The 72089-nt window shown below is 39.0% G+C and overlaps 1 long non-coding RNA gene and 4 pseudogenes across 1 annotated transcript; 1 reads left to right on the forward strand and 4 right to left on the reverse strand.

The window, feature by feature from the left end:
* Positions 1-9874: 9874 nt before the first annotated feature.
* Positions 9875-18891, reverse strand: LOC126587819 (non-functional pseudokinase ZED1-like; annotated as a pseudogene).
* A 9409-nt stretch (positions 18892-28300) lies between these two features.
* LOC126587820 (serine/threonine-protein kinase ZRK1-like) lies at positions 28301-29553 on the reverse strand (annotated as a pseudogene).
* Positions 29554-36039: 6486 nt separating this feature from the next.
* On the reverse strand, positions 36040-36946 carry LOC126584304 (non-functional pseudokinase ZED1-like; annotated as a pseudogene).
* A 17355-nt stretch (positions 36947-54301) lies between these two features.
* Positions 54302-58550, reverse strand: LOC126584305 (non-functional pseudokinase ZED1-like; annotated as a pseudogene).
* A 10526-nt stretch (positions 58551-69076) lies between these two features.
* On the forward strand, positions 69077-70787 carry LOC126586948 (uncharacterized). The gene is made up of 2 exons (XR_007610938.1): positions 69077-70327; positions 70543-70787. It is a non-coding gene; the product is annotated as an uncharacterized LOC126586948 (long non-coding RNA).
* Positions 70788-72089: the final 1302 nt, after the last annotated feature.

A 72089-nucleotide genomic window follows, 5' to 3' on the forward strand; every position in this document is an offset into this window, starting at 1 on the left:
AGACGAAGATCCAACCGTTGGATCATTATGAAATCGTACTATGTTGTTATACATATTATTTGAGAATCTTAAGAACTTATGGATCAGAAATCTGATGTGTGGATAATCCGGATTTGATTACATAGGATGGTTAACTCTACCATTGGCTGAGGGTTGATTTTTTGTCAAAATGTACCAAATCGTTCTTAAATATTGGAATTATCATTAATAGAGATCTGATAGAGCCTAGTAGGTCTACTATGTTTAGCACGTCATCTTGTGAGACCTACACCTAGGTTTTCGTGTAAGTGACCCTTTACCGAGATTAACATGGTTATTGGGCTTTTATATATAAGTAACTTTAATATATGTGATATGATTTTTATCCTGAAATTCCCATGTTAGTATACTTAGTGGATATGACACGGATTTATAAAATGTGTTTTCTGCAGATGGTTGCTTTTATGAAATGTGTTTTTCTATGCATATTTGAATTGTTTGTGAAATGAGGGAGCTAGTAGAGGACCGCTAACCAATTGTTATGAGAGTTGTCACCTAGAACTCATATCATGCCTAGTTAATTAAGTCATTCTAAATTAGGTTCCTAGAATTCTGTTCGTTTCTGTTGAGTGGTTCGGAATCATGTTCCGTCAGGATTCCGTTGAGTTAGTCTGGAACCTTGTCTTCGATGGATTCCATTGAGTGGTCTTGTGAAATCCTGTTCTCGGATTTCACTGTTTAAAATTACGTATTCTGTATTTTGTATTCTTAGTTTCGACAATTTTATATTTACAGCGTATTTGACCCTTACGTAGTACTCGTCGATACGAATGTGTGGGGGCAAACAGAATGTGATTCGGAAATATAACGAAGATTTTATAAGGTTTTGAATGTCAAGGATATTTTGGTAAATTGATAATTAATTGGACATCTGATATTTTTGTCTAACCATTGGGTGAGTGCCACGTGGGCACCCAAAAATTATGCAACTCTCTCTCTTCCCTTTCCTCTCCCATTCTCTCTTTCTCTCTTTCTCTCTTTCTCTCTAGAGTTCTCTCACTCTCTCTCGGCTCTCCCTTTCTCCTTGTGAAACAAACCACCATCATCACACACAAAAAAAAAATTGGCTTGTTGAACACCAAAACCACCATTATCTGCATGTCTTCACCACCATAAACCCAGTTTTGAGTTTTGATTCATTGAAAACAAATTCTAACCTTGAGTTCGAAAAATTTTGGGCTGAGACTTCTAGGCATGATTCAAACAATTGTTAGCCATCTTCTCAACTCAAAACAAGTATAAATCGACTTCTCATGATGTGTAGAAGAATTTTCATGTTTGGATCGTGTGATTTGGTTGAGATAGGAGAAAGTTATCACGATTTGAAGTTTACCCAGTTTCAAATGAACGTGTGACCTTCCAGACCAATTTTCGGTCAAACCATGGTGAGTTAGCCATCAACAAAAGTTCCAATCTGTTCTTCTCGTTTCAAGCTATGATTTTTGTTTTTGAATCACTCAATTTCGTTGAGTATTGACAAAGTTATGGACGTTTAAAGTTTGCCCAGAAATTCCTGCGAGTTACTTGTTTTCCCGCGGACAGCCATATTTCAGGCCATTTTCCGGCCACCTTCGTCCACCATTTGGACTCCAAGTAGGTATAATCTTGTTCTAAACTTCTCTAGCTTCATTTTGGTATATTATGGGTCGAATTTGGGTGAGAAACAAGTGATATATGGAGTTCTAAAGATTGCCCAAAAAATCTGCAAAATCTGCAGAATCCGGCGAAATTTCGTTAAGGTCCGCCACTCGAACATTATAGCAATCGATGATCCGACCGTTGGATCATCACCAAACTTTGATACATTATAGTACCTAATATTTAAGGACCTTAGGAACTTACGAATCAAAAATCTAGTGGTTGGATCTTACGGAGCTAGTGACGTAGGATCATTGCCCCTACCTTTGAACGACTGTTTGATTCTCATTAAATGTTGTTGTGGGAGACATATGGGAGTTTTTGAGTATGTGAATTATCGAAGGAAATCTAAATGTGGACTTGTACTTTGTTTTAGGCGACGATATTGCGTGATGTCTCGATTCTTGTGCTAGGGTGCGTTAGTGCAGGCTCCAGGTGAGTGACTTTAATATATGTGATATTAGTGATTACCTTGTTTTCGTAATTGTGATCCTGTGTGGATATGACTTGGTTTTATAAATATATTTTCGATTGAATTGTTATTTTTAATACTTAGCCATCGATTTATGCTTATGAAATGAGATTTGACGTGTATATTTGAAATAGGGTTTGATTTGTATGATTTGCATGTTGTGATGAAATGTGAGGGCTAGTAGTGGACCGTTAACCCATTGTGATGAGGATTTGTTGCTTCGATATTGTTTCATTTCCCACTTCATTGATTCGTTCTAAATTTAGTATTTGTGCCTTGTTTCACTTCGTTGAGCTTTTGTAAATTGAGTAACTTGATTCATGTCTCGTTTCTTTGAGCCGTTGTATATTATGGTTGTTGAGTGTTCCAGAATTGAGTTTTCGTTGGAGTTCCGTTGAGTGGTCCGGAATTGTATCCAGCCTGGGTTTCATTGAGTGGTCCAATATCCATTGTACTCCACGATTCCGTTGAGAGGTTCGGAATCCCTTCTACTTCACGATCCCGTTGAGTGGTCCGGAATCGTATCTTGGTTGGATTCTGTTGAGTGGTCCAGAATCCCGTTTGGTATTATGGTTCTGTTGAGAGGTCCGGAACCCAATTAATTACTATGTTGATTCTTCGAATTGAGTTTGGATTGAGATAGCTTCAGAGATGTAGGCTTCGGCTGAACTATGTCACTCTAGCCCTACTTTTCATTGTGTTGTATTAGTTTATGGTTGTGAGCTTTTGTGACTTATTTCAGACGAGTTGTTGGATGTATGGGTGACTTCTTTGGGATTTTCAGTGACTTGATTATGATTTCATAAAATATGATTTTATATTTGACGTTGATAAACCGAATCGATGGTTGGTTTTTAATATTATCACATACGTTGAATTATTGTCACTTACACGAGCTTTGCGGCTTATCCGGTTTGTTGTTTGCCTAGTGCACCATTCCGATGGTGTAGGGGCGATTGTGCAGGTATTATTAGATACAAGGAGCTTTGGTGTAGCTGACAGAGTTCAGAGAGCTTGGAGTGTTAGGTCATCCCTATACTTTTCCTTAAACATATGTGATTATTGTTATTTTCAGTTCAGTATTTCAGTTTGTATTTCCTGGCATCCCCCTTACAGTCTTCCGTCACGTGTCGATCCTGGACGTATATCGAGATCGGGGTGTGACATGTCCAGATTCCCTTTCTCTATTGGTATCGTTAAGTGGTTCGGAACCCTATCTTTGTTGAATTTTGTTGAGTAGTATGGAACCTTATATTATTGTGAGTAGAAGTTGTTCAAGGTTACGCTTGTGTTTTTGTAACTTAAGGTTACAATAATGTTACTTTGAAATGCTGGTAGAGAACTTCGGCAAGCCTTACAGAGGTTAGCTATGTTTACGATTCATGAACTGATGTTTGATCTTATTGATTGATTAATATGGTTGAATGTTAAATTGTGTGCATCGTTGGTCCATTGAAATGTTATTGGTTGTGGTTTTGTTGTTGAAAATCATTGTGAGGTATGTGAAATATGGAATGATATATGGGTGCATCACTTTGGTTGAAAATTGTCTAGAACTTTACATTTTCCCTACTAGGAATACCATGAGAAATGTCGAAGTTTTTCAAAGCGTGAACTACGAATAGCTTGATCCCATCATAGGTTACGTAGGCAATCTAACATAGAGGTTAGATGCAGCCATAAAATAAAAGAAAATTTTATTATGCTATTGAATCATTGGGTTGTTTTTAGTCATGTCTCGAAAACGAGGCATAATAGTTAAATAGGTATGTTCTAACGTTATATGTTGGTCTTGAAGGTATCTCGAAATAGGGACGTGACAACTTCCTTTTCTTCACATACAAGATTTCTCACTACAAAAATAAGATTATGGTAACCCCATTATTAACTACTTCATTTATGAATGTCGTTGCAAATACATCGTAAGCTAAACCCACGCTAACGAATAATCAACTTGCAATAAATAAGGAAGGTATAGTAATGCTATGAATAACCCATTATCAAATACTAGTAATGATAGCCGTAAAAGAACAAGGTGCGCTAGCGGCGAGCAAAAGCAAGGTTATTAAATACCTCAGGAAAGCCACACCAGAACTACATGTGTGAGTTTCTCATTGGGCCTTCGCACCACTTACTCACAAACAAGAAAGGGTGATGATCTTTAGCTTTACTTGAGCATTAGGTGGACTACAAGTGGGTAAGCATTACTATTGATAGGGGAAAGCTAGAACAAAGGGGCAGATGAAATAGACTTGCGAAACAAGGCATCCTCCTGATAATTCAAAGGAAGCAATTGGATGTTTGACTAGAGCCGATATGACATGACTGATTAATAGAAATACTATACCATCCACCCTTTTCATATATCCAATACATCGCATTGGATAAGTGTCATATTTATGGAATACGATTCACTTTAGTAATTTTGTTTTACTCATGATTATTATTACTGATATGTCATGGTATGAGATTATTTGACTACAAGACCAAACTAGATTATCGAGCAAGATCTAATAAGTAATAGTCAACAAATTGGAATTCATTTATCAACATATTTTATTTTTACGGGCATAAAAATCAGGATCTGGCATACTATAGTTAATTAACTTGCCGGAAGGTTCTTACCCTATCTTGACATTGTTCGCCAAAAGATTCTATTTCATTATATTCCATCCATATTCCAATTTCATTCATTTAATATCCCCTTTAGTGTTATTGAGATAAGAGATGTTTCTTTGTATTCAAATAGTATTATTCAGTGTGTAATATGACATGCCATGGAGACCTCAGAATTCCTCCTCCGCTCTGTTTGGTGGCGGTGGGTGTCTAGGAAAAGTTCGGCTTTAAACGACAATCATGTACATATCTACGACATGGGCCTAACTGAGCGCTACAATCGAGATCAAACAAAAAAGAAAAATTCAAATGCCGACTTGGTTTCCTTTGTTGGAATGTTTTATTGTCAACAGTGTTTACTATATAATGATTTTTACATGTAAGCATATTTGAACATTATTTTGATAGAATAGACAGAATTCCGTTAAGGTGAACCATATATTAAGTTTCATGTATAAATGAGGACTTTTGAATTCAAGAGCAAAGTAAGATTAAATTCGAATTTCCAGAATGATAGAACCAGCTTAAATGCTAATGTAAAGGTGCATTAAAAAATATTTGGTCTATTTTGTATTAAAAATAGCTTTTGAGTTTCAAGCCAATAATTCTTGTTTAGTAGGACTTTTTCAGAAATTGAACTCCAAACCAACTTGAAAAAATAACTTATATATTAAAAACACAAAAAATCTGTTTTTAGAATTTTTAATTCAAATTCACTCTCCACTCTCTCTATCTTTCTCTCTCTCACTTTTTTTTTTTTTGAAAAAACAATATTATCTATACTAAAAGGAGGGGGTAGGATTAGTCTCACAATGGGCTAACAATAATGTTGTTCAAATTCGCCTTTGGTAAGAATTGAACCTACGATCTCTCACTTACAAATGAAGAGGAATATCACTAAACCGTATTATTAAGTGGATCCATAATCTCTCTTTTCATCTTATCTTTCTACTCTCTCTATCTTATCTCTCTCATCTCTCTCCACTTTCTCTCTTTTTGTTGCCTAGATGAGCTTATCAGCAGAATAACTTCGAAATGGACTAGATATTAATAAGGGTAAAAGTGTAAACAATTGAGTTTGTTATTAGGTTGTTATAACAGTTTGTGATTAGTTGGATAAAGATGTAATTAGTTGTTAGCTTAAGTGAGTTAAGTCACTAGTATATATATACAACACATGTGTAATCTTATTGATGATGAAATGAAAGAATAACTTTCTCATTATGGTATCTCTTGCCTAAGTCCTACGACCTTCGATCCTCCCTTCTTGCTTCCCGCTCCTCTTTCCTTTGAACCTTCAAACCCTAGAAATCCAGCCATGGCGAATTCTGGTTCTCCTTCCTCTAAATCTGCTTCCCCAATTCATCTCACTCCGATGAATTCTTGCCCGATTTCTTCAGCATCGTCAGCAATCTCGTCGAATACGATCCATAATATTAGATATATGGTTCCTATTAAGCTCATAACAATGAACTATCTCACCTAGAGTGCTCTGTTCGCTCCCATCCTTCGCTGGTACATTCTCACCAAAATCATTGACTGCACGATGGTTGCTCTGCCGAAGTTTTTTCTTGACTTGTCCGGTAATCGCACCTCTACCCTGAATCCTCAATATGTTACTTGGTTTAAGAATGATCAGAATATCTTGATTTGGATTAATTCTACACTATCAGATGTTCTTATTCCATATACTATTGGAGTCAATTCGGCTCATGAGCTATGGTCCAAATTGGAATTGCGACTCGCGACTATATTGCAATCGCACATTCACGAGCTTCGTTCTCATATTCGTAACATCATAGGGGGTGATTCTACAACTGCGATCTATCTTCAACATATTGAAGAAATTACGGATGCTCTTGCAAATGTCGGAGCTCCGATCAAAGATTCTGAGTTAATTTCGATGATTTTACATGGTTTGCCTTCTGAGTATGAATCTTTCATTAATGCAATCTAGTTTCACCTTGGTTCTACCATCATTGATGAACTTCATGGCCTTCTTTTGAGCAAAGAGCTTCAGTTGACTGCTAATAAGAAAACCTCATCGTCAGCACCTATTCAAGTCTTCAATTCCTCTGTTGGTCTTCTTCCAACACCGAATGGTGATTTTAGTTCTCAGGCATTCTTTACTCAAAGTGGCTCCAACTTGAATTCTTATGGTTCTCAACATCGTGGCAATTTCTCTTACCCTAGGAATTACAACAATCGTGGAAATTCGAGGAATTATCAAGGTTTTCAGGGTAATCAGAGGTTTAATTGAGGCAATCAGGGTATTCACCATTATAATCTTGGTTCCTGTTCTCAATACAACAACTCTACCGAAAAGATCTTTTGCCAAATTTGCCGTCAAATGGATCATAAAGCTACTAAGTGCCATCAGCGCATGAATCCAAACTTTGGCACAAAGAATCCTCAAATTGCATACAATGCATCTCCTACTCCTACTTGGCTCCTTGATTCTGGTGCTAGCTTTCATATGACCAACTCCTACACCAATCTGCAAAATCCTGAGGCATATATTGGACCTGAGCAAGTGTATATCGGTGATGGCAAAGGTTTGCCGATACTCAATTATGGTTCATCTACATTTAGTACTGGTTCTCATTGCTTTGATCTAAAAAATGTCTTGCATGTTCCTCATAAACAAGATTTGATTTCTACCAATCAATTCATACTTGATAATTGGTGTACTATTCATTTGTATCCTTTTCACTTCATTGTGAAGGATCTTTCTTCGGAGAAAACGCTATTTAAAGGTCATGTGAGAGCTGGATTCTACCATTTTCATGCGTCCTCTATTGCTGGTAATCAATAGGCATTTGCAGCATATGCTAAAGCTACATTAACCTTTCTAATTATATCTTAGCCATCTCCACCTATCTCTACTATCACACCTACAACTTTACCTTCATCCTCTCCTATCCATACATCTTCATTACTATCTACCTCTAATCTTATTTCTTCACTAAGTTAAATTGTTGAACCTTCATTACCTCTCAACACTCATGCCATGCAAACCAGATCAAAGTTCGGTATTTTTAAACCAAAAGCTTTTCTAGCAACCAAACATCATCTCTCTTCTAATTTAACCCCAGATTATATACCATCCACTTACCTTCAAGCATCCAAATACCCTCATTAGTGGCAAGCAATGCAGGAAGAATTCAATGCTTTTATTCAAACTGGAAATTAATCTCTGGTTCCTGCCAATTCTTCTCAAAACCTAGTTGATGCAAAATGGGTGTTTAGAATCAAACGAAAGCTTGATGGTACCATTGACAGGTACAAAGCCAGGCTTGTTACTAAAGGTTTTCATCAACAACAAGGTTTGGACTATACTGAGACCTTTAGTTTAGTTGCTAAGCCTGTCACAATTAAGTTCTTTCTTACTTTAGTTGCCAAGTTTGATTGGTTTCTCAATCAACTTGATGTAAGCAATGCCTTTTTACATGGCAACTTGACAAAATCTGTGTTTATGATACAACCACTACGATTTAAGACCCTACCAAGCCAAATCATGTATGTCATCTCCACAAGTCTCTGTAAGGTTTGAAGCAAACCCCAAGGGCTTGGTATGAGAATTTGATCACTGCCTTAAAGTCTCTTGGTTTCTCAGGTTCACAAAATGATCACTCTTCATTTGTTAAGAAGGATCCCATATTGGTCTTCATTCTAGTATATGTTGATGACATTATTGTTACTGGTCCAGATGCTCAACTCTATCAAGATATCATATCTCAGCTTAGTGTTTTATTCCCTGTTAAAGATCTAGGTCCTCTTCATTACTTTCTTGGTATTGAAGTCAAGAGATCATCATCTGGTATACTACTCTTTCAGAATAAGTACATCCTAGACCTATACACAAAAGTTCATATAGAAAGTTCCAAACCTTGTGTCACATCACTTAGTACAACTAAATTGGATCATGAGTCTTCTCTGCTTGATAACCCTGAAGAATATAGGTCCTTGGTCGGTGGATTGCAGTATTTAACCCGGACTATTCCAGATTTATCCCATTCAGTGAATTTGGTTTGTCAATTCATGCACAGTCCAAGATAAGCTCATTTCGAGGCAGTCAAACGCATTCCCAGATATGTAAAGGGCACATTGTCTTTTGATTTGTGGTTTCCCAAATGTTCTAAGCCTCTCACTCTCACTATCTTCTCAGATGCATATTAGGCAGGATGTAGCATTGATCTAAGATCCACTGGTGGGTTTTGTGTATACTTGGGAGATTCTCTTATAAACTTGAGTGCAAGGAAACAACCTACTATGGCTATATCTTCCACAGAGGCTGAATATCGATCCCTTGCAAACACTGCAGCCAAACTCACATGGATCTATAAGTTGTTAGTAGATGTTGGCCTTGTTCTTCCTTCTTCCCTTCAGATTTGGTGTGATAACATTTCTGCCATTTCTTTGACCATAAATCCCATCTTTCATGCAAGAACTAAGCATGTAGAAATTGATTACCACTATATCAGAGAAAAGGTATTGGCTAACCAAGTGACAGTTTTGTTTGTTTGCACTTAGGATCAGGTTGCAGATATCTGCACTAAAGCTTTATCCAAGCACAGATTCCTTGTTCTCGGGAACAAACTCTCCCTTCAGTTACCTCAGTTAGGTTTGAAGGGGGATAATAAGGGTAAAAGTGTAAACAATTGAGTTTGTTATAAGGTTGTTATAATAGTTTGTGATTAGTTGGATAAAGATGTAATTAGTTGTTAGCTTAAGTGAGTTGAGTCACTAGTATATATATACAACACATGTGTAATCTTATTGATGATGAAATGAAAGAATAACTTTCTCATTAGATATGACATCGCAAGAAGCAATGAGAACCTCGGATAACATGGTCCTTCAAGAATGATCTCTCATCCTTTTTCAAACATTGGATGTCAATTCGAAGGAGTTCTCTGGCTACATCGATCATATATGGCCTTCCTTCAATTTCTTGTGAGTGCATGACAATGCTAGTTGTAGGAAATCATGCAACTGCTGCTGTTGGAATGAACAAAACACTTCCTCATAGATTTTAGGGTCCACAATTGTTTGAAATTGATCTATGATCTCCTTCCTGGTTTATAATGGATCTAGCATTTTGTCCAGTCAAGAGTACAAGTAAAAGCACAACAAAGCTGTAAACATCCGTTTTTCTGAGATGCGATTATATTGCACGTAGACAGGGTCAATGTACTCGATTGCTCTTTTAGATGATCTTTAACATACGATTCCATAGGAGAAAGGGTTATAAAGAGCGAAAAGTTGTGAACTTTGGCAACATAGCCATCGTCCAAGAAGATGCACCTGAAGCTCAGATCCTTATGAATGATGGGTCTGAGAAATGTGGTATGGAGATACGTAATGGCACTAGAAACCTGCCTTGCAATACACTATTGTAGTATGATTTGATCTTCATTAGCCCCTCTTAAACTTCCATCGTAGTTGAAAACTTCTTTTGCTTCATGTTCATGCACTAGAATTGGTAAACAGAACTCTAAGAAACAGCCCAAGAGTTTCAAAACATTCTTATGGTTGCTCATTTGTATTGAAATAACAATGTCACAAATAGCCTTGAGACCCAACCATATTCACATTTGGGAAGATTCCAGTGAAGTACTTCATAATGATCGATCCGCCATCTAGAAATCCCCTAAACATTTCATAGTGTGAATCCTTTCGTACAACGCTAGAAGAATGGAAGTTGTGGTTGCCGTGATGAGGTCATCAACAGAGTAACAATCAATAGTATTGATGCACAAAACCGGAAGGTCTTGGAACAACGTAAATCCGACTGTGAATCTGCAAGAAATGTAAAGAACACAAGATGTATCGTGGTTCACCCCAAGATTTGGGCTACGTCCACACTGATATAGTATTTCTCTGAGATGTTGAAGAAGGAGAGAGATAGCTCTTCTTAATCTGAGAGGTTTGAGGGGATGAGAAGGCTTAAGGATCGGCATTCCTTAATAAGGAAAGTGAGGAGTCCTTTTATAGAATAAGGGTTTCTCACTTATTACATATTTGCCTCTTCATTTATTACATAATTACATTTGAGTCCCCCGAGTATTTATACAAGATCTAAATACGGATGCCTTAAGTATGGTACAAATAGTAGTCCCCCAAGTCTTCAGTCAAGAGAATCTTTTGGCTGGAGACTTGAAATTCAGTCTTTGTGTGGGCCGAAGTAACTAGATATCGTCTAGAACAGATACTCGATATGAGGCGGTGCCCAATCTGAAATGATGCTAAACCAGAAGTAGCACATGTTGTGAGGCTGTTCTGGTTGTGGCTTATGTTGCCTTGGTTGGCTCGGTTTGTGGCGTTGAAGGTGAGGGAGTCCCTTTTATAGAATAAGGATTCGCCCCTCAATACAAAAAATGATGGGCTAGAGTTGATGCTCGTGATGAGGCGGTTGCTTAGTAGGCAGCGATGCTCTCTAATGATGGTGAGGGAGTCCCTTTTATAGAATAACGGCTTACTCCTCGGTACATGAATAATGGGTTAGGAGTGATGCTCACGGCGAGGCAGTTACTCAGTTGGCGGCGATGCTCTCTAATGAAGGTGAGGGAGTCCCTTTTATAAAATAAGGGCTCGCTCCTCAATACCTGAATAATGGGTGCTCTCTAATGAAAGTGAGGGAGTCCCTTTTATAGAATAAGGGTTCGCTCCTCAGTACATAAATAATGGGTGCTCTCTAATGAAAGTGAGGGAATCCCTTTTATAGAATAAGGGTTCGCTCATCCGTACATAAATAATGGGCTAGAGTCCCCCAAATATTTTTCATGAGGCCCAATTGTGGAAGCCCAATATATGGTACATAGTGTAGTCCCCCAAGTCTTCAGTCACTAGGGTCTATTGGCTGGAGACTTGAAATTCAATCCATGTATGGGCCGAAGTAGCGGTTGTTCGGAGGCGGTCTTTGTATACCATGCACTGAAGCTTTTGTAGGTGAAGCTTTTAAAGTGAAGCTTTGTAGGTGGAACTCTGTAAATGAAGCTTTTGAAGCTGGAGCTCTCAAAGCTAGAGCTCTGTAAATGAAGCTTTCGAAGCTGATTGACATGAGTGATGCTCATGAATGTTTATGTTGATTGACATGAGTGATGCTCATGGATGTTGACATGAGTGATGCTCATGAATGTTGACATGAGTGATGCTCATGAATGTTTATGTATGATTGATATGAGTGATGCTCATGAATGTTTATGTATGATTGACATGAGTGATGCTCATGTATAATTTTAGAGTATTGGACGTACTTTTGATCACCTAGTTGGTGATAATAGTGGCAGGTTGCCAAATAATTTTGGAGTACTAGGCGTACTTTTGATCACCTAGTTGGTGATAATAGCGGCAGGTTGCCGAATAATTTTGGAGTACTAAGCGTACTTTTGATCACTTGGTTGGTGATAATAGCGGCAGGCTGCCGAATAATTTTTGTAGTACTGGATGTACTTTTGATCACCTGGTTGGTGATAGTAGAGGGCATGACTCTTTTAAGTATATGAGCCTTCGCCATCCATATAACATTCCAGCCCATTATTTTGGCCTTGCAGTTTAATTTTTTTTAATTTTTTTTATTACCCTCTAATGGGGTTATACAAATATCTCCGAAAGATACAAAAAATAAATTACATCACTCAAACATAAATCCGACCCTCTACTCGATGGGTCACGCCCATAATGCTATCACCATCGCAATTTTGTCTGCTTCTTTTTATCTTCTTTTGCTTTACGCTTTTCTTTCTGCTTTTGCTTTCTTTTGCTTTTGTGTTTCCTCTGCAACTTTGAAGTTTGCCTCGCTTGAACCGACGAATAGAACTCATTAGTGACTGCTTACACCTTTCTCTTTTGCTTTTATCGTTCTCTTTTCCACCGCACCTCTCTCTTTTTGTCTGTTTGTGCGCTACTGTCATGCATGTTGCACACTATCTTTTGCCGTTACTACTTTGTCAGACAATCCAATTTGCACATTTTGAGCCCAAAATTGTACCAACACCTCTTTGAGCACGGCGAAGTTAAGCTCGAAGCAAAGCAACACCCACCATCGACTATTAGCATAGCATCTACTAAAAACCTTGTAGGTTCTTATGAAGACGTACACCCAGTTGCCTAGCTAAAACTCCATGCGGGTTGCCATTGATTCCAGTGAGGACACTTCCGTCGAGATCTGCCGCAGCCTCCACTCCCTCACGTTTGCCTACCATCTTCATCGTCTTCACGCGACCGCCATGTCTGCTCCTACCTTCCTCGTCTTCACATAGCAGTTGCAGTTTTGAAATTGATTAAAGATATTCAAACTCGTCCTCCTTGAGATGGGCAAAGAACTTAACTGCGCCACGACCTTGAACGTCGACGACGAACTGCACCTTATGAGGGAGACTGACTGAAATCTGTTTTCCTTTCCACAACACAACGTACTGCTTTAACTCACCTTCCATGCCAGTAATGTCTACCTCCAAAACTTTGGGCATGTGGTACACCTTCAGAGGCACTTTCACTGTAACCCTAGCTCCAATCTTAGAGCGGCGGCGACGGCTTCATCTGATGATGTTGATGGAGATACATCGACGACAGTGACCTCGCAAATTACCCTTTTCTCATGGCTTTCCTGGCCGTCGGTGTCCCAAATCTGGGCCTTCTTTACGGGCCACTCGAACGGCCCATTCTCCATGCCAAAGCACAACGTGGTAATCCCCGCAATTGGAGACGATTATCTTGTCTGGGGTGATAATGGTCACAACCGTCGTAGAACTGACGATGTCACACTGCGGAGTCTGGGGCTCACACCAACAGTTCGAGCTCTATGCCTTGAGGTTCCCTTCCTGGATTTCTTCGTACATCTTCAAGAAACTTCATTCTATGGCGTCCTTCCACTGTACGGACTCACCTTCGATTTTTTTTCCAGAAAGGCAGTCCCGCCTCAATTGGGAAGCTTGGAAGAAGACGACCCACTACCACCAAGCAAGTTTCTTGTAATCAGAGCCGTTGATTTCTCACCACTAGAATCACTCCCAACGCTCAAATGTTGGTCGTCGTTGTACCCACTAAGAACCCGAAACAGAGAGCTCACATCAGCAGCCTTTATTAGGGCCTTACAGAGCTTCATTTTCTGAGGGGGAGAGAGAAAAAGAGAAAGCGGTGTTCTTGGTTTTTGTGATTTTTTTTTTGTAAAAGGATAGCAAAGTGAGAGATAGAGTATTTGGTTTCCTGGGTTTTTTGCAGATTCACGGCGGAGGTGAAAAAATGAAAGAGAACTGACACAGCTTTTCATGTTGTTTACCACAGACGGCACCAAATGTTGATGCATAAAATCGGAGGGGTCTTGGAACAACGTAAATCCAACCGTGAATCTGCAAGAAATATAAATAACACAAGATGTATCGTGGTTCACCCTAATGTTTGGGCTACGTCCACACTGATTGTATTTCTCTGACTGTATGTATGGATGACAAGGATGAGGGGGAGTCCCCCAGAGAAAGAGAGAGTTTGAGAGGGCTCTTTGTTTGCGAGCATGAGAGCTTGAGAGAGATGAGCTTTGTGAGGGTGAGAGGGCTCATTTGTTTGTGAGGGTGATGAGGCCTTTTTATAGAATAAGGGTTCTCCCTTTTATACATATTTGCCCCTCCATTTATTACATAATTACATTTGAGTCGCTCGAGTATTTATACGAGGTCTAAATACGGAGGCCCTAAGTATGGTACAAACAGTAGTCCCCCAATTCTTCAGTTAAGAGAATATTTTGGCTGGAGACCTGAAATTCAATCCATGTGTGGGCCGAAGTAACCAGATGTCGTCTTGAATTGATACTCGATATAAGGCGGTGCTCAATCTGAAATGATGTTCAACTAGAAGTAGCACATGTTGCGAGGCTGCTCTGCTTGTGGCTTATGTTGCCTTGGTTGGCTCGGCTTGTGGCGTTGAAGGTGAGGGAGTCTTTTTTATAGAATAAGGGCTCGCTCCTCAATACATAAATGATGGGCTAGAGTCGATGCTTGAGGTGCGGCGTTGCTCAGCTGGCGGCGATGCTCTCTAATGAAGGTGAGGGAGTCCCTTTTATAAAATAAGGGCTCGCTTCTCAGTATATAAATAATTGGTGCTCTCTAATGAAAGTAAGGGAGTCCCTTTTATAAAATAAGGGCTCGCTCCTAAATACATGAATAATGGGTTAAGTCCCCCGAGTATTTTTCATGAGGTCCAGTTGAGGCCCAATATATGGTACATAATGTAGTCCCCCAAGTCTTCAGTCAATAGAGTATGTTGGCTGGAGACTTCAAATTGAATCCATGTATGGGCCGAAGTGGGGGTTGTTCGAATGTGGTATTTGTATACCCTGCACTGAAGCTTTGTAGGTGAAGCTTTGCAAGTGAAGCTTTGAAGCTAGAGCTCTGTAAATGAAGCTTTCGAAGCTGGAGCTTTTGTAAATGAGGCTTTTGAAGCTAGAGCTCTGTAAATAAAGCTTTTCGAAGCTAGAGCTTTGTAAATGAAGCTTTTGAAGTTAGAGCTCTGTAAATGAAGTTTTTGAAGCTAGAGCTTTTGTAAATAAAGCTTTTGAAGCTAGAGCTCTGTAAATGAAGCTTTCGAAACTAGATTGACATGAGTGATGCTCATGAATGTTTATGTTGATTGACATGAGTGATGCTCATGGATGTTGACATGAGTGATGCTCATGAATTTTGACATGAATGATGGTCATGAATATTTATGTATGATTGACATAAGTGATGCTCATGTATAATTTTAGAGTACTGGACGTACTTTTGATCACCTGGTTGGTGATAATGGCGGTAGGATGCTGAATAATTTTGGGAGTACTGGGCGTACTTTTGATCACCTGGTTGGTGATAATAGCAGCAGGCTGCTGAATAATTTTGGGAGTACTGGGCGTAATTTTGATCACCTGGTTGGTGATAATAGCGGCAGGGCGCCGAATAATTTTGGAAGTACTGGGGTACTTTTGATCACCTGGCAAGGTGCCGAATAAATTTGGAGCCATAGGGCCTGGCTCTTTTGGGCATATGGGTCTTTGGCCTCCACATGACATTGCAGCCCTTTTTTTTATTACCCTCTGATGGGGTTATACAGATGTCTCTGAAAGATAAAAAAAATAAATTACATCATTAAAAAATAAGCAGAGTCGTTGGTGCGTACTACACTTACTGCGTACTGGGTTGTTGCAGATCTTTCTCCATGTGTGTATTGCACCTGCTGAACGTTTTACCTTTTCCTTTCTCTTTATTTTTTTTTGGCAGATGAAAGACAAGGGAATAATGCCATTTCCCTTTTTGTTTGCTTTTGCTTTCGTTTTTTCTTTTCTGCTTTTGTTTCTGTTTCTTCTTTTCTCTTTTCTTTTCTGCTTTGCTTTTCCCACTCCATTTCTTTCTCTTTTCTCTTTTTCTGAAATATTCTTTTCCTCTGCTCTTAGCTGTTCCAATTGTTTTAGCAATAATTCCTCAGTGCTTTTTGAGATCATCTTCCCCTGAAGTTAATCGACCAAACCCTTTTGAGAATCCAACGGTCCAAAACCCATCTGAGAATACGCCAGCAGGTTCTTCGACAACCCTTTGAGCAACTTCCCCTTCTTCTTGATCTCCTTCGCCTTCTCCTTCATGCCACCGCACATGGGACCCGCTTAGTAATACTGCACATGTAACCTCTGGACATGCTATTCGGCAACGCTATTATTACAGCCGCTGGCATCCTCTGCTTGGGTCTGTTCGTTCTCGGAGAACTCCTACTCCAGAGCTCGATCAATCATGTTGGCGAAGCTGTCCTCTTCCCCACGGTGAGACCAGTTCTTCGACCCGGCATTGGTCTTCGCATCGACCACGGGCATTGAGTTCGACTAAGTCGACTCGGCAGACTCGGTGGGAACAGTAGCGAAAAGACAGAAAAGAAGAAAAAATAGCGCGAGAACCGTAGGCGATCGTAGCCTCATTGGAGATGCTACGATCCTGAGTGTGTGTAGAGTGATCCCGACGGCCGGCGTAAGTTAGCAAACACGACCGTCGTATTCAGTTTGCTGCAAGAGGGAAAAAGTTTCGTTTGAGTTTTTGGAGATGGAGCAGCATCAAGTGATTAGAGTGACTATGGATGGGTCGGCCCTGGGAAATGATAGTCTCCTCTTGAGCTTCCTGAGATCCCTCATGCAGTCGACGTTAGTACCAGTAGAAGGATGTGGATGGATTTGAGAGAACCCCACATATTGTTGCTGCTCGTATAAATACATGGATGATGCACCGACCTGAAAATCTGCTGCTCAACCGCTTCGAAAAAGTGACCCGGATCTGGATCCACGAATTCGCCGTCGTTGGAAAAGCTTCCCAGAGCTACTTTAGAGGCGAATTAAGCAGATAAGATAGCCATTTGGAGAGTTTGGTTCGACAATTAGACAAAGTGGGTGGGGGGCAATTGGACCATGAAGCCCATTAGGGAGGGCGTTTGTGTTGTGCTCCTGGTTTGTGGATATCATGGTAGAGGTTGTGGAGCTCATCGTTCATGGAGGAGAGGACCTGGAAAGCTGCCTCGATAGTTTTTTCTAAATGCTTCTGGCCTTCCATTGCTAGCACTTGCATCATCTTAGGGCTTGCTGTTAATTCATTCGCATCCTTCTCATCCATTCTTTTCGACTCTGTTGTCTGTTAACCAAAGATCGAGAAGGATTCTAAGATGAGAGAGAGCGTCTGAAGGAATGTGTTGGTTTGTGTCTAGGCTACTTGGAGAATTTGGCCTCAGAAAGAGGGGTTTTGGTTTCTTGGGTTTTGTAGATTCACGGTGGAGGTGAAAAATTGAGAGAGAACCGACATAGCTTTTCGTGTCGATTCCCACAGACGACGCCAAATGTTGATGCACAAAACCGGAAGGTCTTGGAACAACATAAATCCGACCGTGAATCTGCAAGAAATGTAAAGAACACAAGATGTATCGTGGTTCACCCCAAGGTTTGGGTTACGTCCACACTAATATAGTATTTCTCTGAGATGTTGAAGAGGGAGAGAGAGAGCTTCTGAGGGTGAGAGAGCTCTTCTTAATCTGAGAGGTTTGAGGGGATGAGGAGGCTTAAGGATCAGCTTCCCCTAATGAGGAGAGTGGGGAGTTCTTTTATAAAATAAGGGTTCCTCACTTATTACATATTTGTCCCTTCATTTATTACATAATTACATTTGAGTCACCCGAGTATTTATACGAGATCTAAATACGGATGCCCTAAGTATGGTACAAATAGTAGTCCCCCAAGTCTTCAGTCAATAGAGTGTTTTGGCTGGAGACTTGAAATTCAGTCCATGTGTGGGCCGAAGTAACTAGATGTCGTCTAGAATCGATACTCAATATGAGGCGATGCCCAATCTGAAATGATGCTCAACCAGAAGTAGCACATGTTGCGAGGCTGCTCTGCTTGTGGCTTATGTTGCCTTGGTTGGCTTGGCTTGTGGCGTTGAAGGTGAGGGAGTTCCTTTTATAGAATAAGGGTTCGCCCCTCAATACAAAAAATGATGGGCTAGAGTTGATGCTAGTAGCGAGGCGGTTGCTCAGTAGGGCGAGGCTCTTTAATGATGGTGAGGGAGTCCCTTTTATAGAATAAGGGCTCACTCCTCAGTACATGAATAATGGGTTAGAAGTGATGCTCACGGCGAGGCGGTTGCTCATTTGGCGGCGATACTCCCTAATGAAGGTGAGGGAGTCCCTTTTATAGAATAAGGGTTCGCTCCTCAGTACGTAAATAATGGGTGCTCTCTAATGAAAGTGAGGGAGTCCCTTTTATAGAATAAGGGTTCGCTCCTCGGTACATAAATAATGGGCTAGAGTCCCCCAAATATTTTTCATGAGGCCCAGTTGTGGAAGCCCAATACATACTGTTCTTTACATTTCTTGGAAGCCCTCCGGTTTTATGCGTCAACAAATAGGATAAGATATTTCATCACTAGAAGCAAAGAGATACTCTAATAATTTTTTTAGGTTCTTGTAGATGGGGACTCAATATCTCTTTCCACCTTTCTCAAGCATGGAAGCTTTGAGAACCTAGTACGAAAATAGTTTACGAATTAAAATACAATTTCAGGTTTAAAATTAAAGTTACTTATGAGCGGGAAAACTATAACTTACAATTGCAACAGTATTGATGGCATTGTTTATCTCAAGTGATTCTTGTGTAGCACCAAAATCCTTTTAGGATTGGAATTAGATCACACATAAACAGTAATCGATCAACTTCTCCAACGAGTCCACTGCAGATGGTATATGCAAGCAGAGAAGAACTTGTAGCTACTACAGGCTAGTTTCATTTTCTCTAATGAAGACAATGTTGAAGTTTATTGCTGTGCTTTTGCAAGGTCAATGGTGGCATCGAATGATCAGCCTGTTATGAATAGCATGCAGTGGTGACACCCGGCCAAAGAAATTTACATGAAACTACTATTTTGTTTTTTCATATTATAGACAAAGGAAAAGACAATTAATCTGTCAACTACAAAAAAAATATAAAGTAGGAGGCTGTGACATAAAGCATATACATAAAAAAATTAACATATCCTAACCCAGCTCCCTATTCACAAATCTTCTACTACATATCAGTAGAATCCCACAACGTACTTTTCATTGAAGAAGCAGATGTGGTTGGGAGTTTCACTGAATTCTCAAATGAATTACAAGATCGCAAACACTTACAAAGTTTCATTAACAACCTTAAATATAAAGAACGAGAGAGCGCTATAACATTGACTTTGGTATTGCAAAGGAGGAACTGTTATAGAGAAAGAGAAGTTGCTAAGTTTTAGGAACAAAGTCATGGTCCAAGAAAATACAGCAGGTGTTAGATCTCTACACATGATGTGCTTATGAAAGGCGGAATTGGAGATACACAACTGCATTCACAAGCCGCTTTACAATACACAATTTAGTTGTCCATGGTAATAAGGATTGATCTTCATTTGTCTTTGTCCAAAGGAAAATGCAACATCAAGATATTCTAAAGAATAGTAAGCAACATGGAAATCAAACTTGCTTTGAAATCGTTGAGCACAAAGATATATACACTAATGCAAACTAGGTTCGCCATCTCTTTGCTAAACAAACAGAAAAGGATTGACCTAATTCTGCACCATTTTACAAAATCACATGTCCACCGTGCAAAACATCAGCCTTCAAGAATGCCAGTGCTAAGAGTACTGTATACAACAACAACAACAACAAAGCCTTTTCCCACTAAGTGGGGTCGGCTATATGAATCCTAGAACGCCATTGCGCTCGGTTTTGTGTCATGTCCTCCGTTAGATCCAAGTACTCTAAGTCTTTTCTTAAAGTCTCTTCCAAAGTTTTCCTACGTCTTCCTCTACCCCTTCGGCCCTGAACCTCTGTCCCGTAGTCACATCTTCGAACCGGAGCGTCAGTCGGCCTTCTTTGCACATGTCCAAATCACCGGAGCCGATTTTCTCTCAGCTTTCCTACAATTTCGGCTACTCCTACTTTACCTCGGATATCCTCATGCCCAATCTTATCCTTTCTCGTGTGCCCACACATCCCACAAAGCATCCTCATCTCCGCTACACCCATTTTGTGTACGTGTTGATGCTTCACCGCCCAACATTCTGTGCCATACAACATCGCTAGCCTTATTGCCGTCCTATAAAATTTTCCCTTGAGCTTCAGTGGCCTACGACGGTCACACAACACGCCGGATGCACTCTTACACTTCATCCATCCAGCTCGTATTCTATGGTTGAGATCTCCATCTAATTCTCCGTTCTCTTGCAAGATAGATCATAGGTAGCGAAAACGGTCGCTTTTTGTGATCTTCGCTAGATTGCTCCGGTCATTAGTGTGGATAAGTATATAAATGGATAGAGATAGGAAAGCAAACACAAGATGTACGTGGTTCACCCAGATTGGCTACGTCCACGGAATAGAAGAGTTCTCATTAATTGTGAAGGGTTTACACAAGTACATAGGTTCAAGCTCTCCTTTAGTGAGTACAAGTGAATGATTTAGTACAAATGACATTAGGAAATATTGTGGGAGAATGATCTCGTAATCACGAAACTTCTAAGTATCGGAGTGTGGTGTCGTCTTGACTTGCCTTATCTGTCTCATAGGTAGATGTGGCATCTTCTCTGGAAGTACTCTTCCTCCATCCAGGGGTGGTATCTTTAACTGGTGGAGATGCACAAGGTAATGTATCAATTTCACTTGAAGCTTACTTGTAGTTTCAAGCTTGGTCAAGCACGATACAAACCATGTAGTAGGAGTCCCCCAAGTCGCCGAGCTAGGGGGTCTGCTGAAAGAGGTGACAGACAAGGTAAGCAATCAGAGCTCCGACTAATTGTTCACCTTCTCCCCATCTTGCAGCAGCATGAAGGATAAAGAGAAGAAAAATGAGAAGAGATGATATGAGATACTTTTGCTTTTGAAGAAGTAACTTTCCACAGGCTTATTCTTGAACTGAGCTGGAGGGTTTTCTGGTTTCCTCCAGAGTATAAGGCCGACTGAAGAATTTGAGGGTCAAAACAAGTCCATCAAATCTAGAGTACGTTCCACCCTGCTGATATGGGATACTTTTGCTTTTGACAGAGTAATGGATGTATCGGCACGTGTGCTGTTACGCTTGTCTCCACATGCTTCCTTGTATCCTTCGCACTTGCCCTATCTGTTCCTCAAGCAGATGCGGAATCTTCCCTGGAAACATAAGATGTTGAAGATGAGTACTCGAGAGCAATGCCAGGTAAGTAATCAGGACGAGTTCCAGGCAGTCAGTTCCTGGCTGGAAGCTTGATTCCAAGTGCTGACTGATTGCTCTCTTTCTCCTTGTCTTGCAGGTAAAAACAAGGCCAAAGGAAAAGACAGGGAAAAAGCATGATATGGGATACTCTTGCTTTTAACCCTGATGATATGAGATATTCTTGCTCTAGTATACCTTGTTTGCAGAGGTATTATCGGGGGGAAAGAAAGCTGAATATTTTGAAAGGCTTCGTTGGGAGTGACCTCTCAGATATGATGAAGGGTTGAGCATTTTTGCAGGTCTGCCTGTTCGTTGGGGATAGAGGTCGACATATATAGGAGTCTCCCTAACAACAAGTAGTAATGCTATTCATTTACCCTGCTTGGTCATAGCACGGTAGTGGGAGCTGCCAGTTTCACATGTTTTAACTCTGTCAGAGCACTTTGAAAAAGTGGTCTGTGGTATCTGGCTCTCGAGATTCGGAGAACGATGTCTCTTTGATTTTTGAGAAAGCAATCATGCTGGGGGGTCTGGCTCTCGAGATTCGGAGAGCAGTGTCTCTTCGATTTTTGAGGAAGTAATCATGTTGGGAGTCTGGCTCTCGAGATTCGGAGGGCGGTGCCTCTTCGATTTTGGAGCAAGCAATCCTGTTGGGAGTGTTGTCTCGAATGTGAGTAAAGGTTGGGCATGTTTGCTAGTCTACCTTGCCCCGAAGCACAAAGGTTGACACACAGGGACTTTCCAATTATCTAGCAATGGTACTGTTCCTTTACCCTCTCTTCGCTTTTGAGAAAGTAGTCATGTTGGGAGTCTGGCTCTCGAGATTCGGAGGACGGTGCCTCTTCGATTTTGGAGCAAGCAATCTTGTTGGGAGTGTTTTCTCGAATGTGAGTAAAGGTTGGGCATGTTTGCTAGTCTACCTTGCCACGAAGCACAGAGGTTGACACACAGGAACTTTCCAATTATCCAGCAATGGTACTGTTCCTTTACCCTTGTGGGTAATAATATGGTAGCTAGACCTTCAAAATTTATGTGTCTAAACTTTGTTAGTGCTGTTTCTTTGCTATTCTTTTACCTTTCTTGGTCAGAGCGATGTAGTGGGAGCTGCAAGCTTCACGTGCTCAACTTTGGCAGAGAACTTAGGCAAAGTTATCTGTGGTACCCATGAGCTATTGTTGCGTGTGGGAAGTGGGTGATTGAACAGTAAGATTCATGTGCTTTCTACTTCACCAGAAGTCTTCGACAGAATGCCCATAATTTATGCAAAGCTAAGTGTGCGTGTGACAGGTGCTGACAAGGCTAGAATAGTAGGTGCCTCTTCGATTTCTGAGATCGGCCCTCGTGGTCTCTGAGCAGCCCAGCTTTTGAGAAAGCGAGCGCCTTTTCGATTGATTCGGAGAACGATGCCTTATCGATTTTTGAGAAAGCAATCATGCTGGGGGTCTGGCTCTTGAAGATTCGGGGAGCAGTGTCTCTTCGATTTTTGAGAAAGTAATCATGTTGGGAGTCTGGCTCTCGAGATTCGGAGGACGGTGCCTCTTCGATTTTGGAGCAAGCAATCTTGTTGGGAGTGTTTTCTCGAATGTGAGTAAAGGTTGGGCATGTTTGCTAGTCTACCTTGCCACGAAGCACAGAGGTTGACACACAGGGACTTTCCAATTATCCAGCAATGGTACTGTTCCTTTACCCTCTCTTCGATTTTTAAGAAAGTAGTCATGTTGGGAGTCTGGCTCTCGAGATTCGGAGGACGGTGCCTCTTCGATTTTGGAGCAAGCAATCTTATTGGGAGTGTTTTCTCGAATGTGAGTAAAGGTTGGGCATGTTTGCTAGTCTACCTTGCCACGAAGCACAGAGGTTGACACACAGGGACTTTCCAATTATCCAGCAGTGGTACTGTTCCTTTACCCTTGTGGGTATAATATGGTAGCTAGACCTTCAAAATTTATGGGTCTAAACTTTGTTAGTGCTGTTTCTTTGCTATTCTTTTACCCTTCTTGGTCAGAGCGATGTAGTGGGAGCTGCAAGCTTTACGTGCTCAACTTTGGCAGAGAACTTTGGCAAAGTTATCTGTGGTACCCATGAGCTATTGTTGCGTGTGGGAAGTGGGTGATTGAACAGTAAGATTCATGTGTTTTCTACTTCCCCAGAAGTCTTCGACAGAATGCCCATAATTTCCGCAAAGCTGAGTGTGCGTGTGACAGGTGCTGACAAGGCTGGAAAAGTAGGTGCCTCTTCGATTTCTGAGATCAACCCTCGTGATCTCTAAGCAGCCCAGCTTTTGAGAAAGCAAACGCCTCTTCGATTTCTGAGCAGGCGCCTCTTCGATTTCTGAAGCTCCGTCGAGTGCAGATTTTTATAGGGGCTGGCATTAAGTTCCAAAGCACACTTGAATCTCCACCAGTAGAAGCTTCATTCTTGCACTTCTAAGATCTTGATTTGTCCGACCTCTTCTCTCTTCAACACCTTTGAAAAATGTCTGGCCCCTCCGACCGTCGTTTTGACTTGAACCTTGTTGAAGAGGCAGCCCCGCCTTCTCCAGACAACATATGGCGCCCATCCTTCGTCTCCCCTACTGGTCCTCTTACCGTTGGGGATTCCGTGATGAAGAATGATATGACCGCTGCGGTGGTGGCCAGGAACCTTCTCACTCCTAAAGATAACAGACTACTTTCCAAACGGTCTGATGAGTTAGCTGTTAAGGATTCGCTGGCTCTCAGTGTTCAGTGTGCAGGTTCTGTGTCTAATATGGCCCAACGCCTATTTGCTCGAACCCGCCAAGTTGAATCATTGGCGGCTGAAGTGATGAGTCTCAAACAGGAGATTAGAGGGCTCAAGCATGAGAATAAACAGTTGCACCGGCTCGCACATGACTATGCTACAAACATGAAGAGGAAGCTTGACCAGATGAAGGAAACTGATGGTCAGGTTTTACTTGATCATCAGAGATTTGTGGGTTTGTTCCAAAGGCATTTATTGCCTTCGTCTTCTGGGGCTGTACCGCGTAATGAAGCTCCGAATGATCAACCTCTGATGCCTCATCCTTCTAGGGTTCTGTCCAGTACTGAGGCTCCAAATGATCCCCCTCCGGTGCCTTCTCTTTCTGGGGCTCTACCGACTGCTGAGACTTCTCCTAAGCAACCTTTGTGAAGGCTCCCTCTTGTGTGTTTATTTTGACTCATGTATATGTACATATTTGTAGCTTATCGGGGATATCAATAAATAAGTTTTCCTTCATTTCAACGTATTGTGTTAAATACACCAAAGCCTTCTTCGCTAAGTTCTTTGAATTTTCTTTTATTGAAGCTTGTATGTTGAAGCTTTCTGATTGGAGCATGTAGGTTGGGGTAGTGTTCCCTTAATTTCCCGAGTGAGGAAAACTTCTCGGTTGGAGACTTGGAAAATCCAAGTCACTGAGTGGGATCGGCTATATGAATCTTAGAACGCCATTGTGCTCGATCCTGAGTCATGTCCTTCGTTAGATCCAAGTACTCTAAGTCTTTTCTTAGAGTCTCTTCCAAAGTTTTCCTAGGTCTTCCTCTACCCCTTCGGCCCTGAACCTCTGTCCCATAGTCGCATCTTCTAATCGGAGCGTCAGTAGGCCTTCTTTGCACATGTCCAAACCACCGTAACCGATTTTCTCTCATCTTTCCTTCAATTTCGGCTACTCCTACTTTACCCCGGATATCCTCATTCCTAATCTTATCCTTTCTCGTGTGCCCACACATCCAACGAAGCATCCTCATCTCCGCTACACCCATTTTGTGTACGTGTTGATGTTTCACCGCCCAACATTCTGTGCCATACAGCATCGCCGGCCTTATTGCCGTCCTATAAAATTTTCCCTTGAGTTTCAGTGGCATACGGCGGTCACACAACACGCCGGATGCACTCTTCCACTTCATCCATCCAGCTTGTATTCTGTGGTTGAGATCTCCATCTAATTCTCCGTTCTTTTGCAAGATAGATCCTAGGTAACGAAAACGGTCGCTCTTTGGTATTTCTTGATCTCCGATCCTCACCCCTAACTCGTTTTGGCCTCCATTTGCACTGAACTTGCACTCCATATATTCTGTCTTTGATCGGCTTAGGCGAAGACCTTTAGATTCCAACACTTCTCTCCAAAGGTTAAGCTTTGCATTTACCCCTTCCTGAGTTTCATCTATCAACACTATATCGTCTGCGAAAAGCATACACCAAGGAATATCATCTTGAATATGTCCTGTTAACTCATCCATTACCAACGCAAAAAGGTAAGGACTTAAGGATGAGCCTTGATGTAATCCTACAGTTATGGGAAAGCTTTCGGTTTGTCCTTCATGAGTTCTTACAGCAGTCTTTGCTCCTTCATACATATCCTTTATAGCTTGGATATATGCTACTCGTACTCCTTTCTTCTCTAAAATCCTCCAAAGAATGTCTCTTGGGACCCTATCATACGCTTTTTCCAAATCTATAAAGACCATGTGTAAATCCTTTTTCCCATCTCTATATCTTTCCATCAATCTTCGTAAGAGATAGATTGCCTCCATGGTTGAGCGCCCTGGCATGAACCCGAATTGGTTGTCCGAAACCCGTGTCTCTTGCCTCAATCTATGCTCAATGACTCTCTCCCAGAGCTTCATTGTATGACTCATTAGCTTAATACCCCTATAGTTCATGCAATTTTGTACGTCGCCCTTATTCTTGTAGATAGGCACCAAAGTGCTCGTTCGCCACTCATTTGGCATCTTCTTCGTTTTCAAAATCCTATTGAAAAAGTCAGTGAGCCATGTTATACCTGTCTCTCCCAAAAGTTTCCACACTTCGATTGGTATATTGTCTGGGCCTATTGCTTTTTTATGCTTCATCTTCTTCAAAGCTACAACCACTTCTTCCTTCCGGATTCGACGATAAAAAGAGTAGTTTCTACACTCTTCTGAGTTACTCAACTCCCCTAAAGAAGCACTCATTTCATGTCCTTCATTGAAAAGATTATGAAAATAACCTCTCCATCTGTCTTTAACCGCGTTCTCTGTAGCAAGAACCTTTCCATCCTCATCCTTGATGCACCTCACTTGGTTTAGGTCCCTTGTCTTCTTTTCCCTTGCTCTAGATAGTTTATAGATATCCAACTCTCCTTCTTTGGTATCTAGTCGTTTATACATATCGTCGTAAGCCGCTAACTTAGCTTCTCTGACAGCTTTCTTCGCCTCTTGCTTCGCTTTTCTATACATTTCACCATTTTCATCGGTCCTCTCCTTGTATAAGGCTTTACAACATTCCTTCTTAGCCTTCACCTTTGTTTGTACCTCCTCATTCCACCACCAAGATTCCTTTTGGTGTGGGGCAAAGCCCTTGGACTCTCCTAATACCTCTTTTGCTACTTTTTGGATACAACTTGCCATGGAATCCCACATTTGGCTAGCTTCCCCCTCTCTATCCCACACACATTGGGTGATTACCTTCTCTTTGAAAATGACTTGTTTTTCTTCTTTTAGATTCCACCATCTAGTCCTTGGGCACTTCCAAGTCTTGTTCTTTTGTCTTACTCTTTTGATATGTACATCCATCACCAACAAGCGATGTTGATTAGCCACGCTCTCTCCTGGTATAACTTTGCAATCCTTACAAGTTATACGATCCCCTTTCCTCATTAGAAGAAAATCTATTTGTGTTTTTGACGACCCACTCTTGTAGGTGATCACATGTTCTTCTCTCTTCTTAAAGAAGGTGTTGGCTAAGAAGAGATCATATGCCATTGCAAAATCCAAGATAGCTTCCCCATCCTCGTTTCTCTCCCCAAAACCATGGCCACCATGAAAACCTCCATAGTTGCCTGTCTCCCTGCCCACGTGTCCATTTAAATCTCCTCCTATAAATAACTTCTCCGTCTGAGCAATTCCTTGCACCAAGTCCCCAAGATCTTCCCAAAATTTCTCCTTCGAACTCGTATCCAACCCTACTTGAGGTGCGTACGCACTAATCACATTGATAAGTTCTTGTCCTATTACAATCTTGATTGCCATGATTCTATCTCCTACCCTCTTGACATCTACAACATCTTGTACCAAGGTCTTGTCCACGATGATGCCAACACCGTTTCTCGTTCTATTTGTGCCCGAATACCAAAGTTTAAACCCTGAGTTTTCTAGATCCTTTGCCTTACTACCAACCCACTTAGTTTCTTGTAGGCACATAATATTTATCCTTCTCCTCACCATAACTTCCACTACTTCCATAGATTTTCCCGTTAAGGTTCCTATATTCCACGTTCCTAAACGCATTTTGCTCTCTTGAACTCTACCCTTCTGTCCTAGCTTCTTCACCCTCCCCCGTCTAATAGGATCAAAGTACTTCTTTTGTGTGTCCCGGGTAAAGTTGATAGGAGCATATGCTCCCAAACAACTTTGAGTGGAGTCGTTCGAAAAGAAGTTTCTATGGCCCCCTTGCTCATTTAACACTGCATCCGGGTGCCGATGGAGATACAGCGACCCTTGCTCACTTATCACTGTGCTTGGGCCACACAGCGCGCCACTTACGGGTGACGCCCTAGCTTTAGCGCGATTTTGTTCTGGATTCATTTTCATAAGGATTCGACGTGATCATGGAGTGCCGGCTGTCGACTACCTGACGCCCTCCCCCTCCTCCTTTATCCGGGCTTGGGACCGGCCATGTAAGACATAGGCGGAGTTTAAGAGTACTGTATAATGTTTGGAAATGTAATTGACTTTTAACACGTTGTTCTCTTCTTCTTTTTTTTTTTTTTTTCCTTCTCATTCACAATCAATGTCTGTATTGAGAAAGAAAAGGCAACGTCAAAAACTCCTACCGAATAATGAACAAAATGGGAAAATGCAATTTGTAAGTGCTCAAGAGATCCAAAGAGATCTAATCTGAGCTTTCATATTTGTTGAAAATTAACGGAAAAATGAAAATAATACCAACACATTAACAACCAACAGCATACAAAGGTCAATGAGTTCAACATTTAAGACACTGATCAGCTTCCGAACACTAGTCATATCTTGTCAATTCGAACGAGTTCGCTAGCGACATCAGTCATATATGGCCTTCTTTCAATTTCGCCTCGAGTGCATGACAATGCCAGTTGTAGGAAATCTTGCAACTGCTGCTTCACTTTCTCATCTTCCCCTACATTGTCTGAATCTGCCCGATTTCACTAACATGTAGTTTCACATATGCAATAATCGATTGGTATTCTCCAGTGTCATATTTATCTACGACTTTTTGTCCCGTTAAGAATACAAGTAAATGCACACAAAAGCTATAAACATCACTTTTTTGTGTAATGTAACCAGACTTCATGTAGGAAGGATCAAGGTACCCTAATGTCCCTTTCAGATCATCTTCAACATGAGACTGCATAGGAGGAATGGAAATGGAGAGTGAGAAGTTGGTGAGTTTGGGAACATAATCATGGCCCAAGAAAATACAGCTGGGTTTTAAATCCCGATGAATGATTGGAATGGGAAAGGCAGGCAGTATGGAGATATGTAAGTGCATTAGCAAGCTGCTTGGCAATACGCAGTCTAGTTTTCCATGGTAATGAAGAGTAATTTTCACTACCCCTAGACCTCCTTGATCGTTGAGAACTCCTTCCATCGCATACTCATGAAAAAGAGCTGGTACAGAAATCTCCAAGCTGCAGACCAAGAGTTTCAAAACATTTTTATGGTTGCTCATCTGCATTGATATAATAATGTCTCGAATGGCCATGGACTTAGCTTCACCCCCCGTCCCCATAAACTTCTTAACAATGATTGACCAGTCGTGTGGAAAACCCCTGAACATTTTATAACCACCATAAACATGTACAGAACTGGGAAATTGACTATTTTCAGTGGGTGAGCAATCTTGTATAAGGCAAGAAGGATCGAAGTTGTTGGTTGCCCTCGTGAGCTCATCAGCAGAATAACAATTAACAACAAATAGGATTCGATTTTCCATCACAAGAAGCAATGAGATCCTCCAATAAGATGCTTCCATTATCCAAGAATGATCTCTCTCTTTCCTCCTTTCTGAAACATGTAAGCAATGGGAAGAACCTGATTAATACACACCCACACACCCACACACATCCACACCCGCATATGTATAATTAAAACACACACCAAGATATGACAGAACACCTTCCATATAACTTGAATAGCGTATTTTCCTTTCATTTTTTGCCTATGAACTTCACACGAAAGTCTAAAAGATTATATATAAGCATTCTTATTTGTTCGAACCTGAAAAAAAAAAAAAAAAAACATAAAATATAGCGTGTTGGATTTCTTGCTCCTATAATCCTATTGTGGTACTAGATTACAAAGGCAAGAATCTGGCCTTCTTTAAAGGGTTTCTGTCCTAAAAAATGAACTTCGGGGTTCAGCCTCATGAAATTTAGATTCAGCCTCTGCTGAAATCTTTGAGATTGATGATCAAAATTTAACACAACGATTTAGAAAACAAGTACAAAAATAGTTACAGGAATATCTCAAAATCAGGTCTAAATCAAATAAAGGCATATATGATGATTAAAACAAGAACTTTCAAGACTTTGGGTGGCATTGCTTTCACTTTTTTCTGGCTAGCACCCTACCTCCTCAAAGATTTTAGGTTCTACGATCATCTGCAACTGGTAAGCACGTGAACTTACATACACAACAACTGATCTATGTTCTCCTGAAACCTATAACTTACAATTGCAAGAGTTATTTTATTTTATTTATTTTTGTTTTGTGTAGCACCAAGGCCGCTTAGGATTGGACTAGATTGCACCAGGTAAACAGTACTTGAACGAGCCCACTGTGTATGGCACGTGCAAGCAGAGCAGCAGTTCTGCTCCATTATTTTCGTATTCTTCTGCTGATGGCTTTCATTTGAGAATATGATTATAGTTCTGAAATTTATTGCTATATGCTTTACAAGGTCAACATGTCATCCAATCATCTTCCCTGCTTGAAATAAGATATATGCAGTGGGGCCGAGTAAGAAAGTTACATGAAACACCCCCATATTAGAAAAAAAGATTATTAGTCAATACGATGAATGGAGGAAGGGAGAAGGAAATTAGGAAGCTGACATACATAATATATGAAAGCACACAAGTATCCACAACTACGTATCGTTACAATCTCCTAAAAACCTACCTCCAGTTCACAAATCTTCTGCCACATATCCTTATAGAGCGTGACACAGTGTACATATTTCGTTGAAGACGGGTGAGAGTAGTCGTATAAATGTATCAAATATAAAAAAGAGATTGCGATTGCAAATGAGGGTTTGTCATAGAGAAAGAGAAGTTGCTAAGTTTTGGGAGCAAAGTCAAAGAAAATGCGGAAAAGGAGGGTTTGGTTCAGATACATGTACATATTCATTAGCAAACGAAAAATGCAACATTAAGAAATCGTACGAATTGAGAGAAAAATGAAAATCGAACTTGCCTTGAAATCATTGAGCACAAAAATATATACATGAATGAAGACTAGGTAGCGACCATCTCTCTGCTAAACAACTAGAAATAGGAAACCATAAAGTATTGTTGAACCGATCTATATCCTATTTAGACATTCAAAGTGTTGGAAATTTTGAGTAGAAATTTCAATTTTCCACATTGGTCAGTACCAAAAAGTTCCCTCACTTTATAAGGCTTTATCCCTTATAGAAATTGATTGAAGTAATGGACCATGAAGAATAAAATTGGGCTCAATATTGGGATTGGGTTTTGGGATGTACTAATAAATTGATAATTAACATATGCTCAAGCTCAAATAATATTTATATTTTATATCAACAGACTTCATCTAAAATGAAAGAACATCAGAGAGCGAAGAACCCCTTTGAGAAGATGTCTCCCAACAGACGCATCTCATTGTCATACGTGTTGCAAACATGCATAAACCTATTATATATACATCCATCTACATGGCATTTAGAACACAGAAAAATAAAAATCTTAGCATTTTTACTGAGAGAACCACAAAGAGCATCTCATTGTCATACCTGTTGCGAACATGCATAAACCTATTATATATACATCCATTTGCATGACATTTAGAACACAGAAAAATAAAATTCTTAACATTTTTATCGATAAAACCACAAAGAAATTCGCCAGAAGTCAAGTTTTCCGCCGTTGGAATTCTGACATAGATCGTTGAATCCTGGTGAAGCAGACATTTAGAACACAGAAAAATAAAATTCTTAACATTTTTATCGAGAAAACCACAAAGAAATTCGCCAGAAGTCAAGTTTTCCGCCGCTGGAATTCTGACATAGATCGTTGAATCCTGGTGAAGCAGACGTCCGTAGAACTACAAGCACTAAGTAGGGACATAATTTCTGTTTCAAGGACATTGCAGTACGCAAGCCTCGATCTTCAGTTTGTCTGCTAATATTATTTCGTTTTGTTCATACTCTATTAAATTATTTATTAGCATTTATTATTTATTAGTATATATAAATTTATCATTGATTGTTGATATTTATCAAACACAAAGTAATCTTGATTCTTGGTAACACAGGATAGACTTCTCAATTCGGACAAGTTCTTTGGCTACAATATCCATCATGCATGGTCTTGCGCCAATTTCTTCATAAGGAATTTTACCACCTACAAAAGTAGGGATAAAAACACTTAAAAATACTTGCAAGAACAAGGTTGTCGTAGTATAGCAACTCAAGCAAGGTCGTTTCCACAGGGATTGAAGGAATAATTTGTATTTATACTAATACTTAGCTAATTATTTAGAACAAAGTTGTGAAAATGATGATTTTGGAATTTAAAATAATAAAAACGAATTTAAATTAAAGACAATTAAATAAATTAACTAGAGAACAATTTAAAAAAAATCAATTTGTAAAAGTCCTAGGGTTCAACCGTCACCGTTACAATCCTATGCAATTCTACTAATTACTTATAAATTTCCACATACATGCTTTGACACACCCCGTCCCGAAGGAGGGCATGCTGGCCGTCACGTGAGAGTGACGTAACCATTTACACAGTTCGGAAGCTTTAAAGATACAATTACTAAGATGAAACACCCGAGGATGAATCCTACTTTTGTGAATTCTGTCAGAACACCGTTGGATTCCTCGTGGCCACCAAAGCTCCGCTATCTAGAACCTGGAGGGACGCAAAACAAAGTTGAATGGGTCAGTAAAACAAAGTTTTTCGAAAACATTTCATTTAAAACATTTCTAACCCCTCGCTGTAAAACCTGTATACTTTCCTGGAAAATAGTATATATATATAACCATAATTAATCTCAAACTCAAATCACAAATCTTTAACACTTTCCAAGAAAAATATGCCATGCTATGCATCAAAACATAATAAGAATGCAACAATATAACAGGTGAAATAAGGAATCAACTTGAGACCCTGCAGTTCGTCCTGTACGGTTAATTCTATAGCTCAATATTCAATCCAACCGGAGTCACCACTGTAACCTGTACGGCACTACTCTGCACATAAATCGGAACTACCTAAAGTAGTCTGTACGATAAGAATGGTGTAAGAATATGCTCTAGTGCTTCTCTCATCAATCATCTGTGCACATAATCTAAGGTCACCTACTAGTCGAAACCACCTCTAGTGGTCTGTACGACTAACATGTCGGAACCCTCTATCGGTCTATACGACATGCACCTACTTGGATTCAAGTTGAGCGTGCAGTGCGGTGAATAATATAAGCACTAACACCAAGGGTGCAGGTTATGAGCTCTCAACACAATTCACATATTCAATGATTCACATGAATAACATAAAACTCACCTGAAACTCACCTGTGCGTCCACAACACCAATTCACATATATATATGCATCAATTATCAATTCATATATCTCATAATATGCATGCATGGCATTTTAAACCGTACTTTCATTTAAACTCAATTTCTGGGAAAAATATCAATAGTATATAGGTATAAACAGAAATACTGCCCACTCACCTGGAGTTCACCCAACAACTCCCTAGCACCACACATCAAGGCGTCATGACGATCGGTGCCTAGAACAATAATCAAATCCAACCTCAGAAATCATATCGATAGAATATATAACTTATATAAAACACTTCACTACATATATCGATCCGGAAGATCTGCAACTCAGATTTCAAATCCATAACTTCCAGAGGTCCAAAATATACCTCTAGGACAACATCCTAAAATTTCCTTACCATCCAACGGTCGGATCTCCATCAATTGTCAAAAACAAGTGACGGTTAACATTCTATTTTATGAACTTACAACTCCAATTACGAAAGATCCGTAAATCGGATTCCTGATCCATAAGTTCCTATAATCATCAAATATTACGTATTACAACGTATCAAATTTTGGTGACGATCCGACGGTTGGATAGTAAATTCACATTTTCACCTAACCACGAATCAAAACGAACTTAGGTTCAATTACTCAATTTACGTCCATCAAATATCAAAACTGAACCTAGAACCTTTATACCTGAGGCCAAGGCCAATTTGGCCTGGAAACACTTCAATTTCACCAAAATCCGTGCAGACCCTAGAATTGGGTGAGTTCCAATTCGTCCTCAAATCAACTCCGATGCTCCAACTAATGCTTGGGCTTTGTTCTAGGCCTCAAGAGGAAGGTATGGGTGGTGGCAATTGGAAGAAATTGCTTCGGGATTGGGTGATTCGAAGCCAAAGCCGCCGCACCCCTCCTTGCGGTTTTCTCCATTTTCAAAGCCAAATCTCTCCAATTTTGAGATGGAATGGGTAGAGGGAAGGTCGTGGAGGGTTTCCCATGAAGTGTCTTGAAGCAATTCGCCGGAAAAACGGGTGAAAATCGTCGGAAAAATAGAGATGGGTGCGCGAGTAAACGGGTTGGGGAAAACCCGTTTCTGATCTTCTCTCCTCCGCTTCTCGCCCTCTCTCCTTTCCTTCTTTCCTCTGTTCCGATTGGCCATCCTCTCCTTCTCTCTTCTCCTGATTCATCCCCTCCTTCTTCTTTCAGATTGGGCAGTTTTGCCCAATCCCATTTTTTCCTTTCTTCTTTCTTCCCGACTGCCCAATCCTCATTCTTCTTCTTCTTCTTCTTACGCTCACACACACACAAACCTTCTTCTCTCATCCCAGCCATCCATTTAATTCTTCATTAAATCGGGGCTGTCCAAATTTTAATAATAAAATTTATAAAATGCCCAAACTTCAAATTTTAAAATCTTTTTCGTTATAACTCCAAATAATGAACCGTCAGCGCCCACACGTCTGTAGAGACGAGTACTACGAGGATATGTCCAGAAAATAAATCTTAGATGGCATGACACAACGATTAACCTCGAATAATGCGCGTACTTCAACGGGCATTTTTGTAAGATCTTTTATTAAAACTTTAAAAACTCTAAAAATCAGGGACGGGCTGTCACATGCTTTGAAGGTTAGGTTTTCCTAATGCATATTTTCCTCGTGATGTTCAAACGAAAACGTATATCTAACATGTAACCCATCTGTGATGTTCAGATCAAATATAAACATGCAAGACTCATTAAGTTTTGTGAAAACCCTTGAAAAACCATGCAACCCTTAAGAGCGTGATGTTCACCTTAAGTGAACTTACAATTACTAATCACAAGAAGCCCTCCTCAATTTCAGGGTGATGTTCCAACAGAAATTGCATCAAATTACTTGTCTAAAAATCTTAATGGTCGCGAATCACTAAGACAATTAGATAGTTTTAATCGTGATGATTAATAATTCAAAGCAAGCATGCATCCATTCATAAGCTAACATATTCATGCTAAGGCTCATGACATCGCCCTAGCCAAAGAACTAGTTACGAACAATCATAAAACAAAATATTATTAAGAATAAGGATAGAAAACACCTAGAAAATAAACTTGAAAAACTCTCTAAAGTGTGCGTGTGTTTCCTCCTCTCCTTCCGTTAAAACCCTAATGGCTAAAAAGCCTTATTTATACCACTACAAAATAAAACCCTAAAAGGTCTTAGAATAAAACTAGGAAACATAATAAAAATAATAAAACAGAAATTAAAGGTTTCTTATTTGAGCTAAAATTCGGACTTCTCAGAAAATTAGACTTTTGACCGACCAAATCAACTCCGATTTGGTCCCAAAATGTCTCTTTTGAAATCTTAAGATGTCCCCTACAAATCCCCAAAATGAATCTTCCTCAAAACATTCCATCTTGACCTTCAAAATGCCTAAAATGTCAATAAACATCAATCTGGGAAAACTGCGCGCTGGCCCTTTATTTCATCTCCACGGTCAAACGGATGCGTAGAAAACTATGGAATTTTGATGCAATCATCTTGAAAGACTCACAAACCCTTTTCAATTGGAATCACTTCAAAATTCATTGGTTTGATCATGTTTTGCTCTAGAGGAAGTCGAATGTCCTACATTGGAAATACAATTCAAAGTATTAAAATTCTACAAAATAATCAATAAATTAATACTAAGATTAGGGTAAAATATATAGTATAATATCAATCGCTGATGTGCTTGCTCATCTGCCTCGACTTTCTCAAGAATGCAAGGATCCACAATTGTCTTGTATTGACCATTGGAAGCATGTAATTTCACTTATTTAGGAACTGATGGGTCCTTCTGCTGCTGCTTGATCCACATCCTGAATTTTTTGTCCCATCAAGAATACAAGTAAAACCACACCAAAGCTATAAAAATCTGTTTTTTGGTAATGTACCCAGTTTCCATGTAGGTAGGGTCAACATACCTATATGTTCCTTTCACATCATCTTCAACGTGCAATTGCTGAGGAGGAATCGTGATCGATAGTGAAAAGTTGGAGAGTTTGGGAAAGTAGTCATTGTCCAAGAAAATGCATGTGGGGTTTAGATCCCTATGAATGATGGGCCTGGAAAAGGCAGTATGGAGATATGCAAGTGCATTTGCAACTTTCTTTGCAATTAGCATTCTAGTTTTCCATGGTAATGATTCAGTATCCCCTAAACATCCATGGTGGTCGAGAACTCCTTTTGCTACGTATTCAAGCACCAGAGCTGGAATAGAGAACTCTAAGCAGCAGCCCAAGAGTTTCAAAACATTCTTATGCGTACTCATCTGCATCAATATGATAATATCATGAATGGCCATGGATGTAACTTCAACCTCAATAGGCTGGGCCCTTGGAAGTACTTCTTAATGAGAACTGAGCCGTCATCTAGGAAACCTCTGAACAGTTGGAAGAATGAATCCTCACTTATAAGGCAAGAAGGATCAAAATTGTCAGTTGCCTTGACGTGCTCATCAGCAGAGTATGTGTGAATAGGGCTAGATTTTTCATCACACGAAGCAATAAAATCCTCCAATAACATGCTTCCATTTTTCAAGAATGAGCTCTCATTTTCAGCCTTTCTTACACTTGGACGCAAGGAGAAACTGGTACAAAATATATACATATATACACAGGAAAGAAGATAAAATAGTCAAAAGGAAAGAAACTCCACGGAAAGCTACAGGACTTTGGATGGCATTGTTCAGAGTGCGCAATGTTAAACAGTTATCGATCAATTCATTCACCGATTCTACTGGAGATGGTATGTGAAAACAGCGCATGCAGCAATTATACTCCATTAGATACTCCCTAATTGCCAATTGATTTTATGATGGAACCTCAACTTTTTTCATGGTATCAGAGCAGGTTGTTCCACGTGTGAAGTCAAACGGCCACAAGCGCTCCACGTCACCCCATTGTATTATCCATGTGTTAGGCTTGAAAATTCGCCACAAGTGAGAGGGTGTGTTGAAAATGAATCCCACATTGATGAAAGGAGAGACTTTGCATGGGCTTATAAGCAAGTTGGGCTACTTCCCATATTACCAATTGGTTTTATGGTGAAACCCCAACTTTCCTCATGGTATCAAAGTAGGTTGCCCTACATGTGAACCCAAACGACTACATGTGTTCCACGTCATCTCATTGTGTTGTCCATGTGTTAGGCTCAAAAATTCGCAACACATGAAAGAGCATGTTAAGAATGAGTTCCACATTGATGGAAAGAGGGACCTTGAATGAGCTTATAAAATGTTGGGCTACTCACCATATTGCCAATTGGTTTTACGGTGGAACCTCAACTTTTTTCATGGTACCAAAGTTGATTGTTCCACATGTGAAACCAAATGACCACACGCGCTCTACGTCATCCCATTATGTTGTTCATGTGTTTGGTTTGAAAATTCTGGCTGCCTTTGCCGCAACTTCCTTTTCTTAGAGCTCTAGTCCTCCTTTTGTAGTCACTTTGACCTTCTTGAGCAATGGGATTGATATGTGCACACAATCAGGAGGTGATGTGGCAACTTGTCTTATTTCATTGATGATGTGGACAAGGTTGAAAAGTCTTGTATTACGTGGAGACGTCCATGTAAGTCCAGTGAGGCATATAGTGTAAACAAGCCTTGTGGATACAATGAATTCCAAACTATATTTTACACTATCAAACACTTAAAACTAGAGAAGATAATTTTGTACGTAGAGAATGAAGAAGGAAAATAATGTTTTTGGTTAGTTATTTTCTGCAGATATTTCCCCCCTTATATATAATATAGTGTAATTTATGCCACTTAGTATTACGGCCTAATAGTATTATTTTTCACTTGTAAGTGAGGGGTCTTAAATTCTATTCTCGCCAAAGACGAATTTGAATCACATTAGTGCTAGCTCATTATGAGGCTAAGGGCTGGTTTGGTATTGCTGTGCTTTGAAAAAAACTGTTGTGAGAATAAGCGGCTGTGCTGTGAGAATAAGCGGCTGTGAAATAAATCAGCAGAGTGTTTGGTAAACTTTTTTGTAAAAGTGCTTTTGAAAAAAAAAAAGCAGTCTGATAGTGGGTATTTTCATTAAAGGAGCACTGTAGCTCCGTGTGCTTTGAAAAAAAGCCAGTTTTCCAAAGCTGCAAATAGCAGCTTCAGCTTTTTCCTTTGATTTCAGCTTATTCTCTTAGCAGCTTCCAAAATAAGCCCTTTTTTTTCAGTTTACCAAACACCTAAAACCCTCACAACTTTTTTTCATAGATGCTTTTTTTTTAAGCACCTCACTCCCAAACCAACCCTAAGTCCATCTCATTCTCCTTAGTGTAAATAATATCATTTGTTAATATATATATATGACAATTTATATTAGGTGACTTTTTGAATTAAATGAGACTATAGTATTTTTGATGCGAAATATATAAGCACACAAATTAAACCCTCTTTTTATCAATTGCAGTAAAGTATGTAAGTAGGGTATCGTTCTAGGCCGGGGATTAGGAGGGATTGCTAATCTATTCTAAATTAATTTAGAATTATTAAACAAGACTCAAGGACACAAAACTAGGCTAAAAACTTTAATAACTCGAAACACACTTAGAATGACTTAAAATAATGAAAACAATCAAATTAGACACTAGGAACTGAAATGGACAGAAATTGAATTAAAAGACTAACAACAATGAAAACTAACTAAATAATATAATTTAATAATGGGGGGGGTTTGGTTTTGACGAGAAGTAAATTAAACTTAAATAAATTACAGAATTGACAAAAGCATGAAATTAAGGTGAAAGGATAGGTGACGGACTAGCTAGAGGGTTCTTCTCCACACATGACACATATGCAACCTAAATTGATTTTCAGTTGTTCTTTCAATAAATTGTAAATCTCAACACCCCAAATTAACCGTGAATTGCACTAATTAACCCTCAGTTTTTCCACAAGTTATTGGGTTGGATGATTGCATACGACAACCCAAAACGTTCCCTACAAGTTCCCTACATGAATTGCATAATAGAGATACAAGCAAGAATCATTAAGTTCTATGAAAAACATAAGCATTGACGAGGCACTCGTTATTATGATTTGCATGAAACTTATGCCAAGAATTTACTTAACGTGATTGTGACTAGCAACATTCACTACTTGTGAATATAAGTTCATAACGATTAGGTGAAACTCCCTTATATTCTAGCGTCAAATTCATGCATGTAAATTAAGTATGCATTCTTAATCGACATACAAAAATAAGCTATCAATCAAGCAGTTAAGCAAATTAAATCACAACTCAGAAATCACAACTGAAGGTAATCAATTCATATTACAAATATATTCATGGCTTTGAATTAACCTCTAGCCAAAATAAATTTAGTTACACATTATTAAAACAGAAATAAAATATAAGTTTGGAAAGATTTAACCGAGAGAGAAGGCAGCTTGCTGCTTCTGTCTGTCCGTGCCTTTTCTCCATTCTTTCTATTTTCTTCTCACGTCTGACTGCTCTCTGCCTTTACTGTCAGTTTCTTCCCCCTCTATTTTCCACCCAGTCTCTCCTTTTATTTGCAGTTCTCTCCTTTTATTTGCAGTTCTCTCCTCGTGTCTATCTGTCCATGCTTATTATTTTTTCCGCACTACCTCAGTGCTCTCTCTCCACTCTGTTTTATATTCTTTCTTTTATTTCTTTTACCGTTCCTCCACTAGTCCATGTCTTCTCACTGTTTTATTTTCTTTTTCTTCTCCATCACTCCATGTCTGCCATGCCATGGATTTCTTTTATTCTTTTTCTTACTGCCATCTTATTTCTTGCCGTGTCCCTCTCCCACTTATTCTGCGCCTCACTCTTTGTATTTTTTTTTCTTTTTTCTTTTGTTTCTTTTATTCCTTCATCATTCCATTATTTCTGTGAAAACAATGCTAACACAAAATTAACTGTACATTAACACAAGGTAAGGTAAGTTGCTACAATTTTAACATAAAAACATCACAAAAACTTTAGAAATGGATGGTATAAATGCATGAAATATATGAGTGATCAAATACCCCCAAACTTACATTTTTGCTAGTCCTCGAGCAAAACAAAGAAATTATGAAAAAGTAATAACATGAAAAACATTAGCTTCCCTCTATGTGACCCTCATAGAATTTCATTCAAGAAAACAAATCATCAAGAACCATAGCTAGCATCAAGGAACTAATCCAAGTTCATCTTCCTTATTCAAATATTAGCAGTAATCTTTGAATCATCCTTGAAGTGTAGTGTGTGAGATAGCCATGCTAATGCAATTTCAAAATTTTTATATTTTTAAAATCATCATATGCAAACTAGCAACCTTCTCACGGGATATACACTCAATCACACATGTGTTTAGTTTAAATGTGTTTCGCTCAAAGAATCAAATGTGAAATTTCTACCATAAGCTTGCATAAAGATCTCATCTCCACAATCATAATTGCAAAACTTAAATCAAGAGGACTTTTATTGGATGTAATGAGGTTTAGGGAGAGGGTTATTGAAATGAAAGAATAGGTAAACACAAGTTCCAAGCTACATTGCAAGCAATTCTTTTCTTTAGATTTATAAGAACTCAACCTTTCCAACGATTCTTTTAGCACCTCCAACCACACCCTTAAACTGAAACTTGAACAACTTTTTATTTTCTTTGTGTACAATCTTTCTTTTTCTTTTTCTTTTCTTCTCTTTTCTCTTTTTTTTTTTAAATACAAACATGAAATACCCCCACACTTATTCTTTTGCCAAACACCTTCAAAGTACTTCATAAATTTTTCTCATAAGACAATCTCGCATTGCTCGCTTGGAAAGGGTAAGGAAAAATGTTTCAGGTATAAGGGTAGACATATCTGGTGATAAGAAATAAAAGGCTCAACATACACGGCTCAAATTGGCAATCTAATGATATCATTTTTCTTTGGGAAACATGGTTATTTGGGCCATAGTGGTAAACCTAATGCCTCTATCATTTCCAAATTCATGCCATCAATGACAAACATTTCGAAAGATCGTTACGCAAGTTCTAGAGATGTATCTCACATAAGTTCATCACACATGAAAGAATAGGAGTGTATGAAAAATGCACACACTTTCAATAGGCTCAAAAACTCACATAGGATGTATATGGTCACTAAATTCACATATGAAGCTTTAAGTCATGCTTTAGTTTCACATCAACAAGGCTATGTGCATTTGGTTTTTCAAAGATGATCAAACATGTACAAAACTAACAAGAGAATTAGGAATTTCACAAAACACATGTTAACTAAGTTCTTGATGATCATGGTTCAAATTTGATCCAATTATATCATTGGGTCGGGAAACTAACAAAAATACAATAAGGAAAACAAGACAATATTTTTGGATTTTTAAATTTTCCGAATTTTTTTTTTGTTTAAAATTAAAAAAAAAAAACAAAACTAATTAAGAAAACAAAAAGCAACAACACGGAAACAAATGAAACCAGTTCGTAGTCGAAGGTACAAAAAATTTCAATTTGGTCATTTTTTTATACTCTTTACCCCCAAACTTAAACTGGACATTGTCCCCAATGTCAGAAAACACTATAATGCAAAAAAAAAAAATTAAAAAAAAATAAAATAAATAAATAAATAAATAATAAGAAACAAAATAAAGCAATTGGACTGAAAACTTCCCTAGTTTGCAGTAAAACCAAGCGATGACCCCCCAAGCTAAAATTCTGCAATCAACTTCAAGGGTGGAAAGAACCAAAAGTTCCTGCAAAGAAAAGAAATAATTCAGTTAAGTAACGCAAGAAAATGTAAAATTGAAAATCACGATAAAAGACAATGAATAGAACTAATAAGTGATCATTGGTCGTGCTTGTTGACTTTCCACAGCTTTCCTCTTGAACGGGGGGACACTTAGCTTTTTACTTGCAAGTGATGATTTGATGATATTGTACGGCGAGGCTTTGCTCTTTAGCAATGTTGCAATTCCTTATTTGTTCTCCAAGCAGATGTGGCAGCTTCTCTAGTTCTTCATCTCAGACTCCTTCCGCTGGGATGATTGTGCAAGCTGCATTCTTCTCTGCTTGTTTCTTCTGCACGACGGGCAGGCACGAGGTAAAGGTGTTGGTCTGTTTCTTTCTTCAATCTTTCCAAGTGCCCACCTCTTGCTCTCTTTCTCCTTGTCCTTAGTTGAGGATGAATCAGCACGTTGTCTCCACATGCTTCGAGGTATCATCTTCACTTCCCTTATAAGTGAGAAACAAAGTGAAAGTATAAGATGATGAGTACTCGAGAGCAAGAACTGGCTGGAGAAAGGACAGGGAGAAAGCATGATATGAGATACTCTTGCTTTCAACCTTCATGATATGAAATACTTTTGCTTTGGATGGGTTGTTTGCAGAGGTACCCCAAGGAATAAGGAACACTGAGTGACTTGAGAGGGTGTGTTGGAAATACATTCTCGGAGATGAAGAAGTGCTGAGAGGGTGTGCCTTTGCTGTGGAAGGCGAAGGTAGATACTTATAGGACTTTTCTTCACAACCGGAACTATTCCCTCACTCATTGTCGGCAGCCGGTGGATGGATGAATAGTACAAATTACGCGCTTTCTGACAAAGCTGCCCGTAATTTCCGCAAAGCTGCCAGTTGCATGTGACGAGTGACGACACGTCTGGACAAATTGATCTTTTGAAATCCGGGGTTCGGCTCGTGGTTTCTGAGTAAGCCCAACTTTTAAGAAATGAAACGCCTCGTTTGAGAAAAGAATCCGACTTTTGAGAAAGGAGCCCCGACTCTTCGATTTGCGAGATGACGCTTCAACAATTTCTGAGGAGCGCCTCTTTGATTTCTTCTTTTTATAGAGGCGTTAATTTTGTTCCACAACACACTTGAGCTCCCTCCTGTAAACACTCCCTTCTTGCACTTCCAAAATCTTAATCTGTCCGATCTTTTTTTTCTTTACCATTCTGAAAAATGTCTGGCCCTTCCGATCGTCGTTTTGACTTGAACATTGGTGAAGAGGCAGCTCCGCCTTCACCAGACAACATATGGCGCCCATCTTTCATATCCCCTACTGGTCCTCTTACCGTTGGGGATTCGGTGATGAAAAATGACATGACCGCTGCGGTGGTGGCCCGGAACCTTGTCACCCCCAGAGATAACAGACTGCTCGCTAGACGGTCTGATGAATTGGCGGTTAAGGAGTCTCTGGCTCTTAGCGTGCAGTGTGCGGGTTCTGTGTCCAACATGGCCCAACGCTTATTTGCTCGAACCCGTCACGTTGAATCGTTGGTGGCTGAAATACAGAGTCTCAATGAGGAGATTAGAGGACTCAAGCATGAAAATAAACAATTGCACAAGCTTGCACACAATTATGCCACAAACATGAAGAGGAAAATTGACCAGCTGCAGGAAACTGATGGTCAGATTTTACTTGATCACCGGAGGTTTGTGGGTTTGTTCCAACCGCATCTGCCTTCGTCTTCTGGGACGGCACCGCGTAGTGAAGCTCCAACTGATCAACCTCCGATACCTCCTCCTTCCGTGGCCCCGCCGACTGCTGAAGCTCCGCCGACTACTGAAGCACCACCTGACCAATGAATGCTATTAGTTTACACATCATTGTAAAATATTTTTACTTTTATGTTTTTTATTATTATTTTTTATTTATTTTTTTAATATGTAAATTAATGTAAAAAGACTTTGTTTAACCTTCCCCCACACTTAAACTAAATAACACAAACTCACAGAAATCAACCAAATAACACAACTAACTAAATAAAACAAAATGAAAGCAGTAAAGATAAGGGTGTAAGTTGAATGCTTGGGTTGCCTCCCAAGAAGCGCTTGCTTTAACATCCGAAGTCAGACGAATCTTTCCTTTAAACTCCCCTCGGCTACAAAGCATGGAATTTATCTTTTAATGGGAGGTGATACTTGAAATGATTCGGCAATGGTTTAAATTCAAGAGTGGGTGCCTGAATCATCAAAATCAGAAACATGTTAGTATAAATTAAAATTAAAATTGGAGAAGATGGCTTACTTTCTTTTTCCGACACAAACTCAATGACAAACACCACATCTTTGAACATTTTCGGGACTTTGAACTTGGCCAGGTTTACTATGATGGTTGTGGCTTGTCCCGTGTTATCAAACTTAACTGCTTTGGGCTTGATTGTCTCATGCACAGCCTCTTGGATATATTCTTGATATGCTTCAACCACTTCATTTTCTTGAATCCCTTTTCTTGGTGTGCAAGGTTCTTTGAACGTTTCAATACCATCGGGAACATGTTTTGGTGCACCAAGAATTGGGATATCACTTTGCACCTTTGGAAGAGCTTCCACAATGTCTTTTTCACTCTCTTTGATATTTGGAATCAAAAACCTGCAAGGACAAAGGGCATTCGGTGGAATAATGTTAGAATGAAGTGAATTTAGAACTTCCTCACCTGAGTTGGATGACATAGGGATTTGAGGAGCTTGCAGCAAGAATTCTTCTAAACTGCCCAGGTTGTCCTCCTCCTCTTCTGCTTGCAGCAGCAATTCATCCATGTTCGGGCTGTGTTTGGATGGTTCTGGGACAGCTTCATCCTTCATGTCACCTTCCAAAGTGATGGCTTCATCGATTTCAACTTCTGCCTTTGAATTTGCAATGTTTGAGTTGGAAAGTTCACTTTGATCTTGAATCTGTGCCATGAATTCCACAATTTGCCCAACTTGCATATCTAATTCGTCCACTCTTTTGACTCGATCTTGCATCTCCTGGTTTTGATTTTCTACTCCCTGATTCAAAGAGGTGAGTAACTTATTAAGTGTATCATTATTCAAGGACGTACCTGAATTGAATTGGGCTGATTGTTGTGGTGGCTGTGACGGTTCATATGGCCACTGATAGAACTCTTCCGATGGCGGCAATTGTTCTTCTTTTTGTGAACCCTGCGTCAAAGAAATTAGTCCTTCAAGAATTTCATTATAATTCACGGGCATACTTTGATTTGATTGGAATTGTTGTGGGGGATGCTGTGGTGGCTGCATAGGTCTTGAATAGAACTCGTCTTGCTGACAATATCCACCTTGTTGAAATTGTTGAGGTTCATCCCACATATAATCTGAATTACCTCTCCAATCTGAATTGCAAGCGTTGGAAAACATGTTGCCCCTTGATTGGTTATGGCCTTGATATCCCCAAACATCTTCATTTGCAGAAAATTGAGGACTTTGATATCCTTGCCCATAGGGCACATCAAATGTAGGGACACTTGGCATTGCGGTCTGTTCGGCATTATGAGTCAATTGAGCAGTGAGCTGTGCCAATTGAGCTTGAATGGTCGCAAGTGCCATGTCTTGCTCCATTTGTACCTAAAATCAAAGAAAGAAAAATAAATCAAATATCAAAAGTAAAATACACAAACACCAATATAAACATAAACAAAAACAAAAATAAAGGGATTAGCAAAGTTGCTAATCCTCGGCAACGGCGCCAAAATTTTGATGCGAAATATATAAGCACACAAATTAAACCCTCTTTTTATCAATTGTAGTAAAGTATGTAAGTAGGGTATCGTTCTAGGCCGGGGATTAGGAGGGATTGCTAATCTATTCTAAATTAATTTAGAATTATTAAACAAGACTCAAGGACACAAAACTAGGCTAAAAACTCTAATAACTCGAAACACACTTAGAATGACTCAAAATAATGAAAACAATCAAATTAGACACTAGGAACTGAAATGGACGGAAATTGAATTAAAAGACTAACAACAATGAAAACTAACTAAATAATATAATTTAATAATGGGGGGGGGGGTTTGGTTTTGACGAGAAGTAAATTAAACTTAAATAAATTACAGAATTGACAAAAGCATGAAATTAAGGTGAAAGGATAGGTGACGGACTAGCTAGAGGGTTCTTCTCCACACATGACACATATGCAACCTAAATTGATTTTCAGTTGTTCTTTCAATAAATTGTAAATCTCAACGCCCCAAATTAACCGTGAATTGCACTAATTAACCCTCAGTTTTTCCACAAGTTATTGGGTTGGATGATTGCATACGACAACCCAAAACATTCCCTACAAGTTCCCTACATGAATTGCATAATAGAGATACAAGCAAGAATCATTAAGTTCTATGAAAAACATAAGCATTGACGAGGCACTCGTTACTATGATTTGCATGAAACTTATGCCAAGAATTTACTTAACGTGATTGTGACTAGCAACCTTCACTACTTGTGAATATAAGTTCATAACGATTAGGTGAAACTCCCTTATATTCTAGCGTCAAATTCATGCATGTAAATTAAGTATGCATTCTTAATCGACATACAAAAATAAGCTATCAACCAAGCAGTTAAGCAAATTAAATCACAACTCAGAAATCACAACTGAAGGTAATCAATTCATATTACAAATATATTCATGGCTTTGAATTAACCTCTAGCCAAAATAAATTTAGTTACACATTATTAAAACAGAAATAAAATATAAGTTTGGAAAGATTTAACCGAGAGAGAAGGCAGCTTGCTGCTTCTGTCTGTCCGTGCCTTTTCTCCGTTCTTTCTATTTTCTTCTCACGTCTGACTGCTCTCTGCCTTTACTGTCAGTTTCTTCCCCCTCTATTTTCCACCCAGTCTCTCCTTTTATTTGCAGTTCTCTCCTCGTGTCTATATGTCCCTGCTTATTATTTTTTCCGCACTACCTCAGTGCTCTCTCTCCACTCTGTTTTATATTCTTTCTTTTATTTCTTTTGCCGTTCCTCCACTAGTCCATGTCTTCTCACTGTTTTATTTTCTTTTTCTTCTCCATCACTCCATGTCTGCCATGCCATGGATTTCTTTTATTCTTTTTCTTACTGCCATCTTATTTCTTGCCGTGTCCCTCTCCCACTTATTCTGCGCCTCACTCTTTGTATTTTTTTTTTCTTTTTTCTTTTGTTTCTTTTATTCCTCCATCATTCCATTATTTCTGTGAAAACAATGCTAACACAAAATTAACTGTACATTAACACAAGGTAAGGTAAGTTGCTACAATTTTAACATAAAAACATCACAAAAACTTTAGAAATGGATGGTATAAATGCATGAAATATATGAGTGATCAATTTTACAGTTTCCAAGTTCATTGCTATATATGCAACGTAAAAGTTCACTCGAAATTCAAGGAGACTTGATCTTCCAAATTTGTTACAAATTAATAGCAAAATGAATATAGTAGTAACAAATTAAAAACAACACGACCAATATTTGTTACAGAAGAGACTAATCGGCTTCCAAACACAATCACGCTGTTGAACCGATATTCAGAACTTATGATAACAGATGTGGATTAAAGCTAGCTAGGAAAAATAGACTCGTCAATTCGAACGAGTTCTCTGGCTACTGCGGTCATATATGGCCTTCTTTCAATTTCGTATTGAGTGCATGACAATGCCAGTTGTAGGAAATCATGCAACTGCTGCAGTAATGGCTCATCACCCCCTACCTCCTCGAATATTTTCGGGTCCACAATTGTTTCAAACTGGTCAGCATGCGATTCCACATACTCAAAAATTGACTATAACCTTCTTCCTGTTATAAAAATGTAAAAGTTATAGAGAGATAACCTTTATTCGGGACAGGAACGAAGCAGTTGCAGAGTATTATACCAACACAAGCTGTTGCAGAGGAAGTAATGTATATTATTACTATTAGATATTTTTCTCTTCCTTTTCTCTCTGCTTAGTTGAACATTCGTAAAGCTCTATTTATAGAGCATCACCATGGAAACAAACAAAAACACTATTAAGCATATGATATGTCTACTGTATGCATGTGGGCATACATTATTATACTATTTACAACACTCCCCCTTGGATGCCCACATATCAACATCAGTTGCCTCATTAAAACCTTGCTTGGAAAAACCCTGTGGGAAAAAAAAAACCATAGCGAAGGAAAAAGAGTACAACTTTATCCGGATGGTATTGAGCATGCTTATGTTGCCTCGTTAAAACCTTGATAGGAAAAACCCAGTGGGAAAAATCCTAAGCGAAGGAAAAAGAGTACAACATGCATGTATCATGGATGCTCCCCCTGAATTGGATCTCCCCCTGATTCTGCATTCTTTAAATTTGTAAGCCGACGTAATCCGATTCCCTGCACCAGTTTATGAAATATGCACTTTGGTAGAGACTTGGTGAACAAGTCTGCTAAATTTTCATTGGAACGGATTTGTCTGACTTCAATAACTTTAGCCTTTTGAAGCTCATGTGCGCTGAAAAATCTTGGAGATATGTGTTTAGTCTTATCACCTTTGATAAATCCTTCCTTCATCTGGGCGACACAGGCTGCATTATCTTCGTGGATGACAGTTGGAGTGTCTGTCTTTGAAGGTAGACCACATGAATTCCGGATGTGATGGATCATGGATCTTAACCAAGAACATTCACGACTTGCTTCATGTAGAGCAATTATTTCAGAATGATTGGAAGATGTTGCAACTAGCGTTTGCTTCGTTGATCGCCATGAAATTGCAGTATCTCCATTAGTGAACACATATCCATTTTGTGAGCGGGCCTTATGCGGATCAGAGAGAAAACCAGCATCGGCGTATCCAACAAGGATTTGTTCATTTGTGGGCTTGTCTGAGTAGAAGAGACCCATATCTGTTGTCCCACGAAGGTATCGTAGAACATCTTTGACTCCCTTCAAATGACGAATTGTTGGAGCAGAGTTGTACCTGGCTAACAAGTTAACTGAAAAAGCTATATCTGGTCTAGTACATTGTGCTAAATACAATAAAGCACCTATTACGCTCAAATATGGTACTTCTGGACCAAGGACCAGTTCATCATCTTCTTTTGGACGGAATGGATCTTTCTTAACGTCTAAAGATCGAACGACCATTGGGGTGCTAAGTGGATAAGCCTTGTCCATGCCAAATCGCTTCAGTATTTTTTCAATGTAAGCTGATTGATGGACCAAAATTCCACTAACACAATGCTCGATCTGCAGGCCTAGACAATATTTGGTTTTCCCAAGGTCTTTCATTTCAAATTCACTTTTCAGATATTCAGCAGTTTTATGGAGCTCTTTAGGAGTCCCAACTAAGTTCATATCATCAACATATACTGCCACTATAGCAAATCCAGAGTTGGATTTCTTAATGAACACACAAGGGCAGATGACATTGTTGATATATCCTTCTCTAATCAAATACTCACTAAGACGATTATACCACATTTGCCCAGATTGTTTCAGCCCATATAGTGATCGCCTTAATTTGATTGAGAACATACCCTGTGGTTTGTTTGTTGCTTCAGGCAACTTAAGTCCTTCTGGGACTTTCATATATATGTCAGTATCTAAATCTCCATATAGATACACGGTGATGACATCCATAAGTTGCATGTCAAGTTTTTCTGAAATCACCAAACTTATTAAGTAACGGAACGTAATTGTGTCCATTACAGGAGAGTATGTCTCCTCATAATCAATTCCAGGTCTTTGTGAAAAGCCTTGTGCAACGAGTCGTGCTTTGTATCTAGCAATCTCGTTTTTCTCATTGCGTTTCCTTGTAAATACCCATTTGTAACCTACGGGGTTTACATTAGGTGGGGTTTGGACTACTGGTCCAAAAACACTTCGCCTTTCCAAGGATTTTAATTCTGCCTGGATTGCATCTTTCCACTTAGGCCAATCTTGTCTCTGTTTGCATTCATCAACAGAGCGGGGCTCAATATCATCACTTAATATGATTTCAGTGGCTACTGCGAATGCAAACATATCGTCAATGATTATTTCATTCCGATCCTACAATTCATTAGTACATGCATAATTTATAGAGATTTCTTTGCTTTCATGTACTTCTGTCTCTTCAGGACCATTTTCTTCTTCTGGAAGTCCAGAGGCATGAATTGTGGATTTGTCATTGACTCTCTCTTCCTGAATGATTTCATTTGGATTCAGTTGTGCCCTCGTCTTTCTCTTCCGATGGGCTGAATCTTTTGAACCTGGTGGTCTACCACGCTTCAGGCGTGCACCAAATGAATCATTCGCTGCCACTTTATTTTGTCCAACAGGGACATCAATTCTGGCAGGTGCATTTGCAGCTGGTATATGCGATTTTGTCACTTTCATAGCATCATTAAATGCATCTGGCATTTGATTGGCAATGCTTTGAAGATGAACGATCCTTTTCACTTCATTTTCACATTGAAGGGTTCAAGGATCAAAATGAGACAAGGTGGGAACAACCCATGTCAGCTCTTTCCGTTCTTCTGGAACGGTCTTTTCTCCCCCTAACGATAGGAAGACTGTCTCATCAAAATGACAATCAGCAAAACGAGCTGTAAACATATGACCTGTCAAGGGTTCCAAATATCTAATAATAGATGGTGAATCAAAACCCACATAAATTCCCAGTCTACGCTGAGGTCCCATTTTAGTGCGTTGCGGGGGTGCAATAGGCACATAAACAGCACAACCAAAAACTCGTAAATGTGAAATGTTTGGCTGATGTCCAAACACAAGTTGTATTGAGGAGTATTGGTAGTTGGCTATAGGTCTCAATCGAACCAATGATGCAGCATGTAGAATGGCATGTCCCCATGCAGAAACTGGCAATTTGGTTTTCATAAGCAGAGTGCGGGCTATTAACTGAAGCCGCTTGATCAATGCTTCTGCTAAACCATTTTGAGTATGGACATGAGGAACAGGGTGTTCAACATCAATGCCCAATGTCATGCAGTAATCATCAAATGTTTGAGACGTAAATTCACCAGCGTTATCAAGTCGAATTGATTTAATGGGATAATCTAGGAATTGTGCTCGTAACTTAGTTATCTGAGCAAGAAGTCTCGCAAAAGCTACATTCCGAGTAGACAAGAGACAAACATGTGACCATCTAGTGGATGCATCAACCAAAACCATAAAATATCGAAATGGTCCACAAGATGGTTGAATAGGTCCACAGATATCCCCTTGAATTCTTTGTAGAAATGATGGGGATTCAGCATCAACCTTTAGTTGTGATGGTCTAATTACCAACTTCCCTTGAGAACAAGCCTTGCAAGGGTTATCATTTGAGATAGCAATGTCTCTGCTCAATAATGGATGTCCATTAGAGTTGGTAATGATCCTACGCATCATGGTGGATCCTGGATGACCCAGACGGTCATGCCAAAGCATGTAAACCTTTGAATCAGTGAACTTCTGGTTCATGATAGTATGTGATTCAACTGTCCTTATGTATGTATAATATAATCCACTCGAAAAACCACGCAACTTCTCCAATATACGCTTCTGGGTATCATTGGAGGTAATGCATAGATACTCCACATTTTTTGCACTTTTCATTTCAATGTGGTATCCATTTAGACGTATGTCTTTGAAACTCAACAAATTTCGAGTAGATCGAGTAGCATACAATGCATTTTGTATGGATAATATTGTTCCATTTGGTAACATAATCTGGGCTTTCCTTGAGCCTTCAATCACATCTGAAGGTCCTGATATTGTTGTTACCCCTATTTTTGTAAGCATTAAGCTTGAGAAATACTTTCGATCACGAAGTATTGTATGTGTGGTTGCACTGTCTGCAAGACAAATATCTCCGCCATTTCTTATGTTCTGAGAATAACCACAGTTTTTATCCATGCTTTCTGAGTAAATGGAATCACAGTTAACAAACAATTTATAACAGGAAATTTACATGCCATTTTTATTGAATCTGAAAAACTAGTTTTAGACAACAAGTTCAGCATAATAAAAGTACATCAAACATAAACGATTTAGTCGGACCGATATACTTCATTCCCCCTTTCCGTAATGAAGTCTGAAACATCTAGGTGAGTTGCGTCAAATTGCCCTGATAAATCAAACACTGGATCAGGTATATCCATTGGTTTAGCCTGGTCGAGAAAATTGGTCTCGACACCCTTCTTCTTGAGGGAGGCTTGATACAACTCCACCAGATGTTTTGGGGTACGACAAGTTCGCACCCAATGCCCATTGCCACCACACCTATGGCAGGCTCCTTCAGAGTTCCTGGGAGCATTGGTCATGTTAGCTTTGCCTTTGTGACGATTCACATTTTTGAAGCTCGGGCCAGAATTATGCCTCTGAACCTGGTTGTGAAACTGACCACCATGGTTCTTGCCTTTCTTATTCCATCGACCTCGTTTGTGGCCACGTCCTTGTTTATGATAATTACCACCAGAGGATGTGGCGTTCACTTCGAGGGAAGTATCATTTACTTCTGGGAATGGTGCAGATCCAGTAGGTCGGGAATTATGGTTTTTCATCAGGAGCTCATTATTCTGTTCAGCTACCAGGAGCACAGATATCAGCTGGTTGTATTCAGTGTAGCCTCACGCTCTATACTGCTGCTGCAGGAGCACGTTATTGGCATGAAATGTGCTGTAAGTCTTTTCTAGCAATATTTCATCAGTAATGGTATCCCCACAGAGCTTCATCTGAGAGGTAATCCTGAACAACGCAGAATTGTACTCCGCCACTGATTTGAAATCCTGAATTCTCAGGTGAGACCACTCATAGCGAGCTTTTGGAAGAATCACCGTTGTTTGGTGATTATATCTGCTTCGCAAGGCCTCCCAGAGAGCTAACGGATCTTCAACCGTTAAGTATTCACTCTTTAGTGCCTCATCAAGATGGCGGCGAATAAAGATCATAGCCTTCGCCCGATTTTGAGAAGATGAGCTGCTTTCTTCCCTGATGGTATCTCCAAGATTCCCTGCTTCCAGATGGATCTTGGTATCAAGTACCCAAGTAAGGTAATTCTTCCCCGTAATGTCTAGGGCAGCATATTCAAGCTTAGCCAAGTTCGTCATTTTCTTTTCTGAAAGAAAATGAGATGTGTAAGAACTTGCAGTAATATGTATTCCTAGAGGAATGTGATGTTAGAACTTCTGGTTCTTATAAATTTTTCATTTTGATCTTCAGGCCAAAATGATAAGCACTCGAAACTTCTGGCTCGAGATTTTCAGGGTGAATGAGAAGGGCGATTGTACCGCACCATTCTCATTGAAAGAATGTAACATGGAATGGGCGATTAGTCCGCACCACTCAAGTAGCAAGAAAATTGAAATACGCAGAGCAGGGTGGGCGATTATACTGCACCACCTAAAATTGCAATGAAATTAAATAACAGGTAAATTTAAATTTGGAGAACAAGGAGGGCGATTATACCGCACCACCTAAAATTGCAATGAAATTAAATAACAGGTAAATTTAAATTTGAAGAGCAAGGAGGGCGATTATACCGCTCCACCTGAAATTTGCAGTAAAATTAAATAACATATAAATTTAAATTTGGAGAACAAGGAGGGCGATTATACCGCTCCACCTGAAATTTGCAGTAAAATTAAATAACAGGTAAATTTAAATTTGAAGAGCAAGGAGGGCGATTACACCGCTCCACCTGAAATTTGCAGTAAAAGTAGATCTGCAGTCCAAGATAGGCGATGATACCGCACCATCTTGGATCGCAGTAAGATGAAATTTGCAGTTCAAGATGGGCGATTGTACCGCACCATCTTGGATTGCAGTAAAATCAATATAAATACTATGTTAGTAATCAATATCCAAACCAAACAAGTAATCAAAGATGTATGTAACCGCTAGTTGGAGAACTACGAGCAGGCATGGAGCAAATAGTTCGTCGCGAGGATATACCGCGCAGTTGAGGCAGATGAAGAAGATGAACAGGAAAAACCTTAGAGGAAACATTTTTTTTTTTTTCGTTCGGCGGAGAGAAATGAGAGAATGATTTCCTTTATTGTTTAGTGAATGTAAATGAGACATGGTTATACTTAGAGACTCGTGCTGATAACGTGTTATAAAAATGTAAAAGTTATAGAGAGATAACCTTTATTCGGGACAGGAACGAAGCAGTTGCAGAGTATTATACCAACACAAGCTGTTGCAGAGGAAGTAATGTATATTATTACTATTAGATATTTTTCTCTTCCTTTTCTCTCTGCTTAGTTGAACATTCGTAAAGCTCTATTTATAGAGCATCACCATGTAAACAAACAAAAACACTATTAAGCATATGATATGTCTACTGTATGCATGTGGGCATACATTATTATACTATTTACAACACTTCCAAGTTTTCTATGGAGGGAGCATTTTTTTCCGGTGAAGAATACAAGTAAAATCACGCCAAAGCTGTAAACATCTGATTTTTCTGAGATGTGGTTAGAACGGATTTAGACAGGATCAATGTATGAAAATGTTCCTAGCTGATGTGATATTAAACTAGCACACAAATTAAATCATCTTTTTGATAATTGTAGTATGGATAAATAGGGATCATTCTAGGCCGGGGATTAGAAGGGATGCTAATCTACTCAAATTTAACTCAAAACACTTAACTAGGCTTGAAAACACTAAACTAGACTCTTATGACTCAAAACTGACTCAAACTACTTAAAACAGCACAAAACAAGCAAACTGACTCCAAACTAACACTAAGGATGACTTTGGACGAATTCTAAACTAACAAGACTCAAAACAATGAAAAGACACCAATTGGACAGATTCTAACCTAGAAAACATGAAATAGAAAGGGGGGGGGGTTTGGTTTTTGGACGAATTTAAACTTAAACTAAGCAGGTTTAAAGACTCTAAATACTTTGGACGAAATTTGTGATTTTAAGGGTGAAAGGCTAGTTAGAGGGTCCTTCTCCACACATGACACATATGCATACAAATCGATTTTCAGTTACTCTTCCTATAAACCATGAATGACAACGCCCCAGATTAACCGTGAACAACACTAATTAACCCTCAGATTTTCCTAATTTCATTGAATTGGACTCAGCGACACAACCAAATTATTCTTATCAAGTTCCCTATATGAACAACATGATAGAGATACATATCAAAGATCATTAAGTTCTATGAAAATCATAAGCATTGACAAAGCATTCGTAACTACAGCATGATACTCCTGCCAGGAACTTACTTAACACGATCGTGACTAGCAACCTCCACTACTTGTGAATATAAGTTCATAACTATTAGGTGAAATTCCCTTATATTCTAGCATCAAATCCCTGTATGCAAACTAAGTATGCATCCTTAATTAACACACAAGAATAAGTTATCAATCAAACAGATAAGTGAATTTCATTCACGATTTATGAAATCATAACTGGATGTAATCAATTCATATCACATATATGTTCATGGCTTTGAATTCTCCTCTAACTATAATGAAATTAGTTCCTCATGTTCGCAATTAAACAAAACCAATTAAAGTTAAACATTGAAAGCAAAGATAGAATACACCTAGAAACGCTCCAACAACCCAACATCTTGAATGGCAAGAACGGCTCCAGGGGTCTCCTCTCCTTTCTCCTTGCAAAGTTGCGGCACTAGAGGGATGTATGTATATGAGTGTGTATGGTGCGAAATTATGGTGAATGGTGGGTGATTTCTGAATGATGCGGCACTTTATATTTATAAGGAGAATGTAAGGCACGGCTAGGGTGAGTAGGAAGAGAATTAGGACTCCAAATCATCAAGGAATAAGGACTTTAGATTCCAGGGAGGAAAATGATTGTTCTTTGCAGCAGGAAATATGATTTCTAGAAGGCTAGGTGCGACACATTCTTAGGATAAGTGATAGGGCTTCTAGAACCATGTTTTTAGGTGATCTAATATGAAATTGATCCCACATTGCAGCTGGAATTAAGGTAGGATAAGTTTAAGATATGATAAGATAAGATAAGGTTAGTTTAGATAAGATAAGGTTGGATAAGGTTTTGGATAATGTTCATTCTTTTTAGTTGATTCCTTATCTTCTTTGTCTTGAATTTATTTTGTTCATATTTTCAGCACATTCCTAGCCTCTTGAACTTCAAAAACGTCCATCCACCTTGCTCCATTCATATGCTATCCATTCTTGGCCCAAAACTGCTCCAAATTGCACTTTCTTGCCAACTTTGTCATTTGGACTTACAAACACATGAAAATAGCTTAAATCGCTATAATAAAAAGAAACTAACTATGAAAATGCAAGAAAACAAGCTAACTAAGTCGCATAAATATGCTCCTATCACTAGCACGCAATCAACTTCAACATCCAATTGATTAGGAGGAATTGTTGTGGAGAGAGAGAAGTGTGAGAGTTTGGGAGTATAGTCGTCGTCCAAGAAAATGCAGTGGGGTTTCAGATCCCAATGAATTATGGGCCTTAGTAGAGCGGTATGGAGATATGTAACTGCACTAGCAATTTGCTTGGCAATACGCAATCTAGTATTCCATGGTAATAGAAGTTTACGGTAATTAGTGTTAGAGTTTTGAGATTCTTGTCCCACATTGGAGAAAACAAGATTCCCAATGACCTTTATATATGTTTTGTCCTCTACAATATTAATTAGGTGTTGGACCATTTGGAATGGGTTTGAGGCTTAGACCACCAATTATGTGGATTAGGCTTGATGATTATACCATAATATTAATATAAATTAATATTAATTAATCAAGAGAAGGGCCTTGGGGCACTTGGGGCCTAATAATTAAAATTAATCTGATCAATTAGTTTTAATTTTCGAGTTAAGTTTTTAATTAAAATTAATTAAAAACGTTTTGATTAATAGACACAACTCTTTGGAAAGAGTTGTATAGCTTCAGATACATCCAAAAGGTATTTGAAGAGGTATGAAAGAGCCTATATAGCTGGAGTCCTCAGTTCCATTCTAGACCATCTTTTCTTCCTCCTTAATTTCTTCTGTACAAAATTTCCAGAGAGGAAACACACAAAGCAAATTTGCTAGAGTTCTAGAATCCAGTGCGGGTTGTAGAATTAGGTAGTTGAATCCTGGTCGAGCAGACGTTGTTGAACCACAAGCACAAGAGTGGGACGGAAATACTGTTCGAAGGACATAGCTATTACACTAACCTCTACCTTCTGTAATCACGTTAGTACCATTGATATTCTTGTATTTATTTTTGTATTTCATTTTGCACAACATGTATTTTGATCAATAAATATTCTACAATTTCGAGTTTTGTTATTTTTTATTTATTTCTGAATTGTTCTCCAACAATTAGTTCTTGTTAAGGTTCCATCAGAGTTGAGAACTCCTTTTGATGCATATTCATGCACCAGAGCTGGTATAGGAAGCTCTAAGCAAGTTTCAAAACATTCTCATGGGTGCTCATCTGTACCGAAATGACAATGTCACGAATAGCCACAGACCTAGCATCATCCACATTGAGCCAACTGTAAGACCTAACCATGTACTTTGTAATGATAATTGATCGGCCATCTAGAAATCCCCTGAACATTTCGTAGTATGAACCACTTTTTATAAGGCGAAATGAACAGAAATTGTGGTTGCTCTCATGAGCTCATCAGCAAAGTAACAGATAGGGTGAGACTCTCTATCACAAGAAGCAATGAGTTTTTCTAATCATTTTCTCAGGTTCTTGTAGTATGATGACTCAATATCTCTTTCCTCCCTTCTCAAGCACGGCAGCTTTGAGATCCTGGTACAAAAAATAGTTAACCAATTAAAATACGAATTCCAGTTCGAAATTAAAGCTCTATAGGAGAATGAAAATTTTAACTTTAAATTGCAGCAGTTTTGAAGGCATTGTTTTATCTCAACTGATACTTGTATACCACCAAAGGCCTCTTAGGGTTGGAATTGGATTGCACCAAGTAAACAGTAATCGATCAATTTCACAAACGAATCCACTGCAGATGGTCTGTGCAAGCAGAGCAGAAGTTGTACCTACTCCAATAATCAGTGTTGAATTTTATTATGCTTTGTAAGGTCCACGGTGGCATCGAATGATCCGCCCTGTGAAGAATGACATGCAGTGGTATCTGCCGGCCAAAGAAAACTACATGAAACTAGTAATTTTGTTTTTTCGTTACCAGACAAAAAAATTGTCAATTACACACAAACAAAAAAAAAAAGGAGCTGGAAAGTAAGACATATCCGCAGAACCCCACGATGTAATTTTCATGAAGAAGCAAGCAGTGGTCATTGGAAGTTTCATCGAACTTTCGAAAATAGAAAACATCTACAAAGTTTTATCACGAATCTTCATTTACAGGAGGATGATCATAGGGCAGTTGGTGAAAAAGTTGAGGTTTCATCATAAAATTAATTGGTAATATGAGGTGTAGCCCAAATACTTATAAGCACATGCAAGATCCCTCTTTTTCTGATGTGAGATTCACTCTCAACACGCTTCCTCATGTGTAACGAATTTTCAAGTTTAAAACGAAGACAACACAATCGGTGACACACCCCAACGCAGATATCCACAGGGACACCAAAATCGAGGGACGCAGGCTGACATCTGGAACGTGACGAAACCATAATATGGAAATAATGTGTAAAAGTACAAATAAATTAGTGTAAGAGTATGAGTAGAGTGTGCATTGAGTGTGATGAACCTTAAATAAATGCATGAATTAGAAATTAGAGAATCTAAATATCTAAAGTGAAAGTATACAATGTAACACATCCAAAATACAATGTAACACATTCAAAGATATTAATCACAAAATTATTAAGAATAATGGTGAGTGAATCCTATGTTGGCGTGCCTCGACATCAAGAGTTTTAAAGCCTACTAAATTCTGAAGGGGCGCAAAAAAAAAAATGTGAGTGGAAAAAAAAAAAGATTTCAAAAAATTATTTATCTATTTCGAACATACTAACCCCTCGCTATAAAAACCCATATATTAATCAAAATCGTACTACATCGTAAGTTTGAAAAACCAAGGCAATAATGTAAAAGCCAGTATTTCAAAAATACAAATAAGTCACGTAAATCCTAATATAAAGTCATTATGAAGAAACCATAGGTTAAAAATCACGAATTCCAAATATCTTGTTGTAAACCGTAATAAATCTGAAATATCATAGGATCAGTGAAAAGTTGTTATCTTAAGCAGATAAATCATAAATCATCAATAAACATATATGGTATGCTCATCAAATAATGCAGACACAAGAGCTCATGTAGTGAATTCTGATATGAACTAGTTGAGTGTGTAAATCTATACTCTAGTACTACATACACCTGAAGTTGACACTAAACGCATCACATTCAAGTCCTATATGCATGTGCAACTAGTACAAGCTGGCACCATTAATGGATCAAATGTGAGCATAACGGTGCAATGTAAATCTACACGTGAAGCTAGTTGGTGCGAAAATTACTTGACACACAAATTAAACCCTCTTTTTGACAATTGTAGTATAGATGTAAGTAGGGTATCGTTCTAGGCCGGGGATTAGGAGGGATTGCTAATCTATTCTAAATTAATTTAAAAATATTAAACAAGACTCAAGGACACAAAGCTAGGCTAAAAACTCTAATACCTCGAAACACACTTAGAAAGACTCAAAATAATGAAAACAATCAAATTAGACACTAGGAATTGAAATTGACGGAAATTGAATTAAAAGACTAAAAACAATGAAAACTAACTAAATAATATAATTTAATAATGAGGGGGGTTTGGTTTTGACGAGACGTAAATTAAACTTAAATAAATTACAGAATTGACAAAAGCATGAAATTAAGGTGAAAGGATAGGTGACGGACTAGCTAGAGGGTTTTTCTCCACACATGACACATATGCAACCTAAATTGATTTTCAGTTGTTCTTTCAATAAATTGTGAATGACAACGTTCCAAGTTAATTAGGTCCGCTTAAATTAACTCTTAGATTTCCCTAGATTCATTGGATTGAATGGAAGACGCATTACAACCAAATTATTCCTCATCAAAATCCCTAACTATGGAATACGCATGATAGAGACATTCAACAAAGATCATTAAGTTCAACGGAAATCATAAACATTGACTAGGCATTCATAACTATGGAATACGCATGTTAATCCAGCCTAGAATTCACTTAACACGATTGTGGATAACAACCTTCACTACTTGTGAATATAAGTTCATAACGATTAGGTGAAACTCCCTTATATTCTAGCATCAAATTCATGCATGAAAATTAAGCGTGCACTCTTAATCGACATACACAAATTAGTTATCAATCAAGCAGTTAAGCAAATTAAATCACAACTCAGAAATCACAACTGAAGGTAATCAATTCATATTACAAATATATTCATGGCTTTGAATTAACCTCTAGCCAAAATAAATTTAGTTACACATTATTAAAACAGAAATAAAATATAAGTTTGGAAAGATTTAACCGAGAGAGAAGGCAGCTTGCTGCTTTCTTCACTGGCGTCCTCCCTGCCTTCTCTTGGTCTCTCCTTATTTCCTTCTTTCCTTTCCTGCGCCTCTGACCTTCTCTCTGCCTCTCCTTATTTCCGTTGCGCTGGCGCTGTGCGTCTTCTCCCTGCTCTCCCGTTTCCTGCGCCTGTGTGGACTGTTGCTCGTACTCACCCCTCCCGCGCCTTGTTATCCTCACGCTGCCCAAGGGCAGCTTTCCTTTTTCACCGTTTCTTTTCCGCGTTCCCTCACTCCCCTTTCCTCTTCTTTTCCCCCCTCTCTTCAAGGCTGCTTCTCGGTTTTTCAAGGCTGCACTCTCCCGAGGCTAATGCCTCACCCACCACACTCACGCTGCAAGTGCCTATTCTTTTTGTTTCTTATTTCTGCGCTCCACGCTGCAAGTGGCCTAGTGCTGCTTTTACTTCACATGCTGCCAAAGGCAGCTTATTCTCCACCTACCGCATTCCACCAAATATCTTTAAGTTTAATAAAACCTCAGTGCAAACTCTGATCCCAACCTGACAAAATTTAGTGAGTAAATAACAAGTTTGAATCATGCTTCCAATTAGAAAATAAACACACTTCGAAAACATAAAACTAGCCAATCGAAAATGTCATTTATCCACATAACTTACAGTCTATAAGAAGGGAACATCTTTGATTCTCTGACAACGATTTCAAGATCGAGCAAGTAAAGCTGAATAAATAATTACCTTCTTCCTATCTTTCTCTATCTTTATTTAACTTTTCAAGTTTCCCTTTGTGAGAAGAAATAGTGAAAATGAGACTACGTGCATGGTGATATAAATTATAGCATATAAAATTCTCAACATTAAGCTTAGATTCTAGGGTGTGCATAACAAGTTTTAGTCCGAGGGAAACACCATTCATGATCATCACTGCCACACACTTCCCAATTCACCGATCCATGCATAATATAAACCAGCATCCCAACCCACGCATCCAATTTCTCAGATCCGCATTCAGACCTATAATCCGTGACATAATTCTACCAATAACCCATGACAGAATGAGAACGACTAAAGCAATTTTCGACGAATTTATTATTTAAAACTCATTTGTGCCATTTTTATTTTCTTTGCATAACAAATCCTATAAACACAAAAATAACGTAAATAGCTCAAAAATATAAGGAACTAACTAAGAAAAGACGAGTGAATTTGAAGTAAAAATATATATAAATATGATCCGATCACTAGTCTTGGTCTGAGACAGTACAATAGACACCATGCAAGCATACATGATGAGAAAACAAATCATATGAAAACATGTCATGTCTAATCTCTCAAATCACAATTGCCTCAAATCTTATTATCGCATAAAGCATTGCATTTCTGAAAGTAAAGCACGATAGATAAACGTTTCGCAAGGAAGGTTCTCAAAGCTCATAAATTATACAATATCGTCATCACATAAAATATTTGTGCTTTCTAAAACAAGGTATTATACTAAGCATATCATAAAACCAAGTTCGAAATCATATAAGTAGAATATGATTTAGAAAGCAAAGCCCATTCACAGATACAACGTATGATCATAAACACCTTTTTGTGCACGCTCTTTGTAATACATGGGATATTACTCTATTCTAAAATTGGGAGGGGGTGACTGTAGCTCAGCTACAGTGAATCTGAAATTGGGGGATTTCAATTTATTTAAAGGATTGCCATTTTTTTTTTCCTTTTTTTTGGCCCGGGGGTCTGGGTTAGACTCTTCAGGCCATGTGTTTGTTTGTATTGTGTATTTGGGTTGTTAAATAGTGGGTCGTGTGAAAAATAACTTTAATATGTTGTAAAATCGACGTGTGTGCAGTGGAATAAATAAACAAGACACAAAATTTACGAGGTTTCTGTACAGTCAATATGACTGGATTACGTCCTAGGGGCAACAGTGATGCTTTCATTATAATCTGAAAGAATAAGAGTACAAAGATAACTTTCTCTATTATCTCCTCCTTCTCGCCTTCCTCTCTTTTCTCTCTTCCTCTTCCGTGAGTCTCTCACTACTTCATCTCTTCTTCCCATACTTTCATTTTATAGGAAAAAGTTACTGTAGCAACACTATTCACTTTACAAAATTTCCACAAAAGAATAGTGAAAATACTGTGCATAAATAGTAACAGACTATTCATGTGGGTCATCCACATATTATTCACAACACTCCCCCTTGGATGGCCACAAATCTTCGATTGACTCATTAAAATCTTGATCTGTTTTGGATGCTCCCCCTGATGAGTATCTCCCCCTGATTTCAAATCATTTAGGCTGATCGTTAATCATTCTGCTTCAGTCTCTTAGTAAGAAGAGTTGCCAAAAGAGGTGTTTTACTTGTTGTTAACTTTTCACAGGTTTGTTCTTGAACTGGGCTAGAGGGCCTTCTGCTAGACTTCCTCCAAATGTCTGAATTTACTTCTTTTATCTGAAGCTAAATTTAATTCAAGGTTTGTGGACACTTGATCTTGAATGAAGTTGTACCGTGAGGAGCTTCACGTGGCAAGTGATCTTCGGCTTTATCGGGGATAAATCAGCACGTGTTTGTTGCGCTTGTCTCCACATACTTCAATGTATCATTTTCACATGCCTTACTTGTTCCCCTTTGTTAAGTAGTATTTTCCCTAGTTTTCCCCTATGCATGTGTGGCATATTTTTCTGTAGTATTTGCTTTCTGATGCAGGAATGGAATGCAACCCTTGCATTTGGATGGTTCATCACTTCTTGGTGACTAGAGACCCAGCTCCAACAACAGTTGAAGATGGCTACTCGAGAGCAATACTAGGTAAGCAATCAAGAAAGGTTCCAGGCAGTCGGTTCCTTACAGGGAGTTTGAGTGGAGGTTCCGACATATTTCTTTCTTTATCATTGTCTTTGCAGGTAAGAACAAGGACAAAGGAAAGGACAAAGAGATTGCATGATATGAGATACTCTTTCTTTCGTCCCTAATGATATGAGATAATCTTGCTCTAGTGTGACTTGTTTTGAAGAGATATTCTCGAAGAGGAAGAAAACTGAATATTTTGAGATGCTTTGTTGAAGATGCATTCTCGGAGATGAGGAAGAGTTAGGTATTCTTGCAGGTCTGCCTTGTTATGGAGAATGGAGGTCGACATATATAGAGATTTCCCCAATAACAGGTAGTGGTGTGGATGTGGCTTTGTCATCCACGCTTGTCGGCAACAATGTTGTAGTTGGAATAGTAAGATTTATGCATTTTCAACTTTGTCAGAGATCTTTGACAAAGTTGCACGCGATAGCAGAAAAAGTTGAGATTGTGTCTGAAAAATGTCAACAAACTTTATTCAGGAAAATCTGGCTTTTGAAATTCGGAGAGCAATGCCTCTTCGATCTCTGAACAAGTGGCTATGTTGCCTCTTCTTTTATAGAGACATCAATTGTGTTCAAGAGTATGCTCAAAAAGTTGCTGCCTGTATAAAAATTTTCCCTTCTTGCACTTCTGAGATTTTATTTGACCTTTTTTTTCCTTCATCATTTCTAAAAATGGCTTGCCCATCTAACATTTGCTTAGATTTGAGTCTTATGAGTGATACAGACGAGCAGCGTCAAGATAACATATGGCGCCTGTCCTTCTTATCTTCTAATGGTCTTCTTACGGTTGGGGACTCTATGATAAAGAATAACATAACCGCTACTGTGGTAGCTAGGACTCTTCTCACTCCAAAGGATAACAGAATCCTTTCAAAATGATTTAATGAGTCGGCCGTTCAAGACTCATTGGCTCTCGGTGTTCAATGTGCAGGCTCTGTATCCAATATGGGCCAACGCCTATTTGCTCAAACTCGCCAAGTTGAATCATTGATGGCTGAGGTGGCAAGTCTTAAACAAGAGATCAGAGGGCTCAAGCACGAGAATAGAGTGTTACACGTGCTTGCAAATAATTACTCGACCAGCATGAAAAGAAAGCTTGACCAGTTGCAGGAATCTGAAAGTCGGATTCAAAGTGATCACTAGAGGTTCGTTGCTAGATTCTGAAAGCAACTAATGTCTTCCCCTTCTAGTGTTTTGCCAAGTACTGGGGTGCCACATGATCAATCTCCAGTGCCTTCCCCTTCTGGGGTACTTCCGAGTAATGAGACTTCACATGAGCAACCTTTGTAAAGACTTCATCCTGTTTGTTTGTTTTAACTCATGTGTATGTACATATCTGTAATTTCTCGAAGATATTAATAGATAAGCTTTATTTCATTCAGTGTATTGTGCTAAATACAATAAAGCATATACTTTACTAGGATGTGGTACTTCTGGACCGAATATCAATTTATGTTTACCCATACTAAGATAAATGATCATTCTTAATGTCGACATTATTTGAATATTTAACTCATAATCTTCAATCCATATGGTTCTTTAATATCATAAACATCATGGATAGGATTCGTGTTAACGTATTTTTCGATCTGCAGTTCAAGACAATATTTCCTTCAAGACAATATTTCCTTCAACACTTTATAATCTTTCTAGACACTTCAGGAGTCCTAATCTAATATCATTAACTCTTCAAGAGTTCTAATTTAATATCATCAACTTCTTGCAAGAGATTTTAGTATGTTGCAACAATATCATAATAATAGTACTCACTAAGGCAATTTATACCATTCATTGGTATTGACTATTGAGTACATAATTTATGCTTTTACCCTTCTAGGGCTTACTTCAAGCAATTTGAATCCTTCAGGGATTTTCTACACTTCATAACACATTTTCCTTTGGAATATATACAGAGCAATTTGCTCCCATGTATACTTGAGGGATTTACTTATGGAGATATGATGTGGGCGATTCACAACCCTTCATATATAATTCTTCGTTCATATGAACTCGTTTACAACCTTGTGTCATTTCATGTGAGTGTATTTCACTGTATTACAAATGCCCAATGTAACCTCCTTGGTTCAACATCTTTTGGCTATTTGTATTATATTCAAATATATATAGGTCAATTTCTCCACGTTCTTACAAAATTGTAATGGAATTGTCTTTTTCCATTTTGGCCAATAATTTTTGTTGACGGAAAAGAATGGGACTCAATATCAACACAACTCATTGATAAATTTAGTAGCTACTTGTAAAAACCAAAATTACCATTGGTTATCATCAATCAATGATCCCATATTCTCATGTGCATGCACTTGCATAAAAGCTTTTCATTTCTTTGGATATCCATTGCCTCTTCAAAGGCATTACACTGTCTCTTACAGGACAATCATAGTTTAGAGAATGCAGATCATACCCTCTTCTTGAGCATTATAGAGCTTGGATTTTAATCTCCACTTCCAGGAGTTGAGTCATTTAGAACCTATACGTCAATCCTGCTTCATGCATGATACATCATCATTCCCATGTCTGCAGATTGTCCTTCTAGGACGTGTATCTATGTAGCGACTGTCATGTTTCTGGCATGCAACAGTTATGCTTCGGGAATGCAATAGTTCAGTAGTACCATACTCTTTTTCTTTTGAATAACTGAACCTTTTGAGTCTGAAGGTTCGCCACGCTTCAGGCGTGCAACAGATAAATCATTTCTTGTAGGCACATTTGTAGCAAGTACATGTGATTTTATCACTTTTGTTGCATTATTAAATGCATCTGGCATTTGATTGACACATCATTGCATCATTCAATTATTCTTACTTCATTTTCATGTTGATTGCTTCGTGAATCAAAATAAGACAAATTCTCTTCATTCTTCTGGAACGGTCTTTTCAATTTCGTTTTCATGAGCAGAGCGTGGGTAATCAATTTCATCCGCTTAATAAATGTTTCTGCTAAACCATTTTGAGTATGGACATAAGGAACTTCTGGTCCTTATTTAATAGTATGTAGACTGAGACTCTTATGGCCTTTATTACAATTAAGTTGAGGCATTGCGACACTTCAAACTTACGGTACTCATCAAGGAATTTCATGTCCTGATCTTCAAGATCAAGGGACTTCATGCCCGATCTTTGTGTATGATAGAACTCGGGTCCAATCATTTTATATGATGAGGATCAAGAAACTGCATGTTCTGATCTAATCAAGGAACTTCAGGTCCTTTATATACTCATCATAACAAAAGATAAGTACAATAAATGAATTAAAGCAATAGGCGGTAATTCTAGCCATAATGAATAAATTGCATTTAAGTAAATAAAGCTTGTGACAAGGGCTTTAATTCAGCACCATTCACATAAATCAAAACTTAAAGCAGCAGGCGGTAAAACCGTCCATGATAAATAAATTTCTTTAAAGTAAATAGAACTTGTGAAAGTGTTTTAAGCCAACACCATTCACATAAATAAATATATATTTTCTTCTTTCTTAGGTGGTGCAACACCATCCAAAAAACCTTACCTTTATTATTATTATTATTATTATTATTATTATTATTATTCATTCATTCACATGCTACAAAATTCCAAGAAGCCTTTGTTCTTTTTAGTTTTTTTTTATTATTTCTTTTTTACATGTTGTGTCGGCACAGCAAGATTCCACCTTTTCCCTTTTTTCAATTATTTATTTTCTTTGTCATATTTTCAAAAGGTCCCATTGTTTTTGCCTTATCCTCCAACTCCTCCACATAATACTTCTTCCACTGCTTAGAAACCTGAGCACTTTCTTTGTTTCTCATCAGTCTCACCTTCCTCGTTCAGTGGTGTCCTTAGAGGACATATCAGCAACAAAAGGAGCAACAACAACTGCACCGCCCAACCTTCTTTTGTTTCATCCCCTTTATTTTTATTATTGTTTCACAGTTCGAAGTCATTTTAGTTACCCAGGAAATAATAGTAACACTAAGTTCCAATTGGTGTTCCTCCTCCGGTGAGTTTCGAAAAAGTCGAAACAGTTCCCATAAGTTTTGGAGTTAAGAGCGTTTGCAACTTATGAGAAGATCAAACCGTTAGATTTAGTTCAAAGTTATGATATTTATAAGAGGATACCGAACAACTTTCGTGAAGAAACAATTTCGATCTGAGCTACCGAAATGGAGTTTTGGTACTCATAAGGTGCCTGTCTAATTTTCTGCGAAAATTGGAAACTGGTTTGGTATTTCAGGCATCTGCGATGATTAAACTGTTGGAATTTTCTGAAAATTTGATATGTTGTAGGTACTAGGCGGACGAACAACTTTGAAGAAGAAAGTATTTAAATCCGATGTGCGCAAGTTGGAGTTCTGAGGCTGTTTACATGGCTGTCAGATTTTCTACGAATTTTGATTCTGTACTCTTTTGCTTATGCAAAGGATGATATACAGTCATATAACAACATATATATATATATATTTTCTTCAGGAAAATCAGTAGTACGAATATTTTAAGATGAAATGAAAAGATTTTCTTATTTGTGAGATTCCAGGCGACAGGGGTGAACATGATTTGTGGCGTTGTGCTTTCCACTGACATGAGAGCTTCTCGTGCTGATAACGTGTTGTAAAATAGACGGTGTGTGCAGTGGAATAAATAAACAATACACAAAATTTACAAGGTTCATGTATAGTCAATATAACTGGAGTACGTCCTCGGGGCAGCAGTAATGCTTTCATTATAATCTGAAATAATAAAAGTACAAAGATAACTCTCTCTATTATCTCCTCTTCCTCGCCTTCCTCTCTTTTCTCTCTTCCTCTTTCATGAGTCTCTCACTACTTCATATCTTCTTCCCATACTTTCATTTTATAGGAAAAAGTTACTGTAGCAACACTATTCACTTTACAAAATTTCCATAAATGAATAGTGAAAATACTGTGCATAAATAGTAACAGACTATTCATGTGGGCCATCCACATATTATTCACAACATAATACCTATTTTTGAGATCCAAAGCCCGAAAATAAAAGTTCGGTGGGCATTATTGTCATTTCAGTTTGGGAGGGATTGGGGTTACATAGAGAAGGAAGGAGCGATGAATGCATGGAATTCAGGGATTAGACTGGATTCGGCAAGGAAATTATAGAGAGAGAAAAAGCACCTTGATACCAGGATCAAACACCTTGATACAGATTTCCACTTTGTTCGTGAAAAAGTTCAGAAAGGCAATTTACTGGTTAAATATATTTCAACTTCAAATCAGGTGGCTGATATCTTGACTAAAGGTTTACATGGTCCGCTATTCTTGCAACATCGTTTCAATCTCAAGCTAGGATTTCCCAGTTGAGATTGAGGGGAGGTATTAAGTGTAAGATGGTATTTGTACAGCTATCATAATCCTAGACATACATGTGTCACAATCTTGTATGTTTGGGTAGTTATAAGATTGCTTAGTCATTAAGTTTTCTGGTTACTATATATAGTTAGAGAGATAACAATTGTATTTTAGTCTTTGACAAGAGTAATGAAAAACAGTTTATACACGTCTTTACCTTTGTGTCTTTACCTTTGTCAGTAAAGAGTCCTTCACGTCTTTACCTTTCTCATAATCTCCATAATTATCTTCTGTATATTATTCCTTTATCTTAGAGATTTGTAATCCCGTAAGGATTTGTATTGGGAGCTACACAATCCCTTTAGGACTCTCTGTAAACTTGTATATTTATACCTGATTATGAGTAATGGAAAAGTATGACTTCCACCAATATTATTGCTTCATGTTTACTGTGCTATTTCTCTTAATATATATTTCTACATGGTATCATCCATTTCCCTGGCTTAACAACCCTTCTCGATCCTGCTTCTCATCATGTCATCTACCTCTCCACTTCCTGGACTTGCTATTGCCCAGTTTCTCAAACTCAATGACTCCAATTACCTCACGTGGCTTCGTCAGATCAAGCCATTTCTTGTTGGTTATGATCTGTGGAAGTTTGTTGATGGCTTCCACCCACCCCCATCGACCACCCTCACTATCACTACTACCTCTTCCCCTACCGCTTTTGACTCTCATAGTTATTCTGTGACTACTACCTTTACCATTCCCAACCCCGCTTTTGTCCTATGGTACCAACACGATCAGTTGGTTGTAAGCTCTATCACTGTTACCTTGATAAAACCCGTCCTTGCTCTCATCGTGGGCCATGACTCTGCCCAAGCAGTCTAGGCCTGTCTTCAACAGTGCTTAGCCCACGGCTCTATTCTCAACTCCGCTACCTTGCATTACCAACTGCTTGATCTTTCCAAAAGATCTCGTTCTATTGTTGACTATCTTCAGCATGCTAAATCTTTTGCTGATAAACTCACCGCTATCGGCCGTCCCGTCGATCCTAAAGACTTCATCACCGATGTTCTCCGTAGTCTTGGATCTGACTACCTTACCTTTACCACTACTATAATCAATGTCACCCTCTTCCTACCTTTGAGGAGTTGACCTCTAAGATTGAAGCTTTTGATCTTCAGAACCCTCACACATCCACCACTACTGCCGCTTTACAAACTGCCCTCGTTACTACTCACCAAGCTCGTGCTTCTTCTCAGTCCTCTGGCAGTCGCAATAGCAACTGGAACGGCCGTCCCCAAAGGAACAGTGGTCCGTAGCGTCATACCTTCGGCTGGCGTCCTGGCAGTAATACCAATCCCCGCAATCAACAACAACAATGGAATGAGCCTCCTCCATTCAATTCTCAGCAACCTTCTCCGCAACCTTGGCATGGGCCCTCTAATCCCTCTTATTGGCCAGGCCCGCGTGGGTTCTTTGGGCGCCCCACCTCCAGTTTACTGGGACCCGGCCCTTGGTGCCACACTTTCTACACCTCGCAGCATAGTGCTGCACACTGTCCACATCGCTATGGCGGCCTAGAACCTTTTCCCCCTTTTTGCGGGCTCTCAGGTGGTTTTTTATCAGGATCTCAACATTTGGTTTCCCGACACCGGCGCTACCCACCACATGACGGGCGATCCCAATGCCGTCCCCTATCCACAGTCTTATCGTGGTCCTAACTCCGTTCAATTGGGTAATGGTGATTCTCTAAACATTACATCCACTGTTACAATTCCTATTTCTTTTAACTCTATTCCGTTTAATCTTCGTAATGTCTTTCTTGTTCTGTCTTTACGTAAAAACCTCCTGTCTGTTGCACGCTTTACACATGATAACAATGTCGTTATTTGTTTCTTTCCGTCCTTCTATCGTATCTATGATTTGCACACTGATGCTTTATTGTTTCAGGGCCCATGTAGAGATGGCCTTTATCCATTAGCACTCTCCTCACCACAGGCCCTTGCCACTTCATCCTCCACCCTTTGGCATCACCGTCTCGGTCACCATTCATCCTCGATTTTGTCTCGTCTTAGCTCTAGTTTAGGCTCTAAGTCATTTTCTTCCAAGTTTTTTTTGTAAAAGTTGTGCTTTAGGCAAGTCCACACAACTTCCTTTTCAATTAAATAATGCAAGGGCTACTACTCCATTTTATATTATACATTCTGATGTTTGGATATCCACTACTACCTCTGTTTCTAGCTTTCGTTATTACGTGTTATTCACTGACGATTATACTCGTTATTCTTAGATTTACCCCATGAAAAAGAAGTCTAAAGTCTTTACACATTCCAAACCTTTGTTGCAATGGTTCGTAACCTATTTAACACATCTATTAAATATTTACAAAGTGATGGCAGCATCGAATATGTCAATCACTCATTTTCTGAATTTTGTCATCAATTGGGAATCTAACAGCGTCTTTCGTGTCCACACTCACCCCTAACAAAATGGCCTTGCTAAGCGTAAGCACCGTCATATAGCTGATATGACTCGCACACTGCTTACTGCAACTCATGCCCTACTCACCTTGTGGGTGGAAGCTACGCTCACTTCTGTCCACCTCATAAATCTTCTCCCCACCTCTACCCTTAACTGGTCCACTCCCTACACACTTCTCTTTGGTCGGTCACCCACTTACTACCACCTACGTACCTTTGGATGTATGTGTTTTCCATACCTTCGGGATTATATTCATGATAAACTAATGCCACATTCTCTTTAATGTGTTTTTGTGGGTTACAATGCCTCTCATAAAGGTTACAGGTGCCTTGATATGACTACTGGACGTATTTATATCTCTCGCCATGTAGTGTTCAACGAGGTTGTTTTTCCCTTTGCAACCTCTCTCGGCCACCCACCAACCACATACGTGGAGCTAGAAATTCATCTTACTGCCATCCCACAATCTTCTTACTCATTGCATATCCCTTCCTCTCTTGGCCCCGTGGGCCCATCCTCCACTGATGGCCCTTCGACGCCACATGTCAATGCCCTATATACTCATACTGCTTCTCCACCATAGCCCCCAGCTACCCAATCCCGATCGCCACAACCTGTGCTTCCATCTCATCCTATGGTCACCCGGACTAAAGACGACACGCGTAAACCCAAGTCCTGGACTGATGGCTCTATTTGGTATTCTTTCCCTCATGCTCTTTCAGTTTCGCTTACCACTGATGAACCCACATGCTTTACACATGCTGCTCGCAAACCTAAATGGCGGGCTGCCATGACCGAGGAAATTAATGCACTTCTTAAAAATAATACTTGGGTTCTTGTTCCACCATTACCCACCCAAAACAAAGTCGGCTGCAAGTAGGTTTATCGCATAAAACGGCACACTGATGGTAGCATCGACAGATACAAAGCACGTTTAGGGCAAAGGGTTTTCACCAACAACCAGGACTTGACTACGATGAAACTTTCAGCCCTGTGGTCAAACCTGCAACTATACG

This window comes from Malus sylvestris, chromosome 10, assembly GCF_916048215.2.
Source record: "Malus sylvestris chromosome 10, drMalSylv7.2, whole genome shotgun sequence".
NCBI classification, from domain to species: domain Eukaryota; kingdom Viridiplantae; phylum Streptophyta; class Magnoliopsida; order Rosales; family Rosaceae; genus Malus; species Malus sylvestris.